The sequence below is a fragment of the Cyanistes caeruleus genome, chromosome 26 (genome assembly GCF_971803275.1).
Source record: "Cyanistes caeruleus chromosome 26, bCyaCae1.hap1.1, whole genome shotgun sequence".
Taxonomy (NCBI): Eukaryota; Metazoa; Chordata; class Aves; order Passeriformes; family Paridae; genus Cyanistes; species Cyanistes caeruleus.
The window spans coordinates 5,920,666-5,977,417 of NC_141726.1; the positions used below are offsets into that span (position 1 = coordinate 5,920,666).

At 56.4% G+C, this 56,752-nt stretch overlaps 4 protein-coding genes across 12 annotated transcripts; 2 read left to right on the plus strand and 2 right to left on the minus strand.

Moving 5' to 3' along the window:
* The first annotated feature begins 627 nt into the window (after window positions 1-627).
* Window positions 628-8,044, plus strand: SYTL1 (synaptotagmin like 1). 3 transcript variants are annotated; one of them, XM_086863400.1, is made up of 16 exons: window positions 628-713; window positions 1,295-1,408; window positions 2,171-2,438; window positions 2,733-2,881; window positions 2,958-3,066; window positions 3,365-3,404; window positions 3,645-3,744; window positions 3,894-3,985; window positions 4,334-4,453; window positions 4,537-4,703; window positions 4,776-4,878; window positions 4,978-5,139; window positions 5,207-5,285; window positions 5,353-5,452; window positions 5,526-5,731; window positions 7,333-8,044. In XM_086863400.1, exons 3-16 carry the CDS (start codon window positions 2,218-2,220, stop codon window positions 7,470-7,472), a joined length of 1,788 nt encoding a protein of 595 aa, XP_086719526.1. In that variant the 5' UTR covers window positions 628-713; window positions 1,295-1,408; window positions 2,171-2,217; the 3' UTR covers window positions 7,473-8,044. The 3 variants fall into 3 exon arrangements, with proteins under 3 accessions (XP_086719526.1, XP_086719527.1, XP_086719525.1); XM_086863401.1 differs by lacking the exon at window positions 628-713 and having other exon boundaries at window positions 741-1,408; XM_086863399.1 differs by lacking the exon at window positions 628-713 and having other exon boundaries at window positions 1,277-1,408; window positions 2,168-2,438.
* A 292-nt stretch (window positions 8,045-8,336) lies between these two features.
* CD164L2 (CD164 molecule like 2) lies at window positions 8,337-13,081 on the minus strand. 3 transcript variants are annotated; one of them, XM_086863405.1, is made up of 6 exons: window positions 12,868-13,072; window positions 11,197-11,301; window positions 10,758-10,835; window positions 10,553-10,618; window positions 9,766-9,931; window positions 8,337-8,427 (listed from the first exon to the last, which is right to left on the minus strand). In XM_086863405.1, the coding sequence occupies exons 1-6, from the start codon at window positions 12,962-12,964 to the stop codon at window positions 8,421-8,423; spliced, it is 519 nt and encodes a 172-aa protein (XP_086719531.1). In that variant the 5' UTR covers window positions 12,965-13,072; the 3' UTR covers window positions 8,337-8,420. The 3 variants fall into 3 exon arrangements, with proteins under 3 accessions (XP_086719531.1, XP_086719533.1, XP_086719532.1); XM_086863407.1 differs by lacking the exon at window positions 8,337-8,427 and adding an exon at window positions 9,277-9,387 and having other exon boundaries at window positions 12,868-13,081; XM_086863406.1 differs by lacking the exon at window positions 8,337-8,427 and having other exon boundaries at window positions 9,762-9,931.
* Window positions 13,082-14,508: 1,427 nt separating this feature from the next.
* On the plus strand, window positions 14,509-17,112 carry GPR3 (G protein-coupled receptor 3). Of its 2 annotated transcripts, none has more exons than XM_086863402.1 (2): window positions 14,509-14,654; window positions 15,112-17,112. In XM_086863402.1, the coding sequence occupies exon 2, from the start codon at window positions 15,283-15,285 to the stop codon at window positions 16,267-16,269; it is 987 nt and encodes a 328-aa protein (XP_086719528.1). In that variant the 5' UTR covers window positions 14,509-14,654; window positions 15,112-15,282; the 3' UTR covers window positions 16,270-17,112. The 2 variants fall into 2 exon arrangements, with proteins under 2 accessions (XP_086719528.1, XP_086719529.1); XM_086863403.1 differs by having other exon boundaries at window positions 14,566-14,654; window positions 15,115-16,359.
* A 7,525-nt stretch (window positions 17,113-24,637) lies between these two features.
* WASF2 (WASP family member 2) lies at window positions 24,638-56,332 on the minus strand. Of its 4 annotated transcripts, none has more exons than XM_086863698.1 (10): window positions 56,239-56,332; window positions 39,970-40,102; window positions 39,568-39,721; window positions 35,847-35,981; window positions 35,188-35,341; window positions 34,031-34,148; window positions 33,138-33,268; window positions 31,627-31,782; window positions 29,337-29,851; window positions 24,638-28,928 (listed from the first exon to the last, which is right to left on the minus strand). In XM_086863698.1, exons 3-10 carry the CDS (start codon window positions 39,695-39,697, stop codon window positions 28,771-28,773), a joined length of 1,497 nt encoding a protein of 498 aa, XP_086719824.1. In that variant the 5' UTR covers window positions 39,698-39,721; window positions 39,970-40,102; window positions 56,239-56,332; the 3' UTR covers window positions 24,638-28,770. The 4 variants fall into 4 exon arrangements, with proteins under 4 accessions (XP_086719824.1, XP_086719827.1, XP_086719825.1 ...); XM_086863701.1 differs by having other exon boundaries at window positions 56,133-56,332; XM_086863699.1 differs by lacking the exon at window positions 39,970-40,102 and having other exon boundaries at window positions 39,568-39,716.
* Window positions 56,333-56,752: the final 420 nt, after the last annotated feature.

The window sequence follows — 56,752 nt, forward strand, 5'->3', positions numbered from 1 at the left end:
TTCAGAGCCAGATGGAATTGTTCTAGGATGGGGTTGTGGGGCTGGATACATCCATGGGACAGGGACTGTGGGGCTGAGGGGAGCCGTGGGGTGAGAACCACGGTTTGAGGAGGAGGCTGGGGCTGTTCCATAGGCTGGGAATACGTTCTGGGATGGGAGCCATGGAGCCAAGGACACCCTGGGGGATGGGGTCCTGCAATGTCCCAGGGACCTGATGCTGCTCCACACTGGGCTTTTGGGGTGGGGGGCTGCAGGGTGCTGCAGGGGGCAGAGGCACAGACCAGTCCCCCCAGTTCCCCCAGTGCAGCCCAGGGGCTCTCCCAGGAACCCCAGAGCCACATCCTGCCCCCACCCCCCGTGTGACACCGGGGTGGGACATCTCCCACCCCATCCCTTCTCCACACCCTTGGCTTCAGCCTCTACCTGGGGTCCCCCTGCCCGGAGCGCATCCCCACTGCGCCACCCCTTCCCGGGCGCCTGACGCCTCCCAGTTCAGCCCAGTTCAGCCCAGTTCAGCCCAGTTCAGTCCCGTCCGGCGGGTGCTGCCGGCTCCAGTCCCTGCTTTCCTGCCGCCGGGCGCGGAGGCGCTCGCAGGGCTGCGCTTGAGTCACCCCGGGCACAGCACCCAGCCGGGGCTGGGACCGCGCACCCACCGCGGTCCCCGTGGGGAGCCGGGGGGCGGGCGAGCCTCGGAGCCCCCGGCAGCTGGGCAGGTAAGGGGGGGCGTGGGGCTGGGCAGTGCGGGGAGGCTGCAGCGGCTGCTGGGGGTGCGGCCCGGCCCCGCTCGGGGGGTGCGCTCTGCCCCCCCCGCTCCGCTCCCAGCGCCAGGCTGGGCTGGGGGCTGCGGGCCACGCACTCACAGCTGACTTTCCTTGTCCCCACGCTGTGACCGAGGCCTGAGGCCCCGTGATGGGGTCCCTGGCTCCCGGGGGAGCCGAGGGCGTCCCGGGTGTCGGGCAGCCCTGGCTGTGCTGGAGCCGGCCGGGATCTGCCGCTTCCTGGGGCTGTGGGGTCCCCCGGGAAGGGCTGGGAGTGGCTGCGTTTTGGGGAGGGGGTGCGGGGGGTGTCTCACGCCGTCCGGAACCCCTCTTCATCTTGTCGGGCTGCCTGCGATGAAAGAAGGGGGACGTGCACCCCCACCCGCTGTGGCTTGCTGGGGAGGTTTAACTGGTTTGACTGGTGTCCCGAGCGGGGTGGGGGCCCCGTGCCCAGCACCCCCCTGCTCGGTTTTGGGGACCGCAGCGGGAGCTGGGCCCCAGGGCAGCCCCTGCCCCACAGGAGGTGCCGTTTTTAGGTGGTGGCTCTGTTCCGGGGCGGGGGGACCCCCCCGAGTGGCGGCGGTAAACAGGACACGAGCGGAGGCGGCGGGGACACAGCGGCAGCGTCACCCCCGCCCCGGGGACAGCCGGTTCGTGTCCCCCAGACCCCTGCGGGGCGGGTGGGGGTCACGGGCTCCTCCGAGGGGCTCCTGCTGGGGCTCTCCTGCGCGTCGTGGGGGTCCCTGGTGCTGGTTTGCTGCGGGCCGGGCCCGGGCCGTGCTCACCCACCGTGCTGGGGGTGTCTGAGACACCTGCGGGGCGGGGACAGGACCCCCCGAGGGGCTGGGGACAGGCTGGGACAGGGCCACCCGTGCGGCGGGGTCAGGGTCTCCTTTGGGACTGGGGATGGGGCACTGGTGGCGGTGGGACACCCCAGCCGCGGCTCTGGAGGGGCTCGGGGGGCTCGGGGCTGATCCTGCCCCACGGCTGCTGCAATTTCCTGCCCTCGGTGACACCAGGCAGCGCTTTCCCAACAGCGGGGACAGGAAGGGCCATGGTGAGGCAGTGCCGGGTATGGGGCAAGACCCCTCTGGGAGATGGGATGAGCCGAGTCCGGTCTCGGCCGGGTTCGGTCTCAGCCCATCGTGGCGGCAGCCGAACCTTTCTGCCATCTGTCCGTGTGCCCTGGCACCCGGGGAATCCCTGGGAAAGCGGGCAGGGCAGAGCCAGCCCTGAGCAAACACGCTGGGCAAACACAGCCCGCGGGCAGGGCTGGGCTGGCACCGAGCGGTGCCCCCGAGCCCGCCCTTCTCTCGGCACCCTCGGCATCGTCCCGCACCTCCTTCGTGCCCGGTGGGGTCGGGGGGTGTTGGGGGTGTGGGCTGAGCTGCTGCCCCTTGTCCTTTCAGCAGGATGAGCGGGGGGGACCCTCCCCAGCGGCCCCGAGCTGCTTCTCCAGATGCTGGCATCGCTGGTGCACGCCCGGCACGCTGAGCCCCCCGTGTCCCCGGGCGGGCCCGACCCTCGGGGTGTCCCCGCCGTGTCCCCGGGCCCTGCCATGGCTCTGGAGCCCGAGGCGCTGCTGGACCTGAGCTTCCTGACGGAGCAGGAGCGGAGCTCCATCGCCGAGGTGCTGCGCCGGGACTCGCAGCTCCGGCGGCGAGAGCAGGGGCGCATCAGGTGGGCCGGGGGTCCCTGCTCGGCCTGACCCACGGGAACAGCACGGACCCCCCAGAGCAGCCCCGGGGACAGAGCGGCCGGGCTGAGGGTCCCTCTTCCCCTGGTGATGGGGTCGCTCACTGCGCTCCGCCACGGCCCTGGCCCGTCCCACCGGCACCGAGGCTCCCAGAGGTCCCGGGAGGGGGCGGCTGCTGTCCCCCGGCCCTGCACCGACTGGGAGAGCTCCGGGACAGCGGCTCGGTGCCGGTGGCGGTGCCAGGGCGGGGGTCCCAGTGTCCCCCTCCCGCCCACCAGCAAACTCCGCAAGTCGGTGTCGGACCCGGCGCGGCTGCGGAGCCTCACCGGGGACTGGTTCTGCGACGCCCGCGCCCAGCGGCACCGGCAGCAGCAGCTGGGCTCCGACCTCGTGCGAGCCTCCATCCGCCGCAGGAGGCGGCCCCGGGGTAAGCCGGGGAACGTGCCCGGGCTCCGGGAACGCGGGCCCGGGGCTTGGCCCGCTGAGCTCCCCGATGTCCCCAGGAACGGGGGGCCTGGAACGCGGCCCCAGTCTGGGCGAGCTGGAGGCCATTGATGAGCCCCTGGCAGAGGAGAAGGAGGATGAGGATGGTGCCTTGGAGACGGACGAGAGGTGAGGGAAGGAAGGGTCAGCCCACAGGCGCCCCGGGGCTGGTGGCACCCCACTGGTGCCCACTGGGGGTGGCACAGGGGGCTGGAGGGGGAGCAGGACCCCTGGTGAAGGGGATGGTGCAGTCAGGGCCGGTGTCTGCCCATCACTGGGGGTCTGGTTTCCCACCACCTGTCTCCCACCATCCCGGTGTCCGTCTGTCCATGATCCCAGAGTCCATCTGTCCATGATCCCAGTGTGTCCCACCATCCTGCCATCTGTCCACCATCCAGACCAAGCTAACGGTGCTCTCTTCCCACAGCTCCCCCCCAGAGGAGGTGCAGGAGGCCACTGAGCCCCAGGTGGGTCCCTGCTGTGGGGTTGAGGGGTACCTGGCACCCCGCTGTTGGTGGGGTTCACCCTGCAGCACCCCCAGCCCCATCCCAGGGTTGTGCTGTGCTCGGAGTGATCCTGAACGCTGGGGAGTGATGGGAAGTGTCCCACGGAACATCCCACGAGGTGTCCCCAGGAGCACAGAGGGCTGGGCTGGGCTGGGGGAGCAGGGGGTGCCCGGGGTCCCGTCCTCACCCTTTCCCTCACAGCCCGGCCCCCCCGCCCCGGCTGAGGAGGGGACCCCGATGTCAGAGGCGCTGCTGCAGGGTGACATCCTGCTGAGGGAGCAGGACAGCCCGGCCCAGCCAGGTAACCGGGAAGGGGGTGGGTGCAGCGGAGGTGTGGGGGGCTGCAGCCCCCCAGCACTGCTCACCAGCCTCCTCCTGCCCCCGCTGCGGCTCTTCTCGCTGCCCTGGCCAGAAAAGCGATCCCCCTCCCACCGCCCCTTGTCCCTGCAGGTGAGTCGGGAGCTGGGAGCGGCTCCGGCTCGTCCAGCACGGAGGAGGATGAGGAGGAGCCGGACTCGGCACACGGCGGCCACGCTGGGCAGGTGGGACGGGGGCTGGGCTGGGGGTTGGTGGGGCTGGGTGGAGCTGGGGGGGCTGGAAGGGATTGGGGGAAGCTGGGGAGGGTTGTAGGAGTTTTGGAGAGGGGGTGGGGGGGTTTATGGGGCTGCAGGGTCTCAAGGGGGCTTTAAGGGGTTGAGGGGCTCTATGAGTTTGGGGGGCTGGAGGGGTCTGTACAAGGTTGGAGGGGGCTGTGTGGGGTTTTGGGGGCCTGGGGGGGACCGAACAAAGCCAGCACAGGATGGGCTGCAGCCAAGCACTGAGAGCTGGGTGTCCTCGGTGAGTTTGCAGGCCCAAGAGGGGGGGATGCTGACCCCTCTCTGCATTCCCAGAGACCAGAGACCCCCGAGACGGATCAGACCCCCCCAGCCCCTCCGTCCCCACAGAACGGCCACGCTCCCCCGAGCCTGCTGAGCACCAGCTCCTCCGTGTCCAGCCTCAGCTCCTCCACGGTACGGGGCCGGGGCCGGGGCCGGGGCCGGGCGGGGGGCGCGGGGGCACCTCCGCAGCCCCCCTGAGCGTGCCCCCCCTGCAGCTGAGCGGGAGCCTGATGAGCCTGTACAGCGAGGGGGAGCTGGGCAGGGTGGCCGTGCAGGGCTGTGTCCAGTTCTCCCTGCGCTACGACCCGGCCAGGAAGGAGCTGCAGGTGCACGTCCTGCGCTGCCGGGAGCTGGCCCAGGCCAGGAAGCAGCGCTCGGACCCGTGAGTGCCCCGGCCCCCCCTGGCATTGCCCACTCTGGCCCCCACCGCCCCCAGCTCCATTTTTGGCCCCAGGTACATCAAGACGTACCTGCTGCCGGACAAGTCCAACCACAGCAAGCGCAAGACCGCCGTGAGGAAGAGGAGCTTGGACCCCGTCTTCAATGAGACCCTCAAGGTTTCTCAGCCTCCTTTGGGGGCGGGTTTGGAGGGTCCCCGCGGTTCAGGCTGGGTGGGTGGGAGTGGGTAATCTCAGCCTGTGTCCCCTCCCCACCAGTACAAGCTGGAGAAGGGGGACCTGCAGGGCCGGACCCTGAACCTCTCGGTGTGGCACCACGACAGCCTGGGCAGGAACCTGTTCCTGGGGGAAGTGGAGGTCGCGCTGGGCTCCTGGGACTGGGCCAACACTCGCCCCGAGTGGTTCAGTCTCCAGCCACGGGTGAGCTCCTCGCCTCCCCGGCCCCCCCGCTCACGCAGTGCCCCCGTAACCCCCCCGTCCTCCTCAGACACCCATCCCCTCCGACGGCCTCGCCAGCCGGGGCAACCTCAACCTGGCGCTGAAGTTCCTCCCCGCTGGCTCGGAAGGTGAGAGGGGCCCGTGTGGGGCCGGGGCTCGGCTGGGGAGGGGTGCCCTGACCCTTCTGGCCCGCAGGAGGGGGGATGCCGCCCACGGGGGAGCTGCACATCTGGGTGAAGGACGCTCAGAGCCTCATCCCGCTGCAGAGCGGCACCGTGGACGCCTTCGTGCAGTGGTGAGGGGGGTGACAGCCTGGGGGCTCCCAGAGGGGGGCTGGCTGCGCCCCCCTCACCCCGCTGTCCCCCCAGCTACGTCCTGCCGGACGACAGCAAGGCGAGCCGGCAGAAGACGCGGGTGGTGAAGCGGAGCCTGAGCCCCCTCTTCAACCACACCATGGTGTACGACGGCTTCCAGGCCAAGGACCTGGCCGAGGCCTGCGCCGAGTTCACCCTCTGGCACCACGAAACCTTCTCCAAGCGCCAGCTGGGCGGCATCCGACTCAGCCTGGGCACCGGTGAGGAGGAGGGGTCCTGGGGGTGTCCCCAGTGTCCCTGGGTGTCCCCAGTGTCCCAGGGTGTCCCCAGTGTCCCCAGAGTGTCCCCCAGCTCCTCAGGGTGTCCCCAATGTCCCTGGGTGTCCCCAATGTCCCTGGGTGTCCCCAGTGTCCCAGGGTGTCCCCAGTGTCCCTGGGTGTCCCCAGTGTCCCTGGGTGTCCCCAATGTCCCTGGGTGTCCCCAGTGTCCCCAGAGTGTCCCCCAGCTCCTCAGGGTGTCCCCAGTGTCCCTGGGTGTCCCCCAGCTCCTCAGGGTGTCCCCAGTGTCCCTGGGTGTCCCCAGAGTTCCTGGGTGTCCCCAGTGTCCCTGGGTGTCCCCCAGCTCCTCAGGGTGTCCCCAGTGTCCCTGGGTGTCCCCAGTGTCCCTGGGTGTCCCCAGAGTTCCTGGGTGTCCCCAATGTCCCCGGGTGTCCCCAGAGTTCCTGGGTGTCCCCAATGTCCCTGGGTGTCCCCAGTGTCCCAGGGTGTCCCCAGTGTCCCTGGGTGTCCCCAATGTCCCTGGGTGTCCCCAGTGTCCCCAGAGTGTCCCCCAGCTCCTCAGGGTGTCCCCAATGTCCCAGGGTGTCCCCAGTGTCCCAGGGTGTCCCCAGTGTCCCAGGGTGTCCCCAGTGTCCCTGGGTGTCCCCCAGCTCCTCAGGGTGTCCCCAGTGTCCCTGGGTGTCCCCCAGCTCCTCAGGGTGTCCCCAATGTCCCTGGGTGTCCCCAGAGTTCCTGGGTGTCCCCAGTGTCCCTGGGTGTCCCCAGTGTCCCCAGAGTGTCCCCCAGCTCCTCAGGGTGTCCCCAGTGTCCCAGGGTGTCCCCAGAGTTCCTGGGTGTCCCCAATGTCCCTGGGTGTCCCCAGAGTTCCTGGGTGTCCCCAGTGTCCCCAGAGTGTCCCCCAGCTCCTCAGGGTGTCCCCAGTGTCCCTGGGTGTCCCCCAGCTCCTCAGGGTGTCCCCAGAGTTCCTGGGTGTCCCCAGAGTTCCTGGGTGTCCCCAGTGTCCCTGGGTGTCCCCAGCATCCCAGGGTGTCCCCAGTGTCCCAGGGTGTCCCCAATGTCCCTGGGTGTCCCCAGAGTTCCTGGGTGTCCCCAATGTCCCTGGGTGTCCCCAGAGTTCCTGGGTGTCCCCAGTGTCCCCAGAGTGTCCCCCAGCTCCTCGGGGTGTCCCCAATGTCCCTGGGTGTCCCCCAGCTCCTCAGGGTGTCCCCAGTGTCCCTGGGTGTCCCCAGAGTTCCTGGGTGTCCCCAGTGTCCCTGGGTGTCCCCCAGCTCCTCAGGGTGTCCCCAATGTCCCTGGGTGTCCCCAGAGTTCCTGGGTGTCCCCAGTGTCCCTGGGTGTCCCCCAGCTCCTTAGGGTGTCCCCAGTGTCCCAGGGTGTCCCCAGTGTCCCCGGGTGTCCCCAGAGTTCCTGGGTGTCCCCAGAGTTCCTGGGTGTCCCCAGTGTCCCCGGGTGTCCCCAGAGTTCCTGGGTGTCCCCAGAGTTCCTGGGTGTCCCCAGTGTCCCCAGAGTGTCCCCCAGCTCCTCAGGGTGTCCCCAGTGTCCCCGGAGTCACGGCTGGGGGTGACAGGGTGCTCTCTCGGCAGGGAGCAGCTACGGGCTGCCCGTGGGCTGGATGGACTCGACGCAGGAGGAGCAGGGGGTGTGGAAGCAGCTGCTGCAGCAGCCTGGGCGCTGGGTGGAGGCTCTGCTCCCCCTGAGGACCAACCTGGTCCCCCGGGTGTAGCCCCCAGGGAGCAGCTGGTGCCGGTGGGACTGAGGGGTCTGAGGGATGGGGACCTGGGACTGTGCGGGCTGGGGTCTGTGCCCTCCTCTTCCAGCAGCAATGAAGTGGCACCAGAGGGAACATCTGGCAGCTTTTCCTTGCTCTGGGCACATCTGGTGGCCATTTATTGCACAGGCCACCATACCCCGACTTCTCCCTCCACTGTGGGGCTGCAGCTGCTGCGTCCCACTGCTCCCAGTGTGGGGCTGTGCCCTCCAGCACCGGCCTTGTCACAGCCCTGGCTGGGGTGAGGGGGTCACTGCTCTGGGGGATGCCCCTTTTCCCACTGGGATACCCCACACTGGGCTGTCCTGTCCCTCTGGGGCACCCACCTTGGCTCCCTGGCACTGGGCACTGCAGTCACCTGGGGCCACCCACCAATTCCACCCTGGGGCCAGGAACAGCCAAATCCCCAGAGCTTCTTCTGCAACCAGAATCTGCCAGGACAGCCCCCTCCACTGGGGCTTTGGGGGGGCAGGAGGTGGATGACAATGACAATGACACCAGAAATTACAGGAAAATCCTTTATTGGTTTCTGTCCCCCCTGTTCCAGCTCGGGCTCTGCCTGGTGTGGGGCTGGGGCCAGCAAAGGGTCCCCCTCTGCCACCCACGGCCGCGTGTCCTCTGATTCCTGGGTGCCCCTGGCCTCCTGGGCATCTGGCAAGCGCAGGGTGGGGCTGCAGGTGGAATTGAGGGTGGGATGGGCCCCCCCTGCCCCCCCTGCATCCCCTGGGAGCAGCCCCGGGCAGGCCCGGGTGACAGGTGCCACCCCGCTGTCCCCAGCTTTGCATAGTCATGGTGTGGCCGTGCGGGGGGACGGTCCGGCTGCGCAAAGGTGACCCCAGCAGGGGCCTCTTCACCCGGGGAGGACGGGGCCAGCGACCCCCCCAGCCTGGAGGCTCGGGGACCTCAGATCCTGGTGCATTAGACAGAGAGGAGACACGAAAGGTCCTGGGGGCTCCACCCTGGGGGTCCCGGCCCCTTCAGCCCCACAAGTGCCGGGGGTGTCCCAGTGCCCACCCCCACCTCGGGAAGGGTTGGACTCGGGGGGGGGTCCCTGCAGCCCCCAGGCACAGCAGCCCCCGACACGACGCAGACACCGCCTGGCAGAGTTTAATGGGGGCAGCCTGAGCTACAAGTGTCACCCCACGGCACACGACACGCAGCCCCCTCCCCAAAAGAGCACACAGAAAGAGGGTGGGGGAGAGGGGCCCCCCAAGCCCCCCCAGAGCACACAGAGGCACAGCAAAAGCACACAGCAAGGCCCTGGCCCCGCTCCTGCGGTGGGGGCGGGGGGCTGGGGGGCTGGGAGGTGGCAGGGCATGGTTGGGTGCTCCAGACACAAAATGTGAGAGGGAAAAGCACCCGAGAGCCCCGAGGGGAAGAGGGGACCCCCAGCCCCAGGAGGCTGGAGGCTGTGGGGAGGCAGCAGGGCAGGGGGCAGTGGGAAGGGGGCTCCTGGGTGCTAACTGGGGCCAAACTGGGGCCAGACTGGGAGCCCTGGAGTTCCCGTGCTGTCAGGGAGGCTCAGGGTGAGGGGCTGCACCCCGCTGGGGTGGGGTTGGGGGCACTGGGGACCCCAGAAGGGGCTGTACGAGGCTGCAGCCCTGAGGGCTCCGTGACGAGAGGGGGTGGGGGGGACCCCCTTCCCTTCCATCCCCAGCAACTCCCGGGAAACACCAAAACCAGTTGGGAAACACCAAAACCAGTTGGGAAACACCAAAACCAGTTGGGAAACACCTGCCATGCAAACCAGGAGGGAGGGTCCACGCCCCCTGTGCCCGGGGAGGTGCGAGGGAGGGGTGAAGCTCTGGGAGTGCCGGGGGACACCCCCTCCCCACTGCCACCAGCACCCAGAACCTACTGGTTGTCCTCTCTGGCAGCGTGGAAGGAAAGAGAGAGGGGCACGGCCCCCACATCAGACACGGCCATCCCGGGCAGCACAGAGCAGCACCTGAGCCAGCTGTGAGGGACATCTGGGGCCCCCCGCTCCCCATGGGCCTCAGAGCCAGACCCAGGCAGGCAGGGACAGACACGGGACGTGGCAGGACAGCCGGACAGCAGCAGGGGGACACGAACCCCTCCATGCCCCAGATGGCCCCCGCAGGGTGAGGAGGGGTTGGCACAAGCGTGTTGGGACACAGCGGAGCGGAGAGACAGGACACGACCCCAGAGCGACCCCAGGCTGGGCTTGAAGGGTGGGCTCGGCCCGGGACCCCCATCCCGGATCCCGGCGGGAGCGCAGGGCCCTTACAGAGTTTGGTAGGTGCTGTCCTTGGATTTGATGAACTTGATGACGAAGAAGGCGACGGCCTGGACGCACAGCACCAGCACGATGCCCCCGATGAAACTCGCCGTGTCGAAGCCGGGCGGGTGGAACTCGGGGCTGCCCGTCAGCGGGGCGCTGGTGGTGGTGGTCCCTGGAGGCCGGGGAAAATGGGAGGTTTGGGGACTTCTGGGTGCTGAGAATCACCCTCAGGCATCCCTGAGCACAGATGTGTCCCCCAGAGAGAAGGGATTTGGGGTCTGTGAAGAAACCAGTGGCTGCACAGGGAGGAATGGTGGGATGCTGGGACAGGCTCAGCCCCTTCCCATGCCAGAGCAGCTGGAGCTGCAGGAAAGGAGCCAGTGGCAAAAAGATCCCAGTGGGATCAATAATTCAGCAGGCTCCAGGCTCCGGTTACCTGCTGTAATTAGCCCAGCGCTCTCCAGTTCCCCCTTACTGGAAGAGGCTCCTTCTCCTCTCCCAGCCAGGCTGGAGGTGGCAATTCCCAGCAAGGATGGAATCAGGGCTTGTTCCTGGGGGGCTGATGGGTGCCTGAGTCCCTGTTTTGTTGCGTGCAGAGAGGGGACAGGGACACAGCTGTGACCTGGGACAGTGGCACATCCCTTGATCCAGCCCTGAGGGCAGCTCTGCTCATCCCTCCCAAAGGGATGTGACACAGAGAAGAGGGAAGGGCCTTGTTGGGACAAGTCACTGATCCCTGGTGCATCCAGGACCCCCATCCCACTGCCCCCCTCCCCTCCCCAGACCCACTCACTTGTGGAGTGTGTCACTGGCTCCTTGCTATGGGATCGTGGAGGCTCCTCTGTGTGGGACTTCGGTGCTGGAGAAGGTGGGGACAGAGGGAAGGGGTGGCAGGGGACATTGCCACACACCCCTGCAACCCATGTCCCTACCCCCGTGGCCCTGGCACCCCCAGCAGCGCTCAGAGGGTCTGGGGGGGTTTGGGGGTCCGGGGTTACCTCGGCACTGGGTGCTGGTGTTGTAGAGTGCGCAGGTGTCCCGCACTGCCGGCCCTCTCTGCTCACAGCTCCCCGTTTCTGCAGGAAGAGGGAGCAGAGTTTTCCCGAGGATCCCAAACCGGTGCAGCCAGTGGTGGTCAGGCCCAGGGCTGCCCTGGGCACCCGAGGGTTTGGGATGAGGAGCCTTTGTTCCCAGGGCTGGGCACCCACTGAGGGTCTGGGAGTGCTCTGGGAGTGGGGGCTGCACCCCCACAGGGCAGAGCCCCAAAGAGAGGTTTGGAAACAGCTGAGCTGGACCTCGGCCATGAAAGCGGCTGGGAATGAGCATCCAAGGGAGCTGAGTGCCGACAGCATCCAGGCACAGCCCCGCTCCAGTGATGGGGGCTGGGGAGGGGCTGATGAGACCCCCTCTCTCTGCCCACCCAGCTGAGCCCCTCACCTGGCTCCTCGGGGGTCCCGCAGCCCACCCAGACGCAGTCGGTGCCGTTGTGGGAGTGGCTGCTGGCTGTGCACATCTCGCAGGACCTCAGCTTGCCACACTCTCCTGCCAAAGCCAGGGAAAAGCGGTGAGGCAGGGGCTGGAGCCCCAGCTCCATGGAGGGACAATCCTGAGGATGCAGCAGGAGGGATGAAGGCACATCCCACAGCACCAAACCCAACAGCCCCGTCCTGACGGGCTGCTCGTAGCACCACCAGCCCTCCAGCGAGGGGACACCCCACAGCCCCAGCGCCCACCCAGCTCACACAGGGCTCACCCATCACCCACAACGCAGCAAACATCCCCCAGCACCGGGATCTGGGATCTTTTGGTGGAGGCTGAAGTGAGATGAGGCGGCAGCACCAGCCTGCTCGGGGTTACCTGAGCCATGCCACCCCTCTGCCCACCCAGGCCACCCTGCAGGACCCCCCGTCCCCATCGGTGAGCCGGTGAGTCACCCTGGTGTTTGCGGAGCTGCTCTTCCCCCACTCTCGCTCATCATTAATTTACAGCGCTGGCTGGCGGCGAGGGAGGCTGCGAGGAGCCGCGGCCGGGCCCTGCCCGCACCTCGCTGCGTCCCAGGGCCGCGTCCGCAGCATCCCGGGAAAGAGCCGGGAGCCGTTCCCCAGGCTGGAGGTGTTTCCGGGCTCCCAGGGGCAGAGCCTCTCCCGGCGGGGCTGTGGCACGCTGCCATCCCCCCGGGCTGGCTCCCCAGGGGACGCAACAAGCGCCAGGCATCGCTGCCGGCAGCGCTCCCCATCGCACCGCTTCCCTCCGGAGGCACCGCCTGCAGGCCCCCGGCTCTCAGGGCTCCCTAAAAACCAGGCGCGGCTGATGGAGAAGCCCCCTCAGTTCTTTGCCAGGAAAAGCCGAGGGGCCGGCGGTGGCGCAGGGCAGGAAGCGGAGATGCTGCGGCCCCATTGCCATGGCTACGGGAGGGGGAGGTGGGCACGCCGCTGCCCCCCCTCCAGCATTTGGAGACCTGCCGGGAGCCAATGGGAAAGTAGGACTTTGTTCGCAAGGCTTTAGGCAGGTTTATCATTTATTTTTATCGCGGCAGGCGCAGGAACAGACGTTTGAGCCCAACGCTGTCAACTCCCGCTCCTGCCGTCAGGTGTGGGGAGGGAGGGGGAATAAAAGGGGGGCAGCGGGGCCGGCTGAGGGCAGCCCCACTCCCACGGGTGCTGTGGGAACACGCCTGGTTCCCTCTGGGATAACTCAGGCTGGAAATGTCTCCCTGCAGCAGCAGGGGGATGGGAGAGGGGGAGCAGAAGGAAGCCTGGGCTTTGCATAATTAATGCCCGGAGTTGCAGCACCTCGGGAAGGAGGTGACGGCTCCGTTCCCCTCTCCCCACCGCGGCCCACCAGATCCCCACACTTTTTGGGGAGGAGCTCGGACCCCGCACGCCGCTTATCCCACTGCAGCCCAGCGCAGCCCCCTGGCCCTTGGGGGTCCCAGCCCCCCTGGAGCACGGCTGGCAGGGGGAGCCCCTCTCCCCCAAAACGAGGTCGGGACACCGAGCCCCGTGGGGGCGAGAGGAACCCCTGGGAAAAAACCAACCCCCACAAAAAAGTTCAGCTGCCCCAAAGCTGCAAAGCCCCGAGTTCCCCTCCCGCGCCCCCCGGCCGTACCTGCGCGGGTGGGAGCGGGTCCGTGCGCGCAGAGCAGCGCGCACAGGAGCGCGCACAGGAGCGCGCAGCGCAGCGCCGCGGGACCCGGCGGGGCCATGGCCCGGCCCGGCTCGGCTCGGCCCGGTCCCGGCTCGGTCCCGGCGGGATGGGTGTCCGCGGATCTCCCGGGAGAGCGGAGCGGAGCAGATGCGCGCCCGCGGGAGGCGGCCCCGGCGGCGGCGGGGGAGGGGGGGCGGCCCCGCCTCGTCCCGCCCCGCCCCGCCCCGGCAGCCCCGGCCCGGGGGTGTGGGGGTCTCCCCCGCACTGCACACACCCCCAGCGGCCCTGGGAAACACGGGGCTGCTGCGCACACCTGTGCACACCTGTGCACACTGCACACACCTGTGAGCTGCTGTACACACCTGTACACACTGCACACACCTGTACACACCTGTGCACTGCTGTACACACCTGTGCACACCTGTACACACCTGTACACACCTGTACACACCTGTACACACTGCACACACCTGCACACACCTGTGCACTGCTGTACACACCTGTACACACTGCACACACCTGTACACACCTGTGCACACTGCACACACCTGTACACACCTGTGCACTGCTGTACACACCTGTACACACTGTACACACCTGTACACACCTGTACACACTGTACACACCTGTACACACCTGTACACAGCTGTACACACCTGTACACACTGCACACACCTGTACACACCTGTGCACACCTGCACACACCTGTACACACCTGTGCACTGCTGTACACACCTGTACACACCTGTACACACCTGTACACACCTGTACACACCTGTGCACTGCTGTACACACCTGCACACATTGCACACCTGCATGTCCCGTGTGCCCTGCACACCCTGCACATCGCTGCCCACGCTCTGCCCGCTCCAGCCCCGTGCCCGCGACACTGCCGCCCCCCGGGCCGGCTCCTGCCGCTCGGACCGAACCGAGCTGAACCGAACCGAGCCCCGGCCAGTCCCTGCCCGGGCTCCGAAGGGGCGGCCGCAGCCGTGCCCGGGACCAGCGGGGTGTCCCGACTCTGCGGGGTCCCAGCAGAGCAGCAGCCCGGGCTGGGCTCTCCGGGACCCCCTCTCTCCCCGGCGGGGACAGATCGCCCGGAAGGCGCGGGGGAAGAGCCTCGAGAAGCGCAGCCTTCTCCTCCCTCCTCTCCTCCTCCTCTCCGGGGGGAGGGCACCCCGCCAGCTCTCCCCGTACCCCCCCGGCCGGGCATTCCCGCTTCTCCTGGCCCTGAATTATTCATCCCGGCTTAGGAAGGCCGGGCCGCGGGGACAGACCGGGAGAAGGGAGGGGGCTGCGCAGCCCCGGCTGTGCGGGGGCAGGACAGGACCCATCCTCGACCACCCTAGGTCCCCCCAAACTCCTCCCGCCCCCTCCACAGCGGAGCCCCCGAACTCCGCATTGCGGGGACAGGGGCGACTCAGGCTCCGCACAGCGGGCTGCCGGGGGTCCCCGGGCGGGGGTCTGGGGGGGCGCGGAGCGGCGTGGGCGGGGCGCGGGGCGCTGTTTTTATGAATGAGCTGCTATTACTATGCGGCGCGCGCGCTCCCGCGCTGCCCGCCCGGACGCTGATTGGCTCCGGCGCGCCATTGACGTCACAGCGGGGCGAGCGGGGCCGGGGGGCCGTGAGTCACCCCGAGCCCCCCGGACCCCCCCGGCCCCGCTCGGCCGCTATAACTCGGCGGCGCCCATGGCAGCGGGGCCCCAGCCGGGCAGCCCAACGCAGCCCGGGCCCGGCATCCCGGCAGGTGAGTGCCCGGCACGGGGGGGACCCCGGCGGAGGGGGGAGCCCGCTCTGGCGGAGCGCCGCGCTATGAGGAGGGGGGCGAGGGGCGGCCGTGCCCCCCAAAGCCCGTTCAGGAGTTGTGCTGCCCGCCCGGGGAGAGGCAGACCCTCAAGGTAAGGAGGGATGCCATAGTGGGGATAGGAGGGTGTCTGCTCCCCCTGGGGTTGCTGACTGGGGGGGGGGCAGGGTCGCCCCCCTTAGCTGCTGCTTGGGATCCCCTCACTTTGGCCCCCAACTCCTCCCGGGGGATGGTGTTTTCCACTGCCAGTCCTGCTCCCCTGGATTTATCCATCAAAATCATGCAGTGCCCAACCCCCAGCAGCTAAGGCAGGCAGGAGCAGGGGTGTTGTGTGTGTGTGTGTGTGTGTTCCGTCCCCTTTATTCACCTGTTTATTTTAAAACTAAACCATCTCGTCCAGAAGAATCTCCTCGGAGCAAACAACGAGCACTCTCTCAACCTACGCTGCTCTGCCCACGCTCCTGAAGACAACTTTTGGAGGCAGGCAGTACTGTCCCGTCTGGGCGGCACAGGGGCAGCTCGTGGACAGCAGGTGCTGAGGGGCTGCTCTTGCAGGTCACCCTCGGCCATCATGATGGAGAAAGAGCCCCCCAACTCCAGCGAAGGCCAGCAAGGCTGGTTCTCAGCCAGGAACGGCAGTGGCAGCTCCTTGGATCTGGAGTCTGTGGTGCAGCCCCTCGCCTTGAACCTGTGGGACGTTGTGCTCTGCATCTCGGGGACCATCATCTCCTGTGAGAACGCCATTGTGGTGGTGGTCATCTTCTACACCCCGGCTTTCCGCGCCCCAATGTTCCTCCTGATCGGCAGCTTGGCCACAGCCGACCTCCTGGCAGGCTTGGGGTTGATCCTGCACTTTGCCTTTGTGTACTTGATTCCGTCAGAGGCGGTCAGCCTGCTCACTGTGGGGCTCCTGGTCACCTCCTTCACGGCCAGCGTCAGCAGCCTGCTGACCATCACCATCGACCGCTACCTGTCCCTCTACAACGCCCTCACCTACTACTCGGAGAGGACGGTCACCAGGACTTACATCATGTTGATCCTCACCTGGGGAGCCTCCATCTGCTACGGGCTGCTGCCCGTCATGGGCTGGAACTGCCTGAAGGAGCCCTCCGCCTGCAGCATCGTCAGGCCGCTGACCAAGAGCCACCTCATCATCCTGTCCGTCTCCTTCTTGGCGGTGTTCGCGGCGATGCTGCAGCTGTACGTGCAGATCTGTAGGATCGTGTGCCGGCACGCGCACCAGATCGCCGTCCAGAGGCACTTCTTGGCCAGCTCCCACTACGATACCACCCGCAAGGGCATCGCCACCCTGGCCGTCATCCTGGGCACCTTCGCGTCCTGCTGGCTGCCCTTCGCCGTCTACGGGCTGCTGGGCGATGACAGCTCCCCGGCCCTCTACACCTACGTCACCTTGCTCCCTGCCACCTACAACTCCATGCTCAATCCCGTCATTTACGCCTTCAGGAACCAGGAGATCCAGAAAGTGCTGTGGGCCGTGTGCTGCGGCTGCTTCTCCTCCACGCTGCCTTTCCGCTCCCGCTCCCCCAGTGACGTCTGACCTGCCCCCCCGCATCTTCCACTCACCGGTTGCAGTCGGAGATTTGCTTTGATTCCCCCTTTTCATTCCCAGAGGCACATTGCAGGAGCTCTTGGAATCGAGCAGCTCTTCCCAGCCTCATCCTTTTTGGGCACAACCCCTTCTTTTCCTCTATTTTTCCACTACTTTTTGAAAAGAGAGAAAAACGTATTTTTTATTCATAATATAATCTATATTTATGTGTGTGAGAGAGGGGGGGTGATCCTCATATTTTCTTTAAAACTATTTATGATGCTTTATTTTTTTTAAGGGTGGGGAAACACCAGGAATGTTCATCCCCTCTTTTTTTTTTTTTTCCACAATCTCGTTATTTACCTCAGAGAAAATATATTTTATACATTTGGGGAAGGGGAGGAGAGACTCGTTGTCAGAGGAGGAGGGACTCAACCCCCTCCCCCCTTTCTTCCAGCCATCCATCCATTTATTTATTTATTGGCATTTGAATTATTATTTAATTTGATTTCCATGCCTCCCTCCCGCCGCCCAGCGCTGGGCCCTGCTGCCCTCTAGTGCTCGCTGCCTTCAGGAGGGGGGGATGCCGGAGGCTCTGCGCCCCCGAACCCACAAGTTTTGGGGTCCTCTGTGTGCTGCCTCCCCCCTCACGGCACCCAGGGCTCCCCCTGCCAAAGCCTTTCTTTGCACCGGGGTTGGATTTGCACATTTCTGGGCTGGGGAGATGGATGCGAAAGGCGAGGGGACCCCCGGGGATGGGGACCCCCGGGGATGGGGACCTCTCAGTGGGTCAGGGTGGCGGGGCTGCTTCTTGTTTACAGCTCTGGTAGGGGAATAAATTAATTTGTGGTACGAGGTGCGTTTGTTTGATGCTGGGGAGGGGGTGGGATGCGTTTCCCGAGGGGGCAGAGAAGGCTGATGTTCCCGAGTCCCATCAGGGCCATCCCCCTGCTGCGTTTCCCTGCTCCCGGATAAGAGATGCCGAGTGACAGCGCTTCCCCCACCCATCACATCCTGTTAGCAGGAGCTGGCCCGGGGGGAGCCGCACTGAGGCCCCTGACCATCCTCATCCTCACAGCCCCAGCAGGCCCAGGGGCTGCATCCAGCTCTGCTGGTGACATCTGACCCTGTGTCCCCCCACCCGGGGATGCCGAGGACTCGCTCCCACCGTCCCTCCGAGGGGTCGCAGCCTGGGCCGTCCATCCGGCAGGAACGACATCTCTGCCCCCACCGCTGAACCCCAGACCCTTTCCTGGTGAAGGGGGCACGGGGGGATCGTGCCCAGCACCCCCACACCGACACTGCCAGGCTCCAGAAGTCCCTGCTCACATCCGGACACCCGTCCCTGCTGCCCCAGCTGCCCACCGGTGGCAGGGAAGGCGGGGTTAATGATGACAGAGCTAATTAGGGCAGCGCAGCCCCTCCGGTAGCAGCGTGCGCGCCCCCACAGCCCCCCGTGCCCTGCCCAGGTTTCTCCCAGGCGTTCGTGCGTCCGCAGACGCGGCAGAGCCCAGGGCTGGGAAGCAGCCGGAGCCCGGGATATGTGCGGGATGTGTGCGGGGTGTGATGTGTGCAGGATGTGTACGGGACGTGTGCGGGGTGTGATGGGTGCGGGGTGTGATGGGTGCGGGATGTGTGCGGGATGTGATGGGTGCGGGGTGTGTGCGGGATGTGATGGGTGCGGGGTGTGATGGGTGCGGGATGTGATGTGTGCGGGATGTGATGGGTGCGGGGTGTGTGCGGGATGTGATGGGTGCGGGGTGTGATGTGTGCGGGATGTGATGGGTGCGGGATGTGATGTGTGCGGGATGTGATGGGTGCGGGATGTGATGTGTGCGGGGTGTGATGGGTGCGGGATGTGATGGGTGCGGGGTGTGATGGGTGCGGGGTGTGATGTGTGCGGGATGTGATGGGTGCGGGGTGTGATGGGTGCGGGATGTGTGCGGGATGTGATGTGTGCGGGATGTGATGTGTGCGGGATGTGATGTGTGCGGGATGTGATGGGTGCGGGGTGTGATGGGTGCGGGGTGTGATGGGTGCGGGGTGTGATGGGTGCGGGGTGTGATGAGTGCGGGATGTGTGCGGGATGTGATGGGTGCGGGATGTGATGGGTGCGGGATGTGTGCGGGGTGTGATGTGTGCGGGATGTGATGTGTGCGGGATGTGATGTGTGCGGGGTGTGATGGGTGCGGGATGTGATGTGTGCGGGATGTGATGTGTGCGGGATGTGATGGGTGCGGGATGTGTGCGGGATGTGTGCGGGATGTGATGGGTGCGGGATGTGATGGGTGCGGGGTGTGATGTGTGCGGGGTGTGATGTGTGCGGGATGTGTGCGGGATGTGATGGGTGCGGGATGTGATGGGTGCGGGGTGTGATGGGTGCGGGATGTGATGGGTGCGGGATGTGTGCGGGGTGTGATGGGTGCGAGGTGTGATGGGTGCGGGATGTGATGGGTGCGGGGTGTGATGTGTGCGGGGTGTGATGGGTGCGGGGTGTGATGTGTGCGGGGTGTGTGCGGGATGTGTGCGGGATGTGTGCGGGGTGTGATGTGTGTGGGATGTGATGGGTGCGGGATGTGATGTGTGCGGGGTGTGTGCGGGATGTGTGCGGGATGTGTGCGGGGTGTGATGTGTGCGGGATGTGATGTGTGCGGGATGTGATGGGTGCGGGATGTGATGTGTGCGGGATGTGTTGTGTGCGGGGTGTGATGTGTGCGGGGTGTGATGGGTGCGAGGTGTGATGGGTGCGGGATGTGATGGGTGCGGGATGTGTGCGGGGTGTGATGGGTGCGAGGTGTGATGTGTGCGGGATGTGATGTGTGCGGGATGTGATGTGTGCGGGATGTGATGGGTGCGGGATGTGTGCGGGATGTGATGGGTGCGGGGTGTGATGGGTGCGGGATGTGATGTGTGCGGGATGTGATGGGTGCGGGATGTGATGGGTGCGGGATGTGTGCGGGATGTGATGTGTGCGGGATGTGTGCGGGATGTGATGTGTGCGGGGTGTGATGGGTGCGGGATGTGATGGGTGCGGGGTGTGATGGGTGCGGGATGTGATGGGTGCGGGATGTGTGCGGGATGTGATGTGTGCGGGATGTGTGCGGGATGTGATGGGTGCGGGGTGTGATGTGTGCGGGATGTGTGCGGGATGTGATGTGTGCGGGATGTGTGCGGGATGTGATGTGTGCGGGATGTGATGGGTGCGGGATGTGTGCGGGGTGTGATGGGTGCGGGATGTGATGGGTGCGGGATGTGATGGGTGCGGGGTGTGATGTGTGCGGGATGTGTGCGGGGTGTGATGGGTGCGGGGTGTGATGGGTGCGGGATGTGTGCGGGATGTGTGCGGGGTGTGTTGTGTGCGGGGTGTGATGGGTGCGGGGTGTGATGGGTGCGGGATGTGATGGGTGCGGGATGTGTGCGGGGTGTGATGTGTGCGGGGTGTGATGGGTGCGGGGTGTGATGTGTGCGGGATGTGATGGGTGCGGGATGTGTGTGGGATGGGTGCGGGATGTGATGTGTGCGGGGTGTGATGTGTGCGGGATGTGATGGGTGCGGGGTGTGATGGGTGCGGGATGTGATGGGTGCGGGATGTGTGTGGGATGGGTGCGGGATGTGATGTGTGCGGGGTGTGATGTGTGCGGGATGTGATGGGTGCGGGGTGTGATGGGTGCGGGGTGTGATGGGTGCGGGGTGTGATGTGTGCGGGATGTGATGGGTGCGGGGTGTGATGGGTGCGGGATGGGTGCGGGATGTGATGGGTGCGGGATGTATGCGGGATGGGTGCGGGGTGTGTGCGGGATGGGTGTGGGATGGGTGCGGCCCCCCCGGCTCCGCCTCACCTTGGGCTCGGGGAGCTGGTGGCAGCCCCGAGGGCTGGGGCTGTTTATTGCAAAGGAAATGAACATTTCCCTCGGCTGGGCGCCGGCGAGCGGCTGCGTTAGCAGGTGATGAGGGGAGATGGGGCTGAGACCACAGATTGTCTCCTGCTCTCCCAGGGCTTGGCTCAGTGCTGGGCAGTTTTGGGCTCCCCTTGTCCCCACCAAGGTTAAGCCGGAGGCTGGAGGTGTTTATTCTACCCCAGGGCTCAGCTGAGCACCCTCAGGAGATAATTCCCGAGCCTGCCTCCCCCAGCAGTGAAAAATCCCGTAATTCCCAGCTCTGCTGTATTCAGGGGCAGTTTTTACCTGGTGATTCTTATGTCAACATCACATGGCAGCTGAAACAGCTTTTCTCTCCCTCGTGCCTCCCCTGCTGATGTCTTCAGAGGGAGCTTCTCTATGGTGTGCAAACCCATCCAGCTCCTCCCGTTCCCTGGGGTCCCTGTCACTTCCCCTGGGGACAGGGTGACACACCAGACTGTGCATGGCACAAAGGCAGCAAGCACCATCCAGCTCTGCTGGAGCCCCTCCTCAGGCTCCCACGCAGCACAGCCGGCGCTGGGGTGGGCACAGGGCTGCAGCCCCCTTCCCCAGCTCCTGGCAGGGCTGTGCCATTGCTGATGAGCTTCCTCGATTGACTGGGGGCATGCAGAGGGCTCAGGAGCTGTGGGGACCCACAGTGACAAGGTGGCATTAAAAACAATCACAACTCAGGCCAAGGCTGCTTCCCCTGGACCAGAAATTCGGGAGCTGTGGGAGCTGAGCCCCCACTGAATCCTTGTGAGCACCGGGCTGACAATGTCACCCATCCCCTGCTGTGGATCCCCCTGCAGTGGCCATTGCCCAGCTCCCTGTGCCCCCTTCCCAGGTGGGAAATGCACCTTTGGCTCCTACCTGTGTCCGGTTCCCTGCTGTCAGGATGGATGAAGGAAGCTCATGGGGAACTCGAGCTGGAGGAAGCCCCCAGCCCAGCCCTGCCAGTGCTGGTCGCTCTCCCAGCGCTCCAGCAAGTCCAGAGACATTCCCAGCTGCTCCAGGCCTTCGGGGGATGATGGAGCAGGCAGCACGGGTGGGGAGATACAGCAGGGCTCCCTTTTTTGGTGGAGAAAGAGGCAGAAAGTGAAGCAATAAAAAAGAGTCAAATCCATCCAAGAAGGCGCCAGAGTGCTGAGCAGCCACCCCCATGCCAGGGATGTGCAGGAGAGGCTCGGGGGGGATCAACAGCCCAACTTTGGGATTAAAATATGAGCTAAGAGACGTGGGCACAGCCTCACCCCAGCTGTGCTCACACATCTGGCAGGGCCAGCCCTTCCCAGGCTCCCAGCAGATGCCGCAAGCACAGGCAGCTCCTGCCTCCAAGGCCTGCACGTGCTGCAGTGCAGGTGGAGGGGGCAGCTGGGGTTTGCTCCCCTTCTCTGCTCTGAGCAGCCCTGGCCCTGCTGGCAGCAGCGGGGCCCAGATCTGGCTCCAAGCACTTGCCCTTGGCCACCGTGCAGGTGAGAGAGCTGGCAGCACCCACAACAGAGCCAGGGCTGGCCCCAAACCATCCGCTCTGGAGCCTCTGCTCCAGCCCTGGTGCAAAAATCACCTGGGTTTTGCCAGATTGGAGGAGGGAAGAGGTTGCTGCAACCCCAAAACCTCCCCCTGGCACCCCAAGTGCCCTGCCTGGAGCACAGCCAAGAGCTGCCCTTCCCCACAGCCCATCCCAGGGATGGGTGTCTGCTCCCAGTGCCTTACTGCAGCGCTCAAGATGGGACCACGGGTCCTGCCATCCCTCCTCCTGCACCACTCTGGTACAGCCGGGCCATGGGGTGGGCTGGCAGCTCCAGTTATGGGCCTGGGTTACATTTAAATGAGAAACCTCAGCCCTGGCTTGGGGGATTTTGTCTCCTTGGAAGCGGGAGCAGGCAGGAAATGAAGAAAACACAGCCCTGCTGTAAGTGTTTTACCAAATGCCGGAGGCAGTGGGAGGCATTTCCCGGCACAGCTCGGCCTCGAGCATCATCCCCAGCCACCACCACAGCCACGGCTCTGGAGGCATCGGATGGTGCTTCCCAGGGAGGGAAGTCTCTCTGAAAGGGCTGTGCTTGGTGGGAAACAGCAAAGTTCAAGGAGAGGGGCTCAGCAGCCTCCCATTTCATCCCTGTTGCCTCATGCCATGCAGAAGGCGGCTTCGTGCCACGAGCCCCCGGCTGTGCAGGGGCCCGGGGCCAGCAGGACTCTCTGCTCTCCACAGGAAGCTCCCAGAGGACCCGGCTCCCATGCTGGCTCAGGGCTGGGGCTTTGTCTAAATGGATGGGGAGGGTAACTCAGCCCTGGCCACATCCCCAGCTCCTGCCTTAAGCCCTGGCCGTGCCGGCACTGGCCTTTGCAGAGCGGCTGAGCCCGGCGCAGAGCTGCTGCCCTGCCAGACTGCAGAAACTTGAGCTCCAAATAACATAATTCCTCTGGCACCCCGTGGTTATTTGTGAGCTGCTGTGAGCAGATGGAAGAGTTACAGATAAAGCCATCCGCAGCACGGGAGCCGATTGCCTTCCCCACACAACCGCGTAGGCAACGGCAAAGGCAGGGAGGAGGAGAGAAAAAACCCACCAGGCAGCGGGAGAGCGAGAGAGAGGAGTCAGCCATTTCTGAGGGGCTGAGCTGCCATCTCAGCACACCTACGTGTGAGGAATGGGGACTTTCTGCTGGCACCGGGCCCTTCCCAGGGTACTGGAAGAGGGTAGTTCTCTCCCACCACCCATGGCTGCTTGGCCAGGGACAGCAGCGCGAGCCGGGGGTGACATTGGCACGGTGGAGCGCTGCCACACACTGGGAGAGCAGGCTGTTAACGCTGATCCGAGCTGGCAGCGCCTGCACTTGCTTCGGTCCCAGAGGGGGAATTAAGGGAGAGAAGCTGACGTCAGTGGTGGAAAGGACACGCAGCCCACTCGTCCAAGGCAGCCGGCAGCATCTTCTGGGTGTTGCCACCACCACCTTGAAGGAGAAAATGAAATAGGTCTTTGGAGACGAGGGCTCCTGTGAAGCCGCAGCGTGGCCAGCTGTGATCCTGAGCCGAGTGAGGAAGAGACGGGCACGGAGAGGGATCAAAGGCCGGGGCCAAGGCCTGTGTGCCAAGGCTGTGGAGCTGTAGAGACACTGCCCCAGCTGTGGCAGCAAAGTGCTGGGGTTCACACAACCCATCACTGCTGGGCTTCTCCTCCCTGCACTGAGCTCAGGCTCCAGGAGCTCCCCGGCTCCGTGGAGGGGGGAGGCACAGGGCCCTGCGGGTTACCCCGGAAAGCAGATCTGGGACTAAGATCTCCCTGTTGTTTAGGGGGTTAAACCAGCACAAAACTCACCAACACCCCCCCAAACTCTGATGATGACTTCCAAGGGCTGTCACTCCAACAGCACAAGGCCACATGTTGTCCTGCCCCCCAGAACAGCAGAGGCAGCACCTGGCCACAGCCGCACCCATACAAAGGCAGCCGGGAGCTCCAGATGCTCCTCCCAGGCTGCAGCTGGAGCAAAGAGCTGGGACATGCAGCTCGAGGGACTGTGGAAGCCCCAGAGCTCCCTCCTTCCCCTGCCCTCTGCGCCCCAGCACGACTAAAGGCCTTGCTTGTTCAGGAGCTGGCAAGGCCAATTAATCTAATGAGGTTTTGCAGCCAGGGACCATTGTCAGCCAAGAAAGGCACAGCACTGCGGAGCGAGGCACCGGTGTCTCCTAAAGCCAAGGGAATTTGGCAGAGCAAAGCCCGCGGTAAAAGCAGGGACGAGGAGCAGCAGGGACAGAGCCTTTTGTTGCTTTTCACCAAGCAGCAAGAAAACAGAGCCCCATGGACCGAGGCCAGACGAGGCACCTGAGCTCAGGGCCAGCAGCCACCGCTGCCAGGCACAGTCAATGCACAAGGGACCCGGAGCTGCAAAATGGAGGCAAAAAGCTGCAGCAGCCCCTTCCCAGCACAGCTGCAGCAACTCTGCTCTGCAAGATGGAGCCCAGGTTCATTTCCTGTGGCAGGGAGTGCTGCAGGGAGGCTGCAGGCTGCTTCTGGATGGGGCTTCCTTGGTGCTGTGACCCTCAACTTCCCACTGTTACCAGCCCCCAGCCCACCCCGGGATGGGAGATGTGTCTGTGCCCATGGTGTGTGCCGGACAGCTCGGGCTGCACCAGCTCTCCCCAGCCTGTGCCTGGGCACCCCCACAGACACTGGGCTCCCCAGAGCCCCCCCTGGCAGCTGCACTGAGGACACAAGGCCAGGCATGGCCCCGCAGCTCCCAGGAATGAGCCAGGTCTGCCCAGAGCAGCTGTGACTGCCCAGCCCCGGAGTGTCCCAGGCCAGGCTGGATGGGGCTTGGAGCAGCCTGGGATAGTGGAAGGTGTCCCTGCCCATGGAGTGAGATGGGATTTAAGGTCCCTTCCAGCCCAAACCCTTCCATGACTCCAAGCCACACACAAAGCCACCGCAGCCCGTGCCAGGCTCACACCCCCCACAGTAACACACACAGGCACCGACTGGATAGAAAGGTTTTATCAAGTTTTAAAAAAGAATCAAAAAAATTATTAATTTTTTTTTTTATACATGTACCTTACAAAATATTTGCAGTTGGGATCTTCATCCAGGGGTTACTGAGCTGATTATTAAAAACAACAAAACAAAGCAGCAGGAAATCTGGCTTATACAGCAACCGACAGGGAAAAGCACAGTCATTACACAGGAATACAGGAGGCAGGGAATCTGCACTGGGATGTGCAAGTATGGACCAGGGGCAGGCTCTGATCCCCCACAGCCACTGCCTCCCTGCAGAGTCTGGCCATCAGTGTTTATTTTGCTGGGGTAAAAAAAAAACGGACAAATCTACAGTATTTTGCTCACAAGTTTGGGGCTTTTGTCCTTTTTTCTTCTTTCTAAGCAAAGTTTCACTGCTGAAACTCCTTTGGTCTGAAGTGAGGAACCCCCTGGACCCTGAGAGTATCCATCAAACGCTGCCTTTCCGACCCCCAGGCTGGCTGGGTCCGTGGAGGGCACTTCCCATCCCTCCTCTCCCACCTTATCTCCTGCTCAGCAATAAACCCCTAAGATACAAGTGGAATAATTACTCTTATAAATATATTTATATCATGTAGGAAAATAAGGCACTTCAGGAGGGGTTACAGCTTGTCTAATTCTATGACATTATAATCAGGAAGAAAAATGGGTTAGTTTCTGAAGTGAATTAAAATGAATGTTAATACAGTAATAAAAACATCAGATCCACTTCCACTTCAAGGCTTTGTTTAAAAAGGAAGAGAAGAAAGCACCCCCGAAATCCAAGAGCAGTGAAACCTGACCCGGGGCAGCTGCATCTGCCCTGCCAGGCAGCTCTGTCCCAGAGCCCCTCCAGGGCAGGGACTTCCAAAAGAAACACGTTAAATAAGTTCACGTTCCGCAAAAAAATACAAAATCCCATCTACCCTTTCCCTGAAATGACACTCTGCACGACTCCTCAGCCATCTGGGACCTCGGGGAGCCCCTCCCTGGCTCTGATAAGGAGAGGAGAAGCGGTGAAGGTCACCGGCTGCGGGCTGAGCCCGGGGAGCCGGGCCCAGGCTTTCCCAGGCAGGGAAGGGGGGCGGCGGGGGAGAGGCTGCCGGGAGCAGCAGCCAAGCACCGCGGCCGAGGACACTGAGAGAATGTTTAACCAGGGAAGGGAAGGGAAGGGAAGGGAAGGACTCACAGCCCCGAGCCAGCGCCAGGATGGGTGAAATGGCTGCGAGGGCGAGCAGCAGCCCCGGCCTTCGGGAAGTGCTTGAGGTTCACCCCAGCCCCACAGAAGGGGAGGAAGGAGTAAGAGCCCACGACACGAGGGCAGAGATGGTGGGGCAGCCCTGCACTTCCAGCATAGCTGCTCTGTCTTGTAAAGGTTGGTTTTGGCACCTCTCCTCCTCCCCTACTGCTTTCAAAAACATTGAGCTCACTTGGTGGCCCAGAGCTCTGCGATTTTGCAACCAAGCTCAGAGATGGTCCCTCTCTAGAGCAGCTGTTTCCCAGGGATCTCCACACAAAGCCTGCTTGGCAATCAGAAATTTAGGGGAAAAAAAGGAAAAAAAGCAGCAATCAAAGGAGATTTAAAAACACTCCAACAACCAACCTCCCCTACCTGTCCACAACCCTTCTGTTCAGGATCCTGCAGGTTGGATTCCTGCCCTGGGATGGGATTCGGGAGCAGAGGGTGCTTCCAGCAGGCTTGCAGGGGCAAGGCAGCGTCCCTCCCGCTGCCTGCAGGCCAGAGGAGCTGCCTCCATCCTGCCGTGCCCACAGCAGCATCTCTGAGCAGCAGGCCGAGGGGAGGGACGTGTCCCCAGGGCTCCAGGCATGGCCCTGCCTCACACACCATCCACTGTGGCTCAGGGACTGGGGCACTTTTTGGTATTTCAGGCCACAGGAAGACTCGCTCCCCTTTCCCAACAAGGGCTAAGTCTAGTTAAGGCAGTCTCAGATTTAGCCAGGTTTGGCATTTGCAGGCTCCTCGTTCCCTGTGTGGTGCTGCTGTTAGGCTGGGTTAGCTCAGGGCCTGCTCTTCCAGGAAGCTTCTCTCAGAGCAGCCAGAGGAGGATGCTCAGAGAGAGCAGAACGAGGCAGTGCCTCTCTCATCCCCTCACCCAGCTTGCAGCAACCCTCCCTCTGCATTTCCAAGTGTTTGCACTGCACCACGGCTCACCTGCACTCCGGGGGTTTGTTCTCTCTTCCAGAACCTGGCACTGGTGCTGCTCAGATGTTCCCAGCCCATCGGGGAGCCTGGCTGCCCACGCCCTCCACGTCCTGCCTGCACACAGAACCCAACGGCGCAGCCGTCCAGGCAATCCCTGCGGTCCCCCTGCTCCCAGCTGGATCCTCCAGCCCATCTCTGCCCTGGCCAAGATTAACACACACACACACACACACAGTGCACACACACAGACACACACACAGTGCACGCACACACACCCACACAGCGCACACGCACACACACACACACACACATTCAGCAACAGCTCGATGGCACAAGCCGAAGCCATCAATCAACTCCCAAGAAGGATTTCCAGCAAGCCTCGGGCAGGGCCCAGCGTCCCAGGTATCAGCAACATCATTAAAGGAGGCGAGGCAGGGAAGAGAGACAGGCACAGGCTGGTGAAATACTTCAGGAAAGGCAAGAAGATGGAAGAGTTGGTCTTAGTGGGACACACATCCCACAACAGCTGGACCCACAACCTCAAAATGACTTTGGAATTGCTTTTTGCATGACCCTTACTGAGTCATGTCCAAATTAAAATACACATCAGGGGTATCTGGGTTAGATTTCCAAGATATGCTCATATTCTATGTAAGGTAACATAAAACAGCAATAAAACCGAGGTCAGCTAGTTCAAATTCCCCATTTTCCCCTGCCAGTACTGGATCTATAGTGAGCAGCCTGGGAATTAATTCACAGGGTTAGTGAGGAGAAAAAATGTTCTCTTAAAATTAACTAATGAATTATAATAACAAAATTAGGGTAGGTTAGGTCTGATGTAACTGATGGGCAACTCAGTTCACACACAAGATGTTTTTAGGCACATGAACTCCCCTCCCTAGGGGGAAGGGAGAAGAAGCAAAGGCAATACCAGCATTTAATTCCTCGTGTTAAAAGTACAGTCACCCTGCTAAAAAAAGCACCTCTCAAACTGCCCTGGCAGGCCAAAGACCACCACAGTGCCTGGTGTTCAGAGAACCCGCCCCAAGCCATCTCCCTTGTCTTAGGCACTGGATTTGGAATTTGAAAACACTATCTCAGCATGAATTGGAGAAAATCAGCCGGCGAGGTCTGGCCACCGCTCAGAGCTGAGCACAGATGTGTCTCAGTGGGGCAGAGGCTCTGCTTTCCCAAGAGTGGGAATCTGAGCAAGCATCCTGCCCTCGTCTTACATCCCTCTGTGCAAGTCTCCCCTTGGCAAGGCAGTCCAGGAGATCTGAGGAAGGTAAAGGCAGCTTCTAAAATAAAAGAAGCTCCTCCTTACGCTGCACCCAGGGCACTCTGCAGCCTGGAAGCTGGGAAGTGCACCCCACACAGGGTGATCTGGAATTAATACTCAGGGGTCAGGGGGGAAAAAATGGCCAAAAACCTGATTATTTGACAGTGGGATGCAGTAGAGAACTGACATTTAAAGCCCATTTTCTTGCAGCACTACCAGTATTCACTGGCAAGGAAGAGCCATCAGATCAACTGTCTGCTGTTGCACTGAGAAAACCAGCTGAAAATGTCCTTCATCCAAAAGGCCACATGGCCACAACAGGATCATCCATCTTTACTTTAAAAATCCCTCAGGATGGAGGGTTTATATGTGTTCTGCCTGGTGGCATCAAAAATCTGGAGGTTTAGCTCTCTTTTAAATAAGCAACCGTTACACCCCCTCCAGCTAAATCCCAACACCGCATCCTCAGTGTCCACGAGGAGACTTTTTGGAAAGGCAGAGCACAAAGTCCTGCCAAAGCTGGAGGGGGAGGGAGAGGGGAGATATGCTGCTGGTTGTCTGAAAACCCTTGGCACATCTTTGGTTACAGGATAAAAAGGATGTGGTGCAAGGTTTGGCCACCTGATTCTGTAAGAAGCGAACCCAGGAGAGAAGGGAAAGGAGGGGATGGGAGCGTGGCTAATCCGACCATTCATCCTCGTCGAACTCGGAGGAGTCGTCCTCGGAGTCGCTGTACTCCACCGCGATGCGGCGCGACAGGATCGTGGCCACGTCGTTCCCCACAACATCCCGCTTCTCCTGCTCCCGCTGCTCCTCCACCTTGCGCAGCTGGAAGCCTGTGGAGAAGAGGGAATGGAGGGGATCGTGCTAAGGGCTTGGTCACACTTCCATCTCCCCTTGTCACAGTGCTCGGAGCGAGGCAGGCTGGGAGTGCAGGGCTAACACCGATGGGTGACAGCCAGGACGGGCTGGGTGGGGAGCTGAAATGGGAAGCAAATCCCTTCTGTGCCCCTCCACAGGGTAACCTCACTGCTGTGCGTTCCCCACCACACCTGGATCACAGCAATTCCAGCACTGCCATCTCCAAAAGTGCTGGGGGAAGCATAAAGCGCAGCAAGGTGCTCACGGGGGTGGGCAGATGAGGAGGGTCCACAAGGGACAAGCCTTGAACAGCAAGGCAGTATAACACTCCCAGGGGTTTTCCAGAGGCACAGGAGAATGCTGGCACGGAAACACAACCTTACCTTGCCGAATAGCCGAAAGCAGATCACTCCTGGCATCGCTGACCGCAGGCAAGGACGACTTGGGCTTGGATGTGGAGGTGTCGGAGGGTGGAGGAGGGGGTGGGGGCCCGTCCAGGCCGCTGGAAGCCAGGGGAGGTGGGCCTGGAGGAGGGGGGGGGGGCGGCGGGGGTGGCGCGGTGCCACTGCCCGGCTGCAGAGCGGGGAGAACGCTGGAGTAATCGACTGCTGGGGGAGGAGGGGGAGGCGGAGGGGCAGCAAAGTCGGGGTGAGGGGGGAAAGAAGGGGGCGAGGGTGGCGGGGGCGGTCCCGGGGAGGGGAAGCCCATGGGAGGTGGTGGAGGGGGGGTGTTCTCCATCAGTGGTGGTGGTGGAGGAGGAGCTGGAGGGGGAGCAAAGCCTGGCCTGGCTGCCAAGGGGGATCCGATGGGAGGAGCTGGTGGTGGGTGGCTCGGGCTAACCAGGCTGGATCGTTTGGGCCCTCCGGAACCAGAACCTCTTTGGTTGTCTACGGGATAACTGTGGCAACAGAACAAGAGAGACAGGGAATTAGCCCTGAGGCCAGATCAGACTGTACAGTCTCCATGTTAATGCAAATCATGTGTGTTTGCTGCAGTCCAGACAAAAAAATCCAAGTTCCAGCTTTAACTGATGTTTCCATGAGACATCACTCCTTGGTTTTAGTTCCCTCACACTGTTTCTTTTGGCCTTCACCTCCAGAACAAAGGAAAGCTTCTAGGGATGGCAGGAATGCTGTCCTGTCCTCATCCCACTCCCAGGCTGACAAGAACACGAGCCACCTCAGCTCCATCACCTCCTCACTTCCCTCAGAGGCCAGGCGGGCACGTCCGAGTTGGGAGCAGCCTCCTGGCCCCAGTCATCACCCACTCCTGCCATCACCCCTCCTGGGTGACTCTGGGGTCAGCCCACCCAGGGATCAGGAGTGTCTGCCGGGATAAACTGCACGAGGTGTGCTCTGAACACCTGCTGGGAACGGATCTCCCAGGATCCCAGGGCTCATCCCACGGCTCGGGGCTGGAGGGCAGCTCCCAGAGCTCGCCCTGGGGAGTTAAGGGGAGGACACGGGAACCCAACGTGTTCTTATGGAAAACACCAACACATGAGGGACTGGATCTCCCATTGTGGAGGCTTTGTTCATCCCACAGGACTCCACTGCCTGTGTGACATCCTGGGCAAGGGAAGCCCCACACTGACCTCCTTCCATGGCAAGACAGAAAAATAAGGTGCATTTGCCACAAAAACATCACCATTTTTAACAGTGCTGATCCAAAACAGACCCCTGGAGATCAGATCTACCTCCCAGGGTTCCTAAAAAACAACCATCAAAATAAAACCAGAGAGGGAGATCTGTGGGGTTGGGCAGAGATCTAAGCAATTGCACAAGGCAGTGAGAGCTTCATCTGAGAGCTCATGTCTGCTCTGCCCGAGAGGCACAGGCTGCAGAGTGCAGTGCTGGGTCTCTCTGACACATCAGAAGAGCCTTTGCTGCAGCATTGCTGCCTTTGGATAAGATGGAGAGAAGCCAAGAAGCCCTGTCTATCAGACAGACTTTCTCTTGTTCCTCTTGACTCTGTTTTAATGTCTTTTTTATAAAGAAAAAGTCCACTCTTGTTTCACCCTTTGCGTCTTGAGCCACTGCTGGACCATAACTCTCATCTCTGGAGGTGCCTGGGAGTCACCATTTCATTCAATCCAAAGTAAATGACCTGAACTTGCACCCAAGTCTCTGGGAAGGAGGCAGCTGCTGTGCTCAAGTCCTTGAAATTTAAATACATCTCATCTCCAGTATCCACGTCGTGTGTTTCTCACAGATCAGAGTAAAAGAGGTTAAAGAAGCTGTTCTTTGCAAAGCTCTGTCATGGAATATCCTGAGTAGGAAGGGACTCACAAGGATCATCATGTTCAACCCCTGGCACTGCACAGGACACCCCCAAGAATCCCACAATGTGCCTGAGAGCTGTCCAAATGGAACATAAGGAACCCAAGTCCACGCTATGGAACAACTGCATTGGAAAACCACAGCACTGGAGCCAAACCACCATTCACTGGGACCCTGCTGTGGAATGAAGCTGCTCTAGTTTTCCCCTTCTGCCTGGGATTGATGGAGAGCTGTGCTGCCTGTGCCTGCAGCTGCACTCCCTTCCAGACAGGAGCATTCTGGTTCCCATACAACGCCCATTAGGAAGTTCTGCTGAACTATCCCAGCCTGTCTCATGTCATCCTTTTACACCACCTACTACTCCTTGGTGACAGAAGGGATCCCGTAGGCTTACCTAAATTCCACCGGGGGTGGAGGCAGGCTGTCATCTGGGAACGAGGGAGGTGGTGGCACAATAGAGTCAGTCTGTGGTGGTGGCGGGTAGCAGTTCCCATCCATGCTCTCGTTGGAGCCGATGCTGCCGTTCTGATACACCATGTTGGAGGGGTACCTGGGAAAACCAAGATAACCAGTTTGCTCAAAAAGCTCAAGGCAATGTCTAAAGTTCATTTTTTCCCCAGAGAAGCTGTGGCTGCCCCATCTCTGGAAGTGTCCAAGGCCAGGTTGGACAGGGCTTGGAGCAACCTGGTCTAGTGGAAGGTGTCCCTGCCCTCTGCAGTGGGTGGGACTGGATGGACTTTAAGGCCCTTTCCAACCCAAATCAGTCCATGATTTTACATCATTAAAAAAAACCCCTTCATTTCTCAAAGACTTCTACATGGAGAGCCACATACACTTGTATGTATTTGCTCTGTGTAATTCTTTGGCTAAAATTTCCTCAGCTGCTGCCCTGTTGACAGCTGCCACACACCACAACAGCAGGGGTGTATCTTTTAATAAACAAGCAAACACCTGAATAAATGCAATTTTTTTAACACTTGATTTTGTAAAGACACTTAAGAGTGTTTTGACCAAGTTGGACTTAAAAGAACTTGACATTACACTGAGTATTACCAGTGGCAAAAACAGAGATAGTCAAAGATGCCAAAAAATTAGCTCGAGAACAGACTGTCAAAATGGAAACTGCAGTGCCATTACAACAAGTATTCAAAACTGGAATAGTTCTGAAAAGAGACTCATGCTTTCAGTGGACTCATTTCACTGTGGGGAGGGAGAGCCACCCTATTTTTGGGGGCTCTGGACCCCAAGTGAATCCAAATGCAAGAACACACTCACATGAGAAAAGAGAGGAGCAAGAAAATGGTGCTGTTGTGCTGCTCGATTCCCCTGCTAGAAACCAAACCTGTTCTCTTATTAAACTAAAAGCAAGTTTTATTTTTAGCTGGAGAGTGTGATTTAAAGAGATATTTTTTTCTTATATGAAAGGAAGCTGCAAGGAAGAAGAGCATTGTGGGGAATTCGGTCTGCTTCCAGCCTTGCTGGTGTCAAAAGTTAAATGAATTCCCAAGCCAGAAGTGCTAAAGAGAGATCTGTAGCTTGAAATACTTGGATGGGGACAGCCCCCGCTTCAACTTAAGGGTGTGAAGAGCCATTTGTGAAATGTAACAAAGCCACCACACAATGGCACTGAGATGCCACCCTCAGCTGGGTGTGAGGGAAGGGCACCGTGGTGGGGCAGAGCCAAAGCTCCCAACACCTCTGTGCCCACAGGCAGCGAGAGCAGCCTGAGCTGTTCCTGCCACCTTGCTCCAACCGTGCAGCTCCCTGATTTATTTGGCAAATTTTAAATCAGCAGATGGATTTACTTTGGAGAATCTGATTAGTGGCAGTATTGATCTGTGGATCCGGAGGAGCTGCAGCACAGGGTGAACTGCATCCCAATCACCCAGCCCCAGACCTGCTTACCCAGCAGGACCGTGCTTGTCCTTTGACTCGACAAATTCTTGTCCCATTTTCAGCTTCTCCCACTCCTCTTTCCGGGTTTTGATTTTCCGTGGATTCACATTTCCTCTGTTAGGATTCTCCTTTTTCTCTTTCTGAGAGGGGAAGAATCAAACACAAGCTTTATTTTGCTTTAAATTCACTGGGAATAGAGAGGGACAGGAGAAACCTGGAGCAGTTACAAGAAGACACATTCTCAAAGAGGATTTTTAGTTTACTTTCCTGATTGCTGCACTCTGCAAAGATCGTCTATATAAAAAAGCTGGAGCACAGACGACACAAAAAATGCCAGACAACATCAGGCTGCTCAGTGCAGCCCAGACACGATGCCATCATCACCCCCTGGCATAAGCAGCTTGAGGGCAGAGTAAAAGCCCAGTTTCCCACATCAATTTAGGTTTTGGCCTCTGTGTTGAGATGCCCAAGTCTCACCTTCACCCTGAGTGCTCTGGAGTGCAATATGGACACTTGCCTGCAGAGAACTGGGCTTTAGATGGCCTCACTCACAATTCTAACACACCCTAAATCGCTCCTTTTCATTTTTCATTGAAGAATCACAATATGTTTTCATGTTTAATACTCCAGTTGCTCAAAAGCTAAATAAAGTATGTTAAGACTACATCTCTTATGCTATGATATAATTTAACATTAAGGCCCAAAGACGGTGGCATTTGGAAAAACCAATTAGAGGTATCTTGGTTCTCTTTTTATAATTAACAAGGATGTGGGTAAACCAGATACAAACTTCACTGAATTGATCCCATAGGAGTCCAGAAGAGCAGACCTGAATTTTGGATAGCAAATTTGGAGTCCAATATTTATTAACACTTCCCACGTCCTATTCGTCCCTTCCTCACCCTATGTTTCCGCTTTTCCTTCATGATATCCTTGGTGTCCTGAAGCATTTTCTCCTTCCAAAGGTCGAAGAAATATGAAGGATCTGTGTAGAATTTAAGTGCCTCCTTGCCATCATCCCTGGAACAGGGAGAGGAAAAAAATCACAGACAAGGATCGAGTCACACATTTCTCTGAAGGAAACACAAGGCACAATCTCAGACGGCAGTTTAAAAGTGCAGTGAGATGGTCACAAGCACTGTTCTTGCCTCTGGCCCCCATTCCAGAACAGGAAGAGACCCCCCATCTCAGTCATCCCAGCTGTCCCACGTCCCGTCCCTTTTGCCCTCACACAAACCCTTCATTACTCAGCACTGGAAGAGCTCAGCTGCTCTGAACAATCACCAGGACAGCAGCAGGTCTCTCACTTTAACTCCCTTTTGTTTGTGCTGTATTTCAGTGTGAAAAAACCTCCTCCTCCAGCTCAGGAACCCTAAATCAGACCAGCAGCGTCCTTGAAGCTCCTGAGTGAGCACACACAGACTCCCTCTCCTCCCACTTTGCAGTGCAGCCGCGTCTGGCAGGAGACAGCTGCCTCCAGCTATCTGTAATTACTTTTTACCTGCTCAGAAGGTATTTATGGATGTGGGATAAGTGTCTGGATTCTGACCCCCTTTACTTCTACAAGATGGAATCAGAGTGGGACTGGTTACACAGCCAGCATAGGTCCAGCCTGATGTCTCAGCCCAGGCACTGGAGGCCACAGGAAGCAGCAGCAGCAGCCTGCTGCACCCACCCTGGGCAAGAGCCACCTCCAGGGGAATGCTCTGCATCTCACACTGCAGCTCTTTGGAAAGGAGCCACTGAGCTACGGAGGAGCACAGGAAAAACACCTCATCTGCAGCACACCCAGCACGGCTCTGCAGTGCCAGCCACGCCTGGCCCACGGCACTCACAAAAGGGACAGCAGAAAAGAAAAGAGATCTACGTTCATTTGTATGACCTCAAAAGCAAAGTTTCACATAATCCAAAGGATGGAGATTTTCTGCTGGATTTGTTTAGCAGCTCAGTTTCCCAGTGGAAACAGCTACTTCAGCACAGGACGGGAAAGGACCTCCCCAGCAGGCTGGGAGGAAGGGGTTCTTCTCTGCAAGGGAACAAGCTGGGATTGCAGCCTTACCTGTAAGGTGAGAGGATGTTGAGAGGTGGAGGGGTATTGCAGGTCTTGTAGGTTTCGAGAACAGGCACAGGTAGAGAATCTCTGTCAAAGAGCTTCTGGTCCTGAGTGGTGGAGCTTTTGAAGGCCTTCCTTGTGTTAATGCCTTGCAAGGAGACTGTAAGGAAGAGGAGAGAACAAGTGAAGAACAGCTTGATCCAGGCCAATGACACTGAAGCCCAAGCAGTGAACATCTGATTTCAGTTGGAGTTCTTGGCATGCTTTGCAGTTCTTAAGGTCAGGTTCCTTTTCCCACAGATCCCTTGGGAAACCCATCCAATCTCCAGCGTGCTGCCAAGATCTGCTGCTCCATCTACACAGCTCTCCCTCGAGTGGCCCATAGGCTTTGGAACCCCTGTGACCCAGCTCAAGCAGCTCATGCAGCTCATCCACTGCCACCCAACTGCTGGAGAGCAAGTTCCCACATGAAGAGTCACTGCAGAGCAAAGCCAAAAAGGCTGGCCACAAGTGCTCTACTGGGAGGCAGGGAAACATTCCCTCCTAGCTCCAGAGAACACATTCCAGCACCCATGGCAGTGTGACGCCGGGTTTACGGTGCTGAACCAACCACGCTGACTCAACGAGAACCTTCACCACGCTCAGCCTGTGCTCCACTCCATTACCTTCCTCCTCTTTGGGATCCAGCTGAGTGACTTTGACTTGCAAGCGGTCAACTCTCTCGACCAGAATGCTCACCCGAGAGGCAAAGGTGTTGGCTTGAGTAAACAGCTCTCCAAATATGTCTTCTGCAGATTTACCTGCAATATTAAAGTGTCCACATTACCCTTATAAACCACATCAGACCATATTCAGTCTCCCAGCTTGTTTTCAGAAAGAAGGAAAGAAGGAGGGAACCACTCCTCATTTCAAGTTTGTCAGGGTTGAGTTTAACATCCAGGAAGAAAGCGCTTTGTTCCACCAGAAACTGACATTTCCAAGGGAACTTCAAGCAATAAGGAAACAATTGAGACATACTTTAAAGTCTATTAAAGCAACAAACTAAAGAGGGCTGACAACACTACACTGGCCTGAACGTGGATGGATCTGAAGGTCCTTTAAGATTCTCTGTTGTTCTGTTTATTAGACAAGGAAATACAGTTAGATTTTTATTGCCCTGGAGAATCTCAAAGGCTCCCAGTCTCCAGCAGGCCTGCCTCCAGGGGAGCTGGCACATATTCACAAGCTCAAAGCACTCTGGAAGTGAAGAGCAGACCCAGTCCTGGAACCCAAAGCTGGAACTGAAACTGCAGCTGATGACAGCACTGACCCTGCTGTTCCTTCAGGTGGCAGTGTCTGAAAAATGGATGCATTCACATTGATTCTAAATCAAAACCAAAGGGGAACTCCTCAATCAGGGACATTCTCTCTGGAACAGCTTGGACTATCCAGTGGGTGGCTATGACAAGCACCATCCATGGTTTGGGCCATGAGAGCACCCAAGGCTCAGATCAGGAGCTGCACCACTTGCAGGAGTAACAAACCCATGGCCCCATCCTTAGGAGTTTAAAACCTGCAGTGGAACAGGAGATGGCCACAGGTAGACAGAGGTGGGAGACCTGGAAGAAACCCAAGAACTTCCATCAAGTCCTGTGTTTCTGTTCTGCTCCCAGGCACAAGCCAGAGCAGGGAGCCCCAGCCACACTGAGGACAGCCCCGAGCAGAGCAGACTTGGCACCGACCGCAGACATGGGCCCGTGGTGCTCCCACTGATGGGAAACATTTCCAGCCACGGCTGCTGAGTACAAGGCTGCTCCCAATAAGCAGTCTGGTTTTGAAGTGCATCATCATATGGTCAACAGTTTGTTCTGGAATCTGTTACTCCTAAAGATCCTCTCTGACATTCAGAAAAGACAAACCAGTTGGAAGTCTGATTTCAACAGCAGTTTTGGAAAACGTGGTTGTCTACAGAGTCAGAGAGACAATGCACCCCTTGCACACGGCAAGGAGAGGGCATCCCCCAAAGCCCAGCTGCACAAACACTCCCAGCTATCTAACCCAACATATCCACTCCTTGTTCCTGCTCCCAGGAGATCTCCTTACACTGCCAAGCACAGGGAACAAGCCAGGTTAAAATTCAACCTTCTCCACCCCTTTTGGTGGCAATGCCAGGTCCAAGTGTTTGTAGAAAGCAAATGCTGAAGGTTAACTTCAACTGACCTCATCCTTCCACCCTCCCAGACAATGCAGACTCCACATGTGCTCAGTTAACAAACCCAAACTCATGAGGAGGATTTTATGTTTGGAGATCTAAGGCCAGGTAGCTCTTGCTGTAGACATGTTTCATGAAGCAATCTCCATTTTCCACATCAGCACAAACCAGCTCTCCTATCTGACCAAAAAGAGTACAAATTTATCTGGGGGAAAATGCAAAACCTTCCAGAAATGGCTCAAAAAAAGAAAAGTTGTAATTTCATTTCTACTTCCACAAGAAGTGAAAAACATTTCTGAATTTCACAAGGAACTGCAACAAGCACTAGGGGAAAAATTACATCTTTGGTTTGCAAAGTGTATTTCAAGTATAAAATAACATATAACAGCATTTTCTATACTGGTTTTGACCCTGAAGAGAGAAGAGATGGTCTGTGTTCCGTTGCCTGTGTAAGTGCACCTGGAGTTATCACCCAGCATCTCACACATCACCTGCGCCTCACAAACACTTTTAGATGGGGTAAGACAGAGATTAATTTTTTAGTTTAGTTACTTTGACTGCAAAAGTGCAGCTCACAATCAGAATTATCTTTGTCATGCACTGGCAGGAAGACAGACGGCATGATTTAATAGGTCCTTCCATCTTTAGCTTGTGGATTCTGTAAAATCACACAAAACCGCGCAGTCGACTTATACAAAGTGCTCCCAGCTGCGATAGTAACGAAGGGTAAACTCACTGGAATATGAAAGTTTGACAAGATTTATGTTTGCATCTTTGTAAAGAGACTGTGGTGCACCAGGCATGGCTGATTATTCACTTGACAGGGCTGTCACAGCCTACTGAACCTGCTCTACGTTCCTGTAATAGTCAAGGTAGAGGAGAGGATTTGTTTTTCGGAGGAGAGGAAAGGGCGGGGGGCAGGAGTTTGGTCACTTGGGTGCGAGCGGGGTCTGCGAGCTGCCATTTGGCTCCCAATGCTCCAGAAGCACAGAAGCTTTGAATATCTGCGCAAAGAAGGTCTAAACCTGTGGGATCTGGCCAGGGCTGTCACACTAACCCACAGCGTGTCTCTGAACAGGGATGAGCTTTCCCTGCAGCTGGGCTTTGCACAGCTTTACTGCCTCCTTCCTCACCATTTCACATGCATGAGATGGATTTCACTCACACTCCACAACCATCTTGGCTACCAGACCTAACAAATGAACAACGAGGGCCAGTTGAACGCGAGCAGAGAGCCTGGTCTCGCCTGTGCGGTGACATTTCTCCAACCCAACAGAATGTGACACCGACTGGCAGCAAACACGGGCCCAGATTTCAGTGACAGCCATGGTTTGCACTGCTGGAAAGAGGCTGCACCCAAACTTTGCCTGCCCCATGGCGGAAGACAAGGGCTTGCTTTGCAGAGCAAGCAGAAGGGCTTGCAAACACCCCAGAGAAGCTAAACAATAGATTAATTTGATTATCAAAGTCTCCCTTCAAGGACAAAGGTGGTTAATCAGAACCCAGAGCGTTTCAAGAGAGTATGGAGTCATCCCAGAGAGACCACAATTAACTCTTCGTTTCTCCTGTGGCATGTAGGCCTCTGTTTTCCCTCCAGCTTCTCCAAGGCTACAGGTCAGCCCACTGGAGAGCTGAGCCAGGCACTGCTCCAGCTCACGCTGCCATTTGAGCAAGCTGCCCCAAACCGCCGACGCTCTGGAGGCACCACGTGGCTCAGACAGGTCTTTGGGTCTCACAACGCAGCAAACAGCAGCAGGGGCAAACAGGAGCTTCTGTTTGCTTTCATTATCTTTCATTAAAAATAAGACTACTGACATGGTGTAGATTCAACAGAGTCAAGCTCCATTTAGTAGCGCATGCAATTACAGGCACGTTCTCTGACACAAGATCCTGCCTGCTCCGAGAGCCTCCCATTTTACAAGCCTGAGTTGTGCTCCATCCTTCCATCTGCAGTTTCACTGCAGCCTCTCACATGCACACACACATACACACACCTCCCTCCCCATTTTCTCTTAGATAGGAAGGCAGTGGGACCAGGGATATGAAATTAGCATCAGATTTCTTTAGGAAAACATTTTAGCATTACCCAGGGAAGGCAGATGGGGGAGAAATAGGAACACAAGAGTAGAAAGGGAGCTAAATAAAGAGCAGTAGCGACTCCTGAGGGCAACGCGCAGGCTCGCCATGGTACTCACTCAGGCTGCCCAGCTGTCGAATGACATTTGCCAGGGTGATGTTGGTCACGCATTCCAGCTCGCTCGGAACGCTAGGCAACGTCTGACGGCACAGGTGCCTTGGCTCAATGTTCCTCGTTACTAACGGCATGGTGGACCTGCTTCAGGCACTGTTCTGAAAGATGAAAAACAACCCAAAAAAGAAACAGGAAAGGATTACTCAACCGCAAATTCCAGGCACACCAGAGCCATGGTGTTCGTTTTTCCTGCTCTCAAATGGCTTTACTTATAAGCCTTCTTTCACCCCCTCCCCACCCCGAGAAAACTGGTTCATCAAAAATAAAGATCCTCCTGTTCTCTGACTCGTGGTGACAGCAGAGCCCCCCAGCCCAGGTACAGAGGCAGAGATGGAGAGCTCCACACCTCTGCCCACGTTCCCAGCGCTGCTGAAGCGCCGCTGCCTGGACAGGGCTCCTGCCTCCCGCGCTCACACGGCCCTGGCACGACTCTTACGAGCTCCTCTTCGGAAACATTTCCAACTCGCAATCAATCGTTGCTTAAACCGTGCAGATGAAGACAGGAGATGTTATTACACAAAAAAACCAAGAACAAAGCAGCTTCTCCCAGCACGCCAAAGCACGCCTGGTGCCTCCCTCCTGGAGCAGCACACGGGGCTCTCCTGGAACAACAGGAAGCGCTTGCAGCTGACCAGGAAACTTTCTGGTGACTGTTCCTTATCCTGCAGGCTGCACCCCTCTTCCCCTGGGAAATCCCCCGGGATGAGGTTTACACTGGACCATTGTTTTCGTGCTAGAGCAGTTTAAAGTTGAGGGAGCTCTAATCAGGATGCAGGACTGGAGTGTGTTCAGAAAGAAGTCAGGATTGATTGTACAACAGGCAGGACAAACTTCCAGTTCTTTAAAAAACTAATAAAATAAAAAAACAGATGAAAACCCAAGTGTCGGGAAGTTATGCTTTGGACAGAAAACGCTTTTATGTGCAGGTTGGTGTCAGGGTCTTGAACTAACAAAAATCTTTGCTACCAGGCCCAAATGTTGAAGTATCAACCAGCTCCCTCCCAGATCATCCAGCTCCAAGAAGGAGAAGGAAACCTGTGTGACCAGCTCACTGCAAGGAGCATCACACATGCCTGAAATCTTCAGGACTAAGTGAAAGCAAATACATCCCAAGTTCTTGATTAATTTAGAAGGGGAAAGAATCACTTTTCTAGGTCAGCTGAGGAACAACCCAAGAGAAGCAGGCAGCTCCCATGTGATAGGCATGCGGATCTGCTCGGGCTGGGTGTAAAAATAAAACAGGAAGCGAACAGCTTGGGGAACATGGCTTCCTGTCACCACCAGCAAAAACCCAAGAACCATAAAAAATCAGCTGTTTGCTCTTGACTTTGAGCCACCCTTTGATAGTCTCTGTGGCAGCTGGCAGCTTATCTTTGAGGTCCAGGAGTCCTTCCTGGATGCTTTTCTATCAGGGTGTTAAGAGGAAGAAGTGGGCATTATCCCTCCTAATTACCTCAGAAGCCAGATTTTGAATTGCTAAATTTGACCCATTAAGGCAGAGGAGTTCAAGAGCTGCAGCACCGGGCGCTGGGATATCTCCCAGACAAGCAGATGTAGGTTGCTACCATTTTGCAATGCCTCTACACAAGGGATTTCACAGCATCTCAGAATGCCAGGATGCTTTGGGTTGGAAAGGACCTTAAAGCTCATCCTGTTCCAACCTCTTGTCACGAGACCAGGCTGCACAGAAAGGGTCCCCAAAACCAGCACCTTACGGAGCAGGGGAGCCAGATCTGCATCCAAATAAATAAAAGCAAGACCCTCAGAGGATGGAGTCCGTGTTGTTTTTCCCTGTGTCCGCTGCAGCCATCAGTAACTGCTGGGATATTTAAGGAACAGGGTGAGCTAAGGAAGGGCTCTGACCTTCCCTTCCCAGCACCCTGTGTTTTATTGATTCCAGCCCAAGCCCTACAATCTTTTGTCAGCTTTAGTGCTTCATGCCAGACAAACTTTCCCAGCTCCCCCCAGACTGCAGTCTGCACCAACAAGCAGCTCTCATAAACAAGGCAGCATTTGCAGGCTGCCTGCATCCAGCTTCTCCCCTGTGCTTCCCCAGGGCTCGGCCAGGGAGCACACATGGTGGGATCTGCAGAGCTGGAGTGGACAGCCTGCCTGGAAACCTTCCAAGGTGGAGGACAGACAGAAGGAAAACAGCAACAGGAATAATAAGCCTGGAAGTGGGAGATGAGATGTGAGTATACTGTATAAAAGGAGACAAAAAACCCCCCAAGATGATGGTAGCATGGTAGGATAAACGCAGGTAACATTCATCTCTGCAAGGATGGGGAAAACAGGGCAGAAAATGGGAGCAGTGCCTCAAATACCAACAAAAAAAAGCTCTGAATACATTGCCTGCATACAGACACCCCAAAAGTGCTTGCCTTTTAACTTAAGTATGTTATGAAAGTAAAAACAAGGAGTAGTGGTGAAAACTGCTTTTCTTGAAAGAAAAACTAAGGTGGAGCACATGTACAGCACAAATTTGCACTGGTGCAAGACAGCAGAGATAAAGGCTAAGAAAGTCTCCCTTTATAGCCCAGCTCATCCTGCCAGCCACACTCCACTGCAGAAGGAGAGTTTAACCCTCATGATCACAGCAGCGCTTCCCAAGGCCATGGGGACAGCTCTGCTGCCCCTAAAGCCAGCCAGGATCCAGCAAACTGAGGGATTAAATTAACCCTGTGGAGCATCAGAGATGATCAGGGCAGGAAGGGCAGGAGGGGCTATGGACAAACACCCTGCTCTCCCAGAAGAGATTTTGGATAAGAGGCATTTTAAAGCTAAAATTCCTCTCTTATGAGCAGAAGGATGAGGAGCTTCAAGATTTTATGAAGGAAATCTGGGACCTGCAAAAAGAGCAGGTGATGTCCCCACAAGAACACGGTAAGACCTTGCTTTTTCCTGGAGTGTTTGGAGGGTAGGGATAGAGATAACAGCTAATGGGCTCCTGTAAAACCTTCATGCCTCATGAGTAGGTGGGACAAAGATTAATAGTGTGGATTGGAAAATAAGTGGTGTATCTCAAAGGCAGGAGTCAGGTAGGACAGAAAACCAGGTGTGGAGAAGGGACAAGGTATGGGAGCAAAGGGGGAAGGGGAAGAGGAAGCAAAACACTGGAGGTGGCACAAGGCGTGAGCTGGGGGCAGGGAGGAGATGCAGTAAATGAAAGAAGGGACAGAGCTAAAAAAGCTTTCTGGGAGGCTCGTGCTGTTATTCGTTAAGAGACTCATTAAGGAGGCGACTGACAGCGCAGTGCCAAGCACGGGCCATCCAGAACAGCTTCACTTTCTGTGCTCAGGGCATGACAGCACAGCAGAATTGCACCCTGGCTGGCCAGCCTGGTCATCAGGCATTAGTCACTGTCACACAATGACCGCAGACCATATATTATAACTAAATCCTACCATTCAGATGCTTTAAATGAATTGCAAGGCCGAAAATCTTTATCTTTGGGGTAAAGATAAGCACTTCCATTTGCTTATGAATTCTGGAGATTAGATTTGTTTCAGGAGTGTAGAGTTTTGGGGTGCAAACAATGTTTTTAAAGAAGCTGCAAGAATGACATGGGCACAGAGGAGCTGCCCTGATCCCAGTGTAACAGGAGAGAAGATCAAGTATGTTAGAAGTAAAAGGAAACTGCCTCTAGAAACAGAAAACTGCAACAGATTTCTAATGAATATGGAAAACAAAGAAAGGCATCAAATTGAAACACAGTGCGAGGAAAGAAGTTCAGTGATCTCTGCTGGCTGCAAGAGCCGTAAGGAAAATCCACAAATCCTGCTGCATCAATCCACACTCAAAAGACTCATCCTCCCAACCACTGTGCTTCACACCTTCTTAAAAACAAGGAAACAAATGATTTTCCTCTCCCACTTGAACCAGACCCTTCCTACCTGCTCCCAAGGACTTCCTCTGAAGCCTCCAAGTCATGACTTGAATCCCAGAAGGCTCTAAGAGCCTTGATGATGTTGTGACGGCAGTGACTAAAAGCCAAACCATCTGAAAAGCCCAGCTTCGCCCCGCAGCTTCTTTCCCCTTGCTGCCCCACCTACAGCTGGGCATTGCCAGGATGCCTCATAATTTCCCCTCTCCTAAAATGCTTACACAGGCTCTGCCGAGCCCTGGCCTGCTCCAGCCCAGAGTCTGCTGAGTATGAAAAAGCCCTGGAAGCTGAATTCACTGCTCCTATATTCCTACTGATTTTCCAGCCTCAACTGGCACTTTGTTTCCAGGATTCACCGGGTTTTTGCTCCCCATCATCCTTCCCCACAACTCCAGTCCTTTCTCACTGCACACATCATGGGTGCCTTCGTGCTTTTCCAGGAAAGCAGGATCCATGAGTAGAGCTTCATCCCGTGGCTGCTCCTGCCACCCTGCTCCTGCCACAAGAAGCTCTCACCTTGAATGTCCTGCTCACCAGCTTTTAAGAGGATTCTGCCTTTGGCAATTAGTTCTGCAAATACTCTTGGGCACTGGGGAACAAGCGTGGCCCAACACAGGCTTGAAAAGGGGGAAAAATGTGTGACTTGCGACTCTTGCCTTTTGGAATCCAGCACTTTAAGCAAAGCCGAGGTAAATCCAAGATCAGCATGCTGCTCCAAGATTTCTTATCAGCAAGCCATCGACCGCTCTCCCCATGAGCTCTGCTGCAGCAGATCACTCAGGAATCCCAGCTCTGGATTAGAATCAAGTACAATTGGTTTGTTTCAAACAAGAACTGCCAGTACATAAACCCCTCGCACAAAGCCACGTCTTATTGACTATTTTTAATAAATAGGGCTGGCACAGTAAAATTGAACAATTGTTAGGAACAATAAAGGAGACAGACTTTGATTACAACGATTGAGAAGCAATACAGGGATGTTTTAGGATTGAGTATTTGCTTTCCAAGGCGAGTTCTGTCAACTGAAAACAGCAACTCGGAGCGAATACTCCTTAACAAGTGGTTTGAAGCAGAGCAGAAATCAGCACTGCACAGCAAGACAGGAACCAGACCTGTTTTTTGGGTTTTTTTTGTAGAGCAGGCAGATAGCACAGTCACTGTGGTGGTGCAGAGGAGAAGGCAGGCAGGACTCCAAGGCGAGCCCTGCGGATGCATCGCACACAAAGAGCTGTAAATAACAGGTGAGTTGGAGCGAGAGATCTGGCAAGGTTCTCCCCATTGGTATTTGACCAGTTAGCATAGCGTTACTGGGAGTCACCTGGGTAATTCCCCGCTCAATGTGACACACAACCTCTTAGATCAGGGACCATCTGCAAATAAATCTGGACCCCAGCAGTGAGATCATCTGTCATAGTGTCTGGTGTAGCACAAAGCACCTAAGGAGGGCAGAGTGCTTTTTTTGGAGAAGGGAAGGGAATTTAGGCTTGATTTCCAAGTACGTCAGGGTGAGCAACCACCCTGCCCTGGGCTGGGCTTACAGAATCCTCTGCCTGGACACAAACAGGCAGCGCAGTCAGAGACCAAGCCCTCAGCTAAGCGCTCTGGAGAGCCGCCTCTAGGAGTGCCCATCGGGGGACTAGACACACCAGCAGGTTTGGGAATGAGGGGGAAAGGAGATAATCAGATCTGAAATTCCCATCAGTATGAAATAAGACTTAACTCAGTAGCTTGCCAACGCAGACCGACTGTTCTTTCTAATGTCTGTGACAACTCTGCTTCGAATTTCAAGCTTCTCTCAGCAGTAACTACTCCCCCATGTAGCTGTAATGGCCAGAAAGAGACTGGCTTTTATGTAACCCCAAAAGACTTGCAGAAAGGGAAGCAGCAGCCACACACGCACACACACAGGGAGAGCTGAGGGGGAAAAAAAATCAGCAGAAGGCTCTGCTGAGTGCTCAGGGCTATATCCAAGCTCACAATGCAGCCACAGAGAAGTGGGATGCGGCAATCAGAAATGCTCCAGTTCCACGCTCAGAGAGAGACCCAGCAATCAGTGCTGCATCCGAGCAATAGGGAGCAAAATTATAGAGCAAACTGCCATGTGATGCCACAAACTACTCCATCCCGCCAGCTGTAACAAGTATTCATTCCCAAAAACGCATCACAGGCTCATCTGTCATTACCAGCCCAGCCTGCCAGCAGCTGAGCAGGAGTCAGCAGTGAAGGGCAGCTGCAGGGCTGCTTCCTTTCACAGTGGTCTATTCTCCCAAAAAACCACGGGGGAGACGGACGGGTAAAACCCCCCCGGCGCAGCGGAAAACGCTGCCCACCATCTCTCAGCAGCCGGTGGGATGGGAAACACATGCTGTGTTTTCACCCACCCTCACACAAAAGCTCTCCTGAAGCAGGATCTACTGAAAATCCAGGACCTTTGGGAGAACACACTTAGCTGATCACAAAAATCCACTTCCACGACCCCTCTGTGCACTAATAACGCACTGCAATCACCAAGCAGAGAACTTTGCAGGCCTGATCTGCCGGCGTTACGAAAGAGGATGTTTGGGTAATACCATGGGGCAAGAGCAGCACTGCCCTTTTCCACAGCCATGTTCCAGCACTGGGAACGTCAGCCCTGATCCTGCAGCATAACAAGGATTGTACAGCGTGGAGTCCTTGAGACAACAAACATCCAGCCTGCTCCAATCCCAGAGTAAAAATACCTTTTTTTTTTCCCCTCCCCTGCCTTCCCCCCACCCCCCCCCAGTCTGCTGGCTCTGAAAAATGCAAAAGAGGCTCAGAAAGCCATTTTCTGCAGGTTTTTTTGTCTGGCTCATGCATTATCATCATCATTTACTGCCCTCAAGGGGATTGCACAGGTGTGACTGAAAATTTGGCTCTTCCTTTTAAACTTTTTGTTATCAGCTTTGCTGAAGATGATCTTGCTGGAATAAATACCAGGCTGCTCTCCTGGAGAGGGACTCGCTCAGAGCTGTTGTCAGGAATCTGTCTGGGGGTGGAAGGATGGGGGTGTCACTAATGGGGAACATACAGATCCTCCTGGCTTCTGCTGGAGTGCTAATAGAGCCAGCAGTTTGACCTAGACTTTTATTTTTTTTTATTCCTACAAAACAAACCGTTGCACTAATTAATGTTTCCATTCATTTAGCTGAAAAACAAGTTAAACAAAGAGGGTCACCTGGTGTTCCTATCAATACCTGACTAGGATACAGGCAGAATAAATGCATTTAAATAAAACTCTAGAAGAGACGTGACAAGAGAAAGGCAGTTTAGCTCAATTAAAGAGAGCTGTCACAGGGATTTGATTCTCAGAATACAGAACTATCGATTAAACAGGAATTAAAGCTCCAGAACAGAAAGGTTTCAAGGTCTTTGCTGTGAGGGTATACATCAGGAGAGAGAGGCAGGGCTCCTTCAGCACCACAAGAGCTCTGGCTTTGTTGCTTCCTAGGAAACAGGAGCAGCAAAGGGAGCAGAATGCTCACTACTAAACCTCTGAACAATTTGGGACAGAATACAAGGTCAGTGACAACACAGAGTGGCATCACGAGTGTGAATCAACAGGCAGCTTTGGTGCACTTGGCTACTGAAAACCCACAATATGTTCTAAAACATTTCAGGAGTATGTAGGGAGAGGCCTGGGAAGGTTTCACACCTAGAATCCCACAGTCCTAGAATGGCCTGGGCTGGAAAAGGTCTTACAAACCATCTCATGCCACCCCCTGCCATGGACAGGGACACTTTCCACTAGGCCAGGCTGCTCCAACCTCTGTCTGACCTGGCCTTGGACACTTCCAGGGATGGGCCAGCCACAGCTGCTCTGGGCAGCCAGTGCCAGGGCATCACCACGCTCACAGGGAAGGATTCCTTCCCAATTTCCCATCTAACCTTGTCCTCTGGCAGTGGAAAGGCATTCCCCCTTGTCCAAAGTCCCCCTTCAGCCCTCCTGGAGCCCCCTCAGGCACTGGAATGGGCTTTAAGGTCTCCCTGGGGCCTTCTCCAGGCTGGACAACAGCAGCTGTCCCAGCCTGCCCCCAGAGCAGGGGGGCTCCAGCCCTTGGAGCATCTCTGGACTCACCACAACAGCTTCATGTCCTTCCTGTGAGGAACACCCCAGAGCTGCAGGCAGCACCGGAGGTCACCAGGGCACAACAGAGGGGCAGAATTTTCCAAGCCTCAAAGTCTGTAACTGCTGCATTCACTTCAAAGGGTGTTGACTAGAAGAGACAACAATGCAGGTGGGAAGGCAAGCAGCATCCCTGGCCACAGCTCCCGTGGAGGGCCTGCAGGAGCCCCTGGCTGCGGGAATGCCTGCGCAGGAGTCCAGCCCCAGGACTGCGGCTGCTGAAGCAAACCCTCCCTCCGTCCCGGCCTGAATTCCCGCTAATGAGCACAGTGCCTTTGCTTCCTCTGCTTCCCAGCAGCCTCCCCAGCCACAGGAAAGGCTTGTGTCTGTCGCACTAACAAAGCCCAACTCACAATACAGCAGCACATTCTCATTCCTGGGCAGCGCTCAGTAATTAATATGGAAAGAGAGGGTGTGCTTTTTTCCCACCTAAATGACTTATTCGTTAAGTTTGAGCATATTTTAACCTTCCTTTTCAGCAGATAAACTCTGTCTCATTTGCAGCTAAGCTCAGCCTTCCCTTCTTTGCCACACACCAAACTATTTTGATTAATGAAAGAGTAGGAACAAACCAGTTCCAAGTGTTTTCTATAGAGCTCAACTGCTCTTTCAGTTTCAACTCACGCCTAGATAATTATATCACAGCTCTGAGTGCCCCCACCCTTCTGCTGCACTTGGGGAATACTGGAAAGATAAGTCTTTTCTTAATTATTAAATGTAAATAGCTCATTAAATATAATCCAATTACTTTAATTGTAAGAAAAAGGAAGTAATTACAATATGTACATGTATTCTTGCCTGAACAGTTTTAATATCTTAAATGAATCTTTGCAGCATTAATATTTTAAGTCAACCTTTGACATGAGGAAAGGAAAAAAAAAAAGACATTGACTTCCTGATATTTCCCAGAAGTGTTATATCTGCTGAGATTTTGGTCACAAAAAGACAAGAGATTGGCCTTGAGCATCTGAATCAAAACTATTTATAAACAGCATCTTAATAAAATCAAAATAATACACAGGCTTTTCATTGTGGAGGGAAAAAATAAATATATATACACAATGCCACATGAAGAGCCTGAATATGATTTTGGGATCTCAGGAGCCCAGCAAGATGGGCACTGCTGTGAACTCAGGAGAACAAGCAGGATCCCATCACACCAGTACCAAAAGCCATCACCTGTCTGGGATTTTCCGGGCAGTTTTTCCCCACACCTATGGTTTGTCCTGTTCAAGGGTGGGGAGAGGAACCAGGGCTGGGGGAGAAGGAGCCTACTCCACGTCTGGGATTATCCAGCTCTTCCACAGCAGTGTCCAGCGAGGTGATCCCACAGAAATGCTGAATGCAGCGTCTGTGTGTGCACAAGCCATCTGTGCAATGCACAGGCACGGCCCAGGATCCCAGGCTGCCATTTGGGATTTGCAGGCAGAGCTGCAGGAAGCTGCGAGGAGCAGCCCTCTGGTTTTGCTCAACAGCATGACAATCCCTGGACTCACTTTCTCCATCCCTGCAGCCAGTGGGACTGAACAACCTTCCAGCAGACTCCAGCAAAGCCCCACAGTTTCGATCAGCCCCCCTGGTCTGACAGAGCAGGGTCAGGTTTCAGCTTGGCTGTGGTGACAGATGCCTGTGAAATCTCCTTGGGACAGGCAGAAAAATATTCAGTTTAAACTGTAGCTATTTCCATTTTGTATGTTCTGAGCCCAGCAGTGATCTCACCTTATGTAATCTCCAGTGCAAACTCCAGGCTCTGGACCATCCACAACTATTCAAGGGTGTTTGAAACCATAAAATCTCAGAATGGTTTGGCTTGGAAAGGATCTTAAAGCTCATCTCGTTCCACCCCTTGCCTTTGGCAGGGCCACCTTCCACTCTCTCAGGTTGCTCCAAGCCATGTCCAACCTGGACACTTTCACAGATGAGGCAGCCACAGCTGCTCTGGGCAGCCTGTGCCAGGGCATCACCACCCCCACAAAGGAGGATTCCTTCCCAAAACCCAACCTAAACCTGCCCTGTCAGTTTGAAGCCATTCCCCCTTGTACCATGTTCTTGTTCAAAGTCTCTCCAGATTTCTTAGGGCCCCTTTAGGCTCTGCAAGGATCTTTAAGGTTTCCCCAGAGCCTTCTCTTCTCCAGGTGAGCACCCCCAGCTCTCCCAGCCTGGTCCAGAGCAGAGGGGAGTCCTCCATGGCCTCCTCTGAGCTTCCTCCAGCAGCTCCACATCCTTCTTGTGTTGGGTGCCCAGAGCTGGATGCAGGTACTGGAGTACAGGGGGAATCATCACTTTATTGAACGGATCTTTTTGGGAAAAGAGAGATTAGACTGTATTAGGGATGCTAAGGATGCAGGCCTTTCTAGCCAAGCTTATCACAAGGTCTATAATAAGCTGCTTTATGGAAACCTCTCATGTGAAGCCAGCCCCTAGATGTAACCTCCTTGATACAATATTGAATTCTCAATAGCAACCAAAAGGCTATTTTGTAAAAGTTAATTACAGACGTTTTTAATTGAGCTTGCAGAAGGGAAGCGGCCAGTGATTTCATGCTGCCCTAGACAGAAGGTAAAGGTTTTCCACAAGCTGTGTTTATAGCTCTAAGCTTTCCTCCAGCAAAGTACCGGCTCCACAGCTGCTGGTATTGAAAGAACAGGATCTGGGTGTGTGCATGGTTCTCTCTCGCCTGGTTGGGCTTTTTTGCAGCTGCAAGGCCAAACCCATGCGAGTGCGTGTGTGCTTTTTCTTACGGTGACAAAGGCAGGGTGCCTGAAAGGGAACTCGCTTCCGCTCTGGCAAGCACTCAGCCAACTATTGCTGGGCTAAGGGGTGGTCGGGGAACTTTCACCCATCCATTCAGCCAAGGCCGCTATTCCCCCTCCCTCCCAATTAAATCCCATTTTTTGCACTCCATGCATGAACTGCAGCCACACCAATACATCAGATATTGTGGCTGATAGCCTCCCCTGAATGCCACTTAAAGCCCTCCAGTGCAGAGCGCTCTGAAAGCAATGCTTCGCTCATTCTCTGAGCAACAGAAAGAGACTTTTGCTCCAGAGAGACCTGAAGTAAGACTAAGTAGTAGGAGAAGGGCATCCAGAGAAAGAGGAAATGAGAAATTAAAACCACATTCAGTCTTATTAGTGGTAATACAATAGGTCAACAAGAGTACTTTGCACAACTCCAGTATGGGAACAACTTATGCAGAACTCGGAGCGGTGACAGCAGCGAGTTTGGCGTTTATCAAAACCAGCAAATTTTGTCAGCACTATTTTAAAGTGCCCAGCTGGGAGGGGAGAGGGCTGGAGGGGGAGAGTGCCTCCATGCCTTGCAGGAGAGTACACTTAGGAGAGGAGAACGTGAGGAATACTCCTGCTCCTCTTTTTCCATCTGAAACATTTTCTCTCTCAAGGGATTTCCAGCATCTTATGAGCACAGCCTCTTTGAAGTGCTGTAAAGTGGCATTGCTCATCATTTCAGTAATGATAGTAAATAAGCTCCAGTATTTTGTTGATCCTTTTCCTTTTGCTTTACAAACAAAAGGTCAGAGTCATTAGCCCAGTTTGATGAGAAATGGAGGCCTGGAAGAGGCAGGTTCCTCTGGAACATCACTGGAAACATCAGTGAATGAAGACAAGTGACAGGACTTTGGAGCAGCCATACCAGACACCCCAAGCACTCTCATCATGCCCAGGTATGAGATGCAGCAAGCGAAGAGAATGGCAACAAGGCAAGCACAGAGGAAGAGTTCTCCCTTGCCTTTCCATGCTGCAGCACCCCACTGCATCCCAAGACCATGTGGAAACAAACACTATCATTTTAACTGTCCTTCATGGATTTCACTTCCATAAAATGGTCTGAGCAGTTCCTTAACTCATCTGAACAGTGTATTCATGAGATCCTGGGGCAGCAAATCCCATATATATATATATCATGTTAGGTGAAAAGACACTTCCTTTTATGCTTTTCACTTCACGATTAGGGGATTTTAATCTCAAATCTATGTGTGGCTTTGCTTCACAAAGGAGTTGTTCAAATAAATTCATCACCATTCATATAAAACAAGCCCCTTCCAGGTAGAGGGTTTGCAGGCTGCATCTTCAAGGCCAGGCTGGACAGGCCTTGGAGCAACCCGGTTTATTTATGGAAGCTGTCCCTGCCCATGGCACAGGAAGGAGATGACCTTTGAGGTCCCTTCCAACCCAAATTGTTCTGAGTTCTATGATCAAACACAAGAGAAGCACTCAGTTCTTATGGAGCACCTTCAGTATAAACCAAACTAATAACTCATGGCTTAGGTTTGATTTACAAGAGCAGTGAGAACAAACCGTATTTAGTGGTTTGTTCTGACCCATTCTGGACTGTGCACTGCTTCCAACAGTAATGCAGGAGAACCCAAACCTCACAAAGAAGTCAGCAGTGACCTGGGAACAGCTCACTGAAGCAGTGACACAGCAACAGCCTCCCAGGCAGAACTTCCAGCCCTCAAGAACCAGTGGAAACTGCTGCTGCCTCCCAGGCATCTCCTGCCCTCCTCTCAGCATCACAGCAGCCCCTAAAGCACCACTTCTCCCCAAAAAGAGTCTGGGATACTGCAGTGCAAGAGGAGTTGACACTGAAGGGACAGAGCAGGTCACCACTGACCCATTTGTGAGACATCCACTGAGCTTCCTGGTGCTTTAAATTCCTTCTTCAAAACCCCTGGCAGATGCATACTTGAGATATCTGAGCTCCACCACTTCTCCAGCAGCAAGCTAACACCAGAGAGCTTTCCCATCATTTCAGGAATTAGGGTGGGATCTAGATGAACTATTTCCCAGGCCCGTTACTGGGGGGAAGGAGCTGGGATGGAGAATGTGATTAACAGTTCACTCTGCTTGCTGGAGAAAATTCACATTTAAGTTCACATTTAAGTTCTTCCGGGAAGGGACCGCCCCTCTACTGCCTCCCAGGCAGGGAAAAAAATATCTTGCAAACCTTCAGATTGGAAAAGAAATGTCATATAAATGAGAATTAGACCTGAATCTGATCACCTTCTACCAAGCACTCCCTTCACAGTGAAGCCTGATCTGCCTCCCATCCTCAAAAAAAGAACCAACATGTCTTTTTATTACAGAGTTGCAAAAATACAAAAGGAAGTTAATGTCACCAGGGTGGTTCTGTTCTGAGCAGTCATTTGCTTATTACCCAGAAGCCATTGCCACACGCCTTTTTTAATCCTGTGTTTATAAATACCTAAAGTATTTAAATAAATGTTAATCTGTGGTAACTAAGGCCCTGATCTCACAAATATTTATCCTTGCACAGTGAGAATAAACACTCAAATACACAAATTTCTTACTACAGATCCCATTTCAGCCAGAGTGCTGTTGAAAACAGTAACACACAGAAGACAGGCTGGGAAAATAGCTGCATTTTGCCTTCCTGGGTTTTCACAGTGTGTCACTTTTGGGTTGTTTCCTGTGCATTTGCTGTAGAAACTGCACAGAGGAGCAGAGCTGAGCCACCGGACAGGGCCCGTGGTGGCTGTTGGAACCCTCAGAAGGAGCTTTTGGCAGTGTTTTTTCCTGGTGTCCCATTCTGCACGAGGACAGCAGGAACTTTATCCACAGCACATGCAAACACAATCGCTATTCAAACTCTTTCCTGGTTTGTGACTGACTCATGAGCAACGTATTTTGGTCAGCTGAACAACCAAGGGCTCAGTATTATCATCAAACCAAGCAGAGGCAAACCCAAAGCCTTGTATTTAAAGTTATTAAACATTTTGAGTCCAGAAAACCCACAGAGAGAAACTATCTAGATTAAAGCCAAGTCTTAACACTTGCTGAAATCTTCTTTATTACAATCTGTCAAAGAAAACTTGAATTTCAGAAAAACATTAATCCTACCAACCTTTGTTCTTCTATCACCACACAAGTATAACAAAATAAACCCAGGAGAGGGATTTGTTGCTGTAACTTTATGCACATGAGGCAATCGCTGAAGTTTTAACCCCTCCACCCACACACCATGATTATCTAACCTTGCTGAATGAAATCAACTTTTCCTAGACCAGCCCTGAAGAATGAGATATATTCAAAGCACGCTGAGAAACTGGGTTGGGACTGATCAGAAGGGTTGTATTCCTTGTCATGAATCACTGTCTGCAAATACCTTCAGAGTTGTAACTCACAAAAATGCACCATTTCTGTGTGGTGTGTCACATTAGTCACAGGGAAACCAGTTTTATACTGGCACGAGCCATCAGAAAGATTTTATTTCTTTATATTAAAATAATGGAATTTGGAACATTTACTTTTTGATCTCATTACCAGACAAGACAAAAAAAATCACAATTCTTTTTAAAACCAGTGGAAAAGATATAGTTTAGGGAAAAGTTTACGCTGAGTTCACCCCTAGAAGTTTATCCTCTTACAATCCACACTTAGAAAGCACAGCAAGGTTTCACCTCCTGTCAGGTGGGCTATAAGGGAGCTGCCATACCCACTCCTCCAGGCTTTAAATCGTGCAGAAATCGAGGCTTTGGAAGGTAAATCCCAGAAAGTCCGATCCCACCATCTCCAACACGCCCAGGGATAAGAGTGACAACTGCAGCTTGAGCCAAGATCAGTGTCAGCTGGCTCCCACAAGCTCAAGTCACACCCTGTCACTCAAACTTCAGTATTTTGAAGCACATTCCTTAAAAAGAAATATAACCCCCAAAGTGCCCTGAACTTTGTGCCTGGTGTGCTCTGCCCACCCCAGTGCAGGGGTTATGCTCCTGCTTGGTCCTGGATGTGAGGGGGAGTCCAAGTCGCTCTCTGGACGTGCTGGCTGTGCTCTCGTGGGGAGATGTTGGCCCTGGTTTGTTTTTAACTCAGTTTGGGATTAAACTACGAGTCGGTTTCTATGGCAAAACCCATTCAAGGTCAGGAAGGGACAAATCAGAATGAAAAGTGTCGCAACGCAGCGTTCTGAATTCCTGCAGTGTTTAGCAGCAACTGATTCTGCAGATGTTGAAAATGGGTGGAAAACATAACCACTGCCCTTCCTCATGTGACTGAGCGCACAAGACTCGGTACTTCCCATAAAGCAGAACTTCCCAGGTCTGTGGAATGTGTCCCTGCCCATGGCAGGGGGGGAATGAGAGCCTTTAAGGTCCAAACCAACCCAAACCATCCCATGATTCCATAAAAGCAACATTTTTGCACCAGTTTTGTCTCAGGAAAGCACATCTGTACCCCTCAAATGGCTTCCAACATCTTTTAATTTCAACTTCTCCCTCTCACAAGTCTTCAGGAAGGACACAAAAGTGTGAGGGTTACAGAGGGCTCCATCAATTGTGACTCTGCCTGCAGCTGAGGTATTTAACAGAAGTTTTTTTAATCATTATTGATAGAATTTCATGTCCACCAACATCTGCAGTGCTGAAAGATTCAAGACTTTAGGTGTTTCCTAGTGCTGAACTCCCAGCATTAGCACATCCCTCAGCCCCATCAGAGCTCTGACCTATGGAGAGGTGCCCAATTCTGTCGTTGCTTCCAAGGAAAGCAAAACAGCAAGGCCAAATGTGAAATTCTGACAGGGAAATAAAAAATCCTACCATAGGAAGGTCCTAGAAGTCAAGTGACATCTAACAGGGAGAAACTGCAATCCTCACCTTTCTCCAGAATACATGTATCCCGAAGTAACCCCAACACTAACTAAACACTGGTGAGGTAGTCACAAAGACATTTCCTAATACCTTACTTCTTCTCTAGAAGAAATATGGTCTGAGGCCACCAGGAGGTTAGTGCACTAAACCAAACTACCCAACCATACCCAAAGCCTTTTTTCAGGGAAAAAAAAGCCCAAACATTTTCCTAAGCACACTACAGCACGCACAGGGGGTCACATCAAGGAGCTCTAGATTTTACGTGCTGTGCAAGATTCACAGAGAAACAGGTGCCACACACACTTCAAAGTGTTCCCAGACAGATGGAGGGGTGCACCCAGGAGTGGGGCTGAACACAGGCAGGACACAGAAGTTTCCTTCACTGAGGGCACCCAGCTGCCACCCGGCAGCCTCTGGACACGGACACGGACACGTTTCCCCAAGTCCCGATGTCAAACTCAGGCCGCAAATGCCTGGAAAGGGAGGGTCCCCCGCAAGGGACCTGCAGCACCCCTCGTTTCCTGAGTGCCCCGGTGTTCCCCGCTATGCCAGACCTGCGGGACGGGCCCGGGACAGCGGACACCGGCCAGGCCTCGGGACAGCGACATTTCCCTCACCCAGCACGGGGCTCTGAGCACCCCGGACAGCCCCGCTACACCCCAACTCCCACAGGCCAGCCCGGCCCGGGAACACACCCCGCACCGAACCGCGGCCTCCGGGAGGGGCTGGGGAAGTGTCAGGCCGGGGATGGAGCCCCAGACCGAGACAGGCCCGCCGAAACCCCCGCCCGAGACCACAGCAGCACCGGCTCACTATGTGGCAGGAAATACCACCCGCCTCGACCTCAAAACTCACTATTTGGCAAGAGCCTTGCGGCCCACTCCAGCGCCTCTGCCTCTTTCCCCCGGGAAGAGACGGCCCGGGGGGACTGGGGAGGCTCTCTCGTCCCTCTCACACTCACCCTGTCCGCGGCTGTCCCCTCCGCGCCCCCGGTCTCACTACCACCAGGGCGGGCCGGCCCGCCCGTCCGCCATTCCACGACTCCCCCTCCCTGCCCTGGCGGGCCCTCGCCCCTCCTCCCCCGGCGGCCGCGCCGCCTCGCCATTGGCTGTCCGCCCGCAGGTGCTGCCGCGCCATTGGCTGCGGCTCCCTGTCCATCAAAGCCCTCCTACGCCACTTTCGTACGGACCTAGCGCAGCGGAGGAACCGCGCCCAGGCCGCCGCGCAAAGAGAGTAACTGAGGAGGCGTGTACCATGAGGGGAGACAGACGGGGGGATCCTGGGCGGCCTGGGGACACATTACAGAGACAGAGGAGAAAACCGCGCCAACAATCACAATTAAAACATCTTAAAAATATTCTTTTTTTTTGTTTATTAAAGCCAGAAGTTTATATTGTTCCAAGTCACACTGGAGGAAAGGGGTATCTGTCACTTCCGTATCTCTCCCGGAGAGCTCCGCTTTGCTGTTGCCTTTC

Bases quoted from the DNA above. Each gene is read 5' to 3' on its own strand.
- SYTL1 (XM_086863400.1), top strand. From the start codon at position 2,218: ATGCTGGCATCGCTGGTGCACGCCCGGCACGCTGAGCCCCCCGTGTCC. The intron at 2,882-2,957 runs GTAAGCCGGGGA...CGATGTCCCCAG, and splicing joins CCGCAGGAGGCGGCCCCGGG to GAACGGGGGGCCTGGAACGC. The intron at 4,454-4,536 runs GTACGGGGCCGG...CCCCCCCTGCAG, and splicing joins CCAGCCTCAGCTCCTCCACG to CTGAGCGGGAGCCTGATGAG.
- CD164L2 (XM_086863407.1), bottom strand. From the start codon at position 12,964: ATGGCCCCGCCGGGTCCCGCGGCGCTGCGCTGCGCGCTCCTGTGCGCG. The intron at 11,302-12,867 runs GTACGGCCGGGG...TGGCTTTGGCAG, and splicing joins ACCCGCTCCCACCCGCGCAG to GAGAGTGTGGCAAGCTGAGG. The intron at 10,619-10,757 runs GTAACCCCGGAC...CACCTTCTCCAG, and splicing joins CACCAGCACCCAGTGCCGAG to CACCGAAGTCCCACACAGAG.
- GPR3 (XM_086863402.1), top strand. From the start codon at position 15,283: ATGATGGAGAAAGAGCCCCCCAACTCCAGCGAAGGCCAGCAAGGCTGG.
- WASF2 (XM_086863699.1), bottom strand. From the start codon at position 39,697: ATGCCGTTAGTAACGAGGAACATTGAGCCAAGGCACCTGTGCCGTCAG. The intron at 31,783-33,137 runs GTAAGCAGGTCT...TGGTTTTCCCAG, and splicing joins GACAAGCACGGTCCTGCTGG to GTACCCCTCCAACATGGTGT. The intron at 28,929-29,336 runs GTAAGGTTGTGT...TCTTCTCCACAG, and splicing joins GCTTTCGGCTATTCGGCAAG to GCTTCCAGCTGCGCAAGGTG.